A 72,089-nucleotide genomic window follows, 5' to 3' on the forward strand; every position below is an offset into this window, starting at 1 on the left:
ATAGTTTAAGCAAAATTTACTGGAACTCATCCTGACTTGGCTCGTTAAATCAAGGAAATGTCTGCTGTGCCTCATACAAGCTGTTCCCTCACGTGGGCTTTAATCAAAGTACATCAGAACCTTCATTTCAGCCAGATAATACCGTGATTACCTCGAGTTTTTCACATCAGCAAAGGAGGTTGTGGAGGGCTGGCCTTGGGCTGCCCCCAGACACCCCCAGCCCTTCCTCAGCCTCGGAACTGGGCAGGGAAAATGAGATGGAAAAGCTGGTGGGTCAGGAAAAGCCTGTGAGGTCCCTCACCAGCCACCATTACAGGCACAACAGAGAAATAACTCACTGACAATTAAAATAGATGTGGGTGGTGAGAAAAAGGCAAAATTCAAACCTCAGTGTTGCTCCTCATCTCTCCCCTCACTCCCCTTCCCGCCCTTTTCCTCTCCGCCATTCCAGCTCCTTGGCTGTGGGCACAGGGGCACTCTCTGTACCTGAGGGCTCCTCTGCAGCTGCCCCAAGACAGACCCCCCTGCTCCTGCCCAGGCTCCTCCAGGGCTGCCTGCAATGCCTGCTCTGCACCTGGAGCCTTCCTCTCCTCCTCATCATCCTCCTCCTCCCTGAGGGCTCACTTTGTTCCCTCACCCTGTTCCCTCACCCTGTTCCTTCACACCATTCCCTCACCCTGTTCCCTCACACTGTTCCTTCACACCATTCCCTCACCCTGTTCCCTCACACTGTTCCCTTGCCCTGTTCCCTCACAGTTCCCTCACCCTGTTCCCTCACCCTGTTCCGTCACCCTGTTCCTTCACAGTTCCCTCACACTGTTCCCTCACAGTTCCCTCACCCTGTTCCCTCACAGTTCTCTCACACTGTTCCCTCACAGTTCCCTCGCTCTATTCCCTCATGCTCTTCCCTCACAGTTCTCTCACCCTGTTCCCTCACATTTCCCGCTCACTCCCAGGTGCCATTTTGCCCCTTTCCCAACCCCCTGGCACAGAGGCAGCTCCAGGGGCACTGAGGCCTCAGCCCTGCCCAACTCTGACCTCCCCTCATCACCAAAAAATAATTGTAATAAAAAGGAGAGGAAGAGAGAGAAAATGCTAAAAACCCAGGCAGTTGCCCAGCTCAGCACCCCCTGGCAGTGCCCAGCCCATGCCCAGGCAGTGATGAGCTCCCAGCCCAATTCCCTCCGGTTTGTGCCCTGGGAATGGTGTCCTGTGCTGTGGAATGTCCCTGGGGGCAGTTGGGGCAGCCCCCCTGGCCAGGTCCCTCCCTGCTCCTGCTGCGTCTCCTCCCTGGCAAACCTTGGCAAAGTGGAAAGTCCTCCCTTTAGGGTGACAACCACCAAGAAACAACCAGAACATGAGTGTGTTACCAACATTACCACATTGAACCCAAAGCCCAGCCCTGCACCAGCTACTGAGGAGGAAATTCCCTCTATCCCAGCGGAGCTCTGGGGGGGTTTCTGTGCCAAACCCTCAGTGGGATTCCAGAGGAACTGGGAACTTCTCCCACGTGCCCATCCCAGATTTCCAGCTTCCTTCTGCAACCTGTCTTGGAGACACTTTGGGAGCCGTTTAATACCATTTTGTGGAGTGATAATTGGTTTTAATCAGAATGTTGTGCAGTGCGAAGTCAGACACATTAAAGGAGTCTAAATATATTATGTCAACATGGCTCTTTTCCTTGAAGCAGAGGCAGGCCCAGCTCAGGAGCTCCATGGAATACTGTGATGCATTTGGAAGCAGTGTTGATTCAGATCTTGTCCCAGAAGAACCATTATCCTGATAATGTTTCTTGGAATGGAGCTCCTGGAAGGGAAAGAGAAGAGGTTTGGGGTCTGTGGTCACCTCGGATTTCTGCAGGAATTCAACTTCAAGGCACCTTTCCTGAGTGTAACAATATTATTGTGGGAGAGCAACAGCTTTAAAAGCTGTCCAGGGGTTAATTACATACATTTATTGCTTTTTTAATAGTAGTTCATAGAAATATTTTGTATAGGCAGTAATGGACAGATTATTTTTATTTAATTGCAGCAGAAATTAATAATTAATAATAGCAGAGCTCCCATCTCTGCTATTCCCCTGCCACAGAGGGAAAACAGAGTTCCCTGCTTGTGTCCTCCACTGGCAATTCTTTGGGATTGGTGTGAAGTGTTTCAGGAGTTGTAGGAGCTGCTCAGTGTGCAGAAAACAGGCAGGGCAGGATGGAAGGGTTGGAACCAGCTCCTGTCCCAGCCATTCCCTCTCCAGTGCATTCTGTCCCTCAGTAGGTAAAGACAGAGGAAAAGAAAAGGAAACCATTTGCCTCAGCTGGCAGGGGGAATCAGGAACAAATTGTCCTTAAGTGAATTAAAGTAACTAACTAACCTTAATGATCCCTTTGGAAAAGAGAGAATCCTTCAGTATTTTACAGCTCCTTTAATCCTCCACTGAGGAACAAGCAGCACCTGCTTTTCCTCAGCTTCATCCTGTGCTCTCTTTGGACCACAACTCTCACAGTGCTGTATTTTAGCCCCCACCTCCACTGATGTCCACACTCCATCACAATCTGTTCATATTAAAGGTACCATTTTTATTCCTAAGCATTTTAAGAGCTCTACCTTTTTTCCCTTGACAAAACCACCCTCTCCCAGCGAAATATGTAGTGTATTTTTCAACGAAATAGAGCAAATATGGACATTTTCAGACTGTTCTGAACAGTGGAAAAGAGCAAAGAAAACATGAAAAAAAAAATGGAAAATTGTGTAGCTTGGCTTTAGAAGAGAATTTTCACCTGTCATTATCACTAATCCACCAGAGTCAGCATCCCAAGGAGTAAGAGCTCTTCCTCATCTTCCTGGAGAACCTGATGATCCAAAAAGCCTAATGTAGCAATAAATTCCACAGCATCCTTCACATAATTCTCTCTTTTTCCCACACCCCCCTTGTCATTGCCCCTCATATGGCAGAGCTGGGCAATGAAGGACAAGAGGATAATTCAGCGAAACTTGAACCGAGAAACTCCCAGTGAGTGCCACATAAAGAAATGAACTCCTTTAGGTCCAAGAGCAGGTCTCTTTGCATGGTAATTTGCAACAAAACCATTCAAAAATATTATGGTTATGGTACATTTTCATTGAACAATATTTTTCCAGGAAAAAACAATATGTTTTCCTCTGGACCTTCCAGCTCAGGAAGGAAGAGGCTGGATTTGCCTGCTGTGTGATGACTGTTCAACACACCAAGTGCAGTTTCAGCTGAAGCCATCAAGGACAACCCACCACCAGGTTCTCCCCATCTCCTGTGATCTTTTCCAGCTTCCTTCCCTCCCTCTCATGGTTTTGGACACAACCCAAGGTACACCAGGCTTGTGCTATTTTGAACAGTGAAATAGAACCACCCACCACCCTGGCTAAAATTCAGATTAATTAGGACCCCTCCAGGCTCTGTTTTCTGATGATTAAAGGCTTGAAGGAGCCTGTTGAGATGACACCTGTCAGCATGACTTAATGAGACACATTAAGCTCACATTTAGTGGGGGCTGCCCTGTTTTTTAACTAAAGGAAGCATTCTGTTTAATTCTAACCCTTTTAAGTACCACCAGCACAGTTCTGCAGCATAAGAAGTTATTACAAAGCTCCAGCCCCTTTTGAAAAGGGAAGACAGCAAGGCCAAAATAAACTGGCAGATTTCGAAATTCAAATTCAGTGGCAGTTCAAGTTACACACTACATTTATGTAAAAAAAAAAAAAGACAAAACCCCCACCTAATTCTATTTAAAGGGCTCATTTTCCACAAATGGCTGAGCTGTTTAAGTTAAAGTGAATAAATAGCTAATGAACCATTAAAGTCTATGAGACTGTATGGCCTCCAGGCACTGGTACCTGGATTCAGCCAATTATAGTTCCATAAGATAAGATGAAGACATCAGGTTGTTATTGGAATATATAAAGGTTGAAGACACTGTTAATAACTCACTACAGGATGTGATAAAATTGTTTAACCTGTTTCAAAACTCTCAATGTGCTTTGGTAGACACATTTTTACTGCTGGTTTTCCTCCTTTCTTTTCACAGCCTTAAAACCACACTCTGCAATATTGCATTAATACCGAGAGGTGATTTGTTTCTACATTTCCATGTTTTTAGCACATACTCTGGAGGTTATGAAATATTAATGGTGGCAATTCCTCAACCATGGCACAGAGAGAATAGGAAGGAAAGGAAAGAAATTAGGAAATACTGGCTTTTTTAGAAGAAAAAAAAACCCAAATAACAAAGCAACCATCCAAGAGAAAAGTCATAAATAGTGAAAGTTATATTTGCCTTTAAGCAATACCAATCTTATGGAAATTACTCCCACATAGCTCCTATATATCTATTCTTAACATTTTTCCAGCTGAAGAGCTCAGCCTATTCATAATTAGAATTTTCTTGTGCTGAATCTGTTTATTAATCTTTAATTATTTTCCCCAACTCAATCCTTTAAGAGTTGACTCTACAATCCAAATCCATAGGGAGAAATGTATGAAAAATCACCCTGAACACAATGGTGCCAGTCCTGCAAGGATTGGTGGATGTGCATCATTTTCATCCCACTGGTGTAATTTTTCCAGGGGGAACTTTTGTTTGTCCTCTCACTGTTTCACCCTTAAATCATGTCCCCTTCTTATATCACTTCTTTTAAAACCCTTCCATAAGCTCAATTTTGCCAAAAGTCTTTTGGCTTTCAGACTGATCATAACATTTTGGGGTTGTTTAGCCTGGAGAAGAGGAGGCTCAGAGGTGACCTCAGCACTGTCTGGAACTCCCTGAAGGGAAGTTCTGGCCAGCTAGGGGTTGGTCTCTTCTCCCAGGCACTCAGCAATAGGACAAGGGGGCACGATGGGCTCAAGCTCTGCCAGGGGAAATTGAAGTTGGAGAGCAGAAAAAACTTCTTTGCAGAGAGAGTGCTCAGGGATTGGAATGGGCTGCCCAGAGAGGGGGTGGATTCCCCATCCCTGGAGGTTTTGAAACTGAGCTTGGCCATGGCACTGAGTGCCATGATCTGGTAAAGGGACTGGAGTTGGACCAAGGGTTGGACTTGATGATCTGGGAGGTCTTTTCCAACCCAATCCATTCTATGATTCTGTGATTTTGGCACTTACTCCACTTTCTGTGTCCATCTGTTTTCTCTTGGCTTTCCCTGGAAGACTTTTGGGGCAGTGGATTTTTATTTTTGTCTGTGCAGCACCTGGTGTAGCAGCAGCATCCTGAGCCCTCTCCAGGGTTCCTTGCTGTTTCTTACCTTAACTAACTGATATTAAATCAGGGCACCGGGGGGCTGTTAATGGGACAATTCACTGAGCTCAAGGTTAAGCATATGAATAAATACCTACAGAATAAGAGGCTGCCTGATGGAGGCTGAAACATTTCGTTTGTTAAAGTTACAAAGCCTTTTAAGGTGAGAAAATTATCTCAGGGCAATATTCTTTATGACTTGCTCTCCTGTGACTTCACCGTGAGTTATTTAAAAAATTGTGGTTCTGTCCCAAGAACTGCCTTATAAACCCAGAGTCCACAGTATATTTTTACAAACACATTATAAACCTCCCGGACTGATCAAGGTTTCTGACAGGCACATTGACACAGTTTCATTCCCTCTGCTTTCTCACATAAACCTACTGAAGGTAAAAAGAACACAACACAGCTTTATTTCCCAGCAGCACAACTTGCATCAAGATGCTCCTGAACTGGGAGCATCTTCCCCAGTCCCCTCCTGTGCCCCAGCAGAGCCTCAGCCCAGCACTCCTGAGTTATCACCTGTGACTAATTCACTTTCCCACTGTCACAGTTCTGTTCTGCTTTGGCTCTGAGTCACCAAAGGGGAATAATCTTCCCTGTAGCCTGCAGGATCAGATCCTCAGCTTGAGTAAGCCATCATCACTGAGGTGACATCAGCAGCAATGAGGCACATGATGCCAGTTTTGGGGCCAGCTGTGGATCCTCAGGACAAATCAGCACTGAGGTTACACCAGATCATACAACTCTGCCTCAGTGTTACAGCATGAAATCTCCTTCTTTATTTCCCATGCATGCACCCCTGATCACCCCTGCAAAGGGTGCCTAACTCCACATTGACTCAAGTTGTAAAGTCTGGAATCTCACTGCACAGTAGAAATTCCAGCTCCCCGTGGGAATGTTTTACTGTTCAGAGCTGCCTTTTGCCAATGAATCTGTGGCTGTTGGTGCCACAGGTGGGAGTTCAGTGAACACTTCAGTAAGCAGCAATTCATGGCTGTGCAAACAAAAGGTTTCATGGAAATACTGAACAATATTCACCCAAAAGAGGTTTCTTTGGTGGAGTCTCCTGGTTTTACACCCAACCCTCTCATTATTAGCTCAGTTGGTTAAAACTTGGTTGTAATAATACCAAGGTCATGGGTTCAATCCCCTGTGTGGGCCATTGACTTAAGAGTTGGACTCGATGATCCCTGTGGGTCCTTCCAACTCAGAATAGTCTGTGATCTGTTACTGTGATTAGTACTTTGGGATAGTCCCTGACTTCCCAGTGCTTTCCTTATGGCACTGCAGCCTTTCCCTTAATAGCAAATCAGCAGCTCTGGATTTGTTACAGATCCCCCCAAAACAGAAGAAGGAGAGGGAAAAAAGACATAGTTAAAGTTCCACAGCAAAGCAAACAAGGAACTTGACAGTGTGAAAAATACTTTCCAAAGAACAGCAATCCTATCTCAGACAATAGAGAGGCTGAAAGTTGGGGCATTTGACTCCTTCCAAATTCCTCCTGTGTGAGTCCTGCCTTAAAGATTGCTCAGAGCTGCAAATTAAAAATTTTGGGAATTACAGATAATGGAGACCCAACACCCTAATGGCACTTGGAGCCATGACTATGCAATGCAATCTCCTTTTATTAAGGGAGATTATTTTCTTCTTTCTTCATTGTATTCCCACTTTATTTCTTTGTCTTTTATTTACTGCTATTATTGTGCATGATAAGCACACTCAGCTACAGGCCAAGAACATCTTTTAGAGCCTGCCTTGAACAGCTGTGGGTTTATTGGCCTAAGACATATTCCTTTATAAGTCTGAAAATATATTAAATACATAGAGATGACAAGAAATAAACTGCAGCTTGGCTTTGGGAGAGAATACTGGTGGGAAGTGTAAATATTTTAAAGATTATTGCAGATATTTTTTGTGTCACAAAGGATAGATTTCCCATAGGCTGTATTCAAGGGTAAATTAGTTTTTATCATTATCAAAATTCATCATTCTTCACTTACTACAAGTGGAGTAACTTACTACAAGTGGAGTTATACGTGGAGTAACATAAGTGGCATTTAATAACAATACAGTAAAATGCATGTTTAATTTTCCCCAAGAAAAGAAAGTCTTTTTCTGCTTTGCAGCTATGACAAGATATCTACAAATTAAAAGGCTGCAAAGTATAACAGTAAGCTGATATAGTGCAAACTACAATTTAGCACAATCAAAAGAATGTAATGCAAGAATTATTTCCACTGATCCTGTCACACTGAACCTTTCAGAACACCATGGGGAGGAAGGTGTTGAATTATTTGCAGCACAATCAGGAATGCCTGCCCTCAAATCCCTTACCTCTGCTGAGCAGGCAGCCACCCAAAGGAGCAGAAAAGAAAATGACAACAGATAAATTCTCTTCAGATCTGAACAGATACTGAAAAGACTTTTTAAAACAACATTTTAATGCTATTTATATTTTTTTTTCCTTTTAAGAGCTCTGAGAAAGCTCTCAAAGGATAATTTATATTCCTGTGAACTCTGGGTTTTTTTTAACACACATCAAGAGTCTCCTCTGTGTTTTGATGTTTCCCAGCCTGAGCAAGAGGTAAGGCCAGCTCTGAGCAGTGTGATGGATTGGTTGGGCTGTGTAGCTGGACAGAAAGGCCACTGAGGGGTTTGCTGTGCCACTGGCACAGGGCACAGGGATCAATCTCATGCCCCAGTGCCCCTCTAGCCTTGGGTGAGGGTGGATGGTGTTGTGTGACAGCCCCTGAGGCCTCTGTCCCTCCAGCCTCCTGTCCAGGGGAACAAAGATCATCAGCACAGCAACTCTGTGCAGATTTAAGATCCTCTAATCTCCATTTCCCCACCCTTAATTAATGAAACTCCTCACTTGTCAAAATAAATTGGACCTACAAACCAAAATGTGAACACTGGCAATTTCTTACCATGTCCAACTACAAATGTTCCTTTTCCAACCAATGAAGAAAAGAGGGTCACAAAGACAGACCTGAGGAAATTCTTTTGTCCTCAGATTTGCTAAATTTGCTCAGATATGACAAAAGAATCTCCAATCCAGACATTTTTTCCAAATCTGTTTGAGGCAGAACCATCTCCCAGTGGCAGAAAAAACACCATCATTTAACTTATCACCCATCAAATGCCCATCAAGACCCTCACCCCAACCTATACCCACATAGAGGTGGGCATGTTGCTCAGCCTTTAAACACACTGAGCATCCCCTCTCTGGCAATTATATACTCCAGCCATCCTGCAGAAAGGTAAATTTGGAGACATAAAGGGATTAAGACCAGCAAAACACTGATTTCTCTGTGGCTCAGCTGCTCTGCTTTCTGGGGACACCAAGACAACATCTTTCTTCTTATGCCACTTGAAGTTGTAGCCTCTGACTCGTTCTGTCAAGTGGGAGACCTGAATCTTACTTTCCACATCTAACTACAAACCTGATCTGGCTCCTAAAATAACATCACAGAAAGCTTTGGAAAGGCCTTTGAACTTAAAATAAAATAGATAAGCCAAGGAGGAAAATTAATACACTTAAATTAAATATGGCAACAACAAATAAAGCAGGCAGTTTGTTACACAGTATGGATTCTGAAGGGAAACACTGCATCCATTACTTCTTATCATTGCTCCAGGAAAGAAATTCACAGTGGAGGCAAAAAATGAAGTTAGCAATGATTTTTCACTCATGAACCTTTCTCCAGGGATGAGTTATAAAGGAAAAATATGTTGCCTGGAAGAAGAGAGAAAGCAAGGATTATCTATGTTTATATATTTAGCAAGACACTTGCACTGCTCTAGGAAAACCATTAAACTGCACTTTTACACTTTTTTTTCTAAATTTTTCCTAATACATGAAAGAAATATTCAGTCAAGAAGCAGCAAAATGTGATGTAAGCTGATTATGTGTTGGTTCTATCTTATCTGGGGAAAGCTGAACATGAAGACTCTCTAAATACCTGCTGGCTCACAGGGGAGCAATAGCACTAACACAGATTATTTGTATCAAAATGCATGTGGGGCAGGCTGAGAGCTCAAAGAAGAGTGAGCAGATGGGAAGGCAGACAGCAGTTAAGAGGTGTGCCATCATCAGAGGAGAAGTTTCCAAACACTGAGGGGCAGGGGAGGGGGTGCAATTAGGAGGGGCTGGAAGTGTTGGTTTGAAAAGCAGCTCAGGACTATCAAAGAGTGGGAAGGCAGGAGTGATGCCATGAGATCAAAGGTAATATTACATGAGGCACAGCAGCAAACAGCACACAAAACAGCGGGTACTGAGGTGTAAATAATAAGTAAACAGGGGGAAGGCTGGTGGAAAGAGGGAAAATGTGGATGAGCAGAGTACAGGGAGCAGAGCAGCCCAAACCCAAGGGCAGAATGTCACTGCCATTGAACAAGTTTGCACCAGCTGTTCTGGGCAGGGTGGAGGGATCAGGGTTGTTGTTTTATAACCTCAGTTGCCCAATCAAACCTTACAATCTTTGGGTATGTTTGGCTACTACAAACCAGGATAATAGTAACCCTTTGGCAGAGGCACTGAAATGAAACACAAATGTCTTCTGTCTCTGGAGGGGGTTTAACCAGGTGTGGATCAAGATCCTCAGCACCCACCAGTCCAGAAGCCTCCCAGTTTCCCATTGCTGGGAAAATCAGTGTGAGTGTGTGTCCAGTTCCATGCAATCTGCAATCCCAGTTTATCCAGGGACATCACTAATTAAGTCAAAGAAATGGGAGCACCCATAGGATTAAGACTCAGCACACACTGAAGTACCTTGTGGCACTGGAGCTGGTAAAACGAGGGCTCTGAAATCCCTTGGCAGTGTGTTGGGTCTCACCTGAGCCTCTTATCATAGAATTATAGAATCAATTGGGTTGGAAAAGACCTCCGAGATCATCAAGTCCAACCCTTGGTCCAGCTCCAGTCCCTTTACCAGATCATGGCACTAATTCTTCCAGGGGTTTGTCTGGGAAATATCCCATTGATCATATAAATAGAGATGGAGAGGACTGACAGGCTTCCAAAGTGAAAACAAAGAACAGCAGGGAAAGGTAAAGCACAGAAAAGCTGAGGTATGGAAGCACAAACATTCTGCATTTTCAAGGATTTTCCTGGTTTTGTAGTACAGAATATCAGCATTGTGCCTTCTGGCTCATGTTGGTACTTTGGTTAAATCCCTTAAGTAGATTAGAAAGAATTACAGGCACTGCTGGACAAAACCCCCCATACAAACAGGTAGTGTCTGTGTGGAGTATTTACAGCCCCCAACCAAGTGCTCTCAGGGGACATAAAAAACTGCACAAGTGACTTACTTGGACTCAGGATGGGGAAGGTAGGAAGAAAAATGGAGGTTTGGAACTTTAAAACTTGTTCTCTCCTGATGATTTCCATGCTCAGCTGCTCCCCATCCCTTTGGATAAAGGTCAAGATAAATTCCTTCTCTCTTATAAACCAGTGACCCCCAGTCACTTCCAGAAGGATTGCAGGAACAATCTTCATGCTGCTTTATTTCAGACCTTCATACGTTGTAATGTGGTTTTTATGCTTATTGAGTCATATCCTATATCCAGGTTAAGCTGGAAAAGTCCCACTGAATGAAGAAGGGAGTGTTAATTCCTCTAAAGGTTCCTCTCCTTTTTACTCTGTAGCTGGTATTTTTACAAACTAAACAGATTACAGTTTTCTGCACTTCTCTAGTCATAAGAAAGGCTTCCAAATATAACCCAGATTGCTGCTATAATAACCTGCAATAAACACATAAAACCTGAACATGTATTCATGTCCTCTCCAGAATCTTGGCTATATGGATGGGTTTACCATAAAGCAATAAATATTTTTTGCTAGCATTCAAAAGAATGTTTGGTTGGTGCCTCCAGACATTTTTCATTTCCCCCTTCAAGCAGTGTTCAGTATTTATCAGACCTCCTCATGCCTCTCTAATTGGATTTTTGCCCATTTGAAATGCACAGCAACATTCTCCTCAGAACAATCCACCCAGACAGAACACACCTTGTTTAAAAATACATAAGTACATTTCTTGTTTGAGCACAGGGAAAAAAAACCCCAACATTTCAAATTCCTCAAGAAAAACTTCAAGGGCATCAGAAGATCCAGGGCAGGCTGAGAGTGACCCAGGAGAAGGAAGACCTGTGGTAATTTCACTTTAATCCAGTTTTCTCATGTAATCACCTATTGCTTATTCCTCCTCTATAACTTTGTATTTTGAAATGTTCCTGAGACCTCTTTGCCAAACCCTGAAGTTTCTGTGCTCTCCAAGAAGCAGCAAAACACCTGAAGTCCGAGGCACCAAACACAACTGAAAACACACAAACCTTGTTATTCAGGGGGGTCCATCCAGCCCACAAAACTGATAAAATAGAGCCAATGTTTCCCCAGAAAATGACACTGCATTGATATTACACAGAAAAATGTGCTGCCTGAAGTATGGCAGGGAACAATGACTAAAGCAAGAGGAGCAGAGCAGCATTTTATAGTGCACAGCAAAACCCTGCAGGTCTGAGAGAATTTTCAGGGCTGTCACAGAGAGTACAAACTCCATAGTGACCTACAGACATCTCAGGGTTCCAACCAAGGCAGCCTCTGGGAGATGTGGGGTAGGACCATGGAGAGCTGCCAGGGAAAGGTGAATATGGGTGTAGAGAACAAATGGGAATGTCTGGATGTGGAGGCTCCACAAGGAGCCCACGGCAGGTCTCAGAACAGCCTATCCATGGCACTCCACTCACAGCTCACCAGGGCACAAAGGGGCTCAAAATGCTTGTTCAAAACCTGCACATGGTCACCAGTCTAAGGCAACCCCAGGACACACGAGGGGACTTGACAGCTGATACCTCCACATAGCTCTAAAATAATAACTAAAAATTAAATTAACTTAAAATGTTGCTGTTGTTATTCTTTTTAGTTATTGATCTACCCTTTTCTCCTGCCCAGGGTATTTGCCCCACTGTTGATACTCTGGTGCAGCAGCATTACCCACAGACAGGATGAAAGAAAAGCTGCATCAGGACATTAACCCTACTATGGATGATGACTCTTTTCTGCTTTCCCTGGATTAGTTATTCTGCAGGTTTTCCCCTTAAAATGCCTCGATGCCTCCCATTGCTGGGGCACATGTGACCATCAGGACTGTCACTCACAGAATTTGCAGCAGAATTTGCTGGCCATGTACAAACACACCTTGGTGAGAGAAGGTAAACATCACTTTTCCTTTCTTTTTTTCCCCTTAAAAAGGGCAATTCCATGGAAGTCTGCAGAAATACGCCATAGTTTCACGTGAAGAGCTCAGCTGAGACTATAAGATGTGTCAGTCACTTGATTGGCAGCATGTGAGGAAGACTGATTGTTTTCCTTCCTCATCCCAATGAAATTCTGATGCCAAACATATCTTTGAAAAGAAACAGGATATTTTTGTTGGGTTTGTTCCTGTTGTTTGTGAGGTTTGGGGGTTTTTTAAGAGTACCTGTTAGAATTCTGGACTTTTGGGAACTGGAATTCACCAAAAACCATCTGTCTCGAAACACGGGAGTGGCAGTTGTGAAGATTGTCCCTCTGCTGAGGATTTTTGGCCCCCAGTTCCTCCAAGCACTGCCCAGCCTGGAGCTGATGGTGGGACCTGCAAACGAAGCCTGAATTTCTTTGCTTCTCTTCATCTGTTCCTAAAATGAGCAGACCTGCAGATGTGTGTCCATGAGCCATGCACTGGTGATGCTCAGAGTGTGAGGAACTGGAGACTTCCCAAACCCGGGTCATCCCTCAGGTGGAGGGAGCAGTGAGGACTGGGAAGAGTTAATCAATCAGGCAAGGCAAGCTGGAATTTGACTCCACATTCCAAGAGCATCCTGGTAGACACAAACCACCCCCTAAGTGAAGTCAGGATTTGATCCACAGGGTGAGCATTTCCAGAGGACTTGTTCATCCAACCTTTTCCCACTCCCCCTCACCTCCCTGCTGGCACCCTCCTACTGGAGCTTGGCACGTCTTCTGGCATTGCAGCTGAGATGTCTTCCTCACAGTGAGCTGGTTTGGCTCAAAGAGTTAAAATGAGGTCTTTAGAGCCCTGGAATATGTGTGTGGATATTCCTGACAGCCACTGAGCTCGAGGGTCTTTGGGGGAAGGCAGTGCCTGAAGTGATGTGGAGGAATGTGGGTGGAGAGCACCCTGAGGAAAGAGAGTGGGCAGGGAAGTTGTTGGGGAATGTGGCATCAGCTCCCGTGGAACCTCTCTAAGGTCTGAGGTAACATTTTTAGCCCCAGCTGAAAATGTCATTCTACCAAGATGTTCCAGAGTTTCCATTCCAGTTTTTCTGCTCATCTCTATGATCCTGAGAGGACGTGAGAAGCAACACACAAACTGGAATAACAGAAATTAATCACTCTGTTAGAATAAGTGCCTGAAATCTGGGCTGTGCGAAATGAATAGCCAAGCACTTTCCCCAAGGGCAGGACTTCACTTACTGGATGTGCTCTGGCCCAGAGCCAGAGGCAGTGGATCAGTGTCAGGGCAGCTCCAAGTGACTGCTCTGGCAGTGATGGAGCACAGGCACTTCCTAGTTATTCATTTCCTTACTCCCATTAACACATGCAAATGATGTGCCTTTCTGTGTCTCTTTTGCTTTAGCAACCTGCAGTTCATTCCCTGTTAACACAGATTTTTTTTTTTCAGACATCCTCAGCAGACATTTATACAACCTTTTTTTTTTTTAACTTGGAGGGAGCAGAAAAAGAGAGAAACAAGCAGTGATGGAGGCAGATGAAGAGTGGCAGAGTAATAAAGCCCAGAATGAATACTGAAGGGCCTTATCCTTATATGAGGAACCTGCTCAGTAGCAATGGCCTAAAATGCTCCGTACAGAAACATTCCAAGAGCAGAGCTGTCTGTAAACTCCCAGATACACTTGTCAGGTAATTCCCTACTTGCACTGGTAGATGTTTCCCTACAACTGTTCCAGAACAGTGGCCTTTGCATATGCCATGACTGTGCTTTGAATATATTTGCCAGACATCTGCCATTCAGTGGAGGTTGTTAAATGCTCCATCCCTAAGCCATTATGCTCCTCTATACTGAGGTTTCACTGCAACAGGCAGCTGTTTGACAGAGAATAAACTCCTGGGGACAGCAGCAAATCAAATTAAATCTGTCTCTGCAGAGCTATCAGGGGGGGTGTATGGCTTGATGGGCTGCATCAGGAGCAATAAACACACCCAGGAAGAGCAAACCTGAGATCAGTCAAGAGAGGGCAAATGAACAGGCAGACAGACACACCAGCAGTGCCTCCAGGAAGTCCTGAGGAGCTTCCAACAGGACCAGGATTTCAGCTGGCTGGCTGGGGGAGGAAGGGTTTAATCCTGGAACAGGCACAGATGATCTAATCAGTGTTCTTTTCTCCCTCACTTTATAAACTTGGTTATGGGGAATTACACTCACTGATATGACAATAAATAAGTTCACTGAGGAAAAGAACCAAGTGGAACATGATAATAGTCCAGAATTTGTTGACTCTCTTTTCTAATATTTATTTTCCTTATCTAAGCCTGTAACCTGGAGCTTAGTAAGGGCTAAAGAAAGAAAAGGGCTTGACTCCCTCAAGGAACAGACCCAAACACACATTCATCTCAAACACTGGCTTAGTCTCATTGAGAACTTTTTTACAAAGAAGACAATATGAATGTTTTCTTTGTTTCTACTTTTCTGTTTGCATCAAAGCCTATCAAATACAGACTGATAGACACACTCTGCACTAGGGAAGGAGGAAAACCAGCAGGAGAGGTGCCAACATAGTGAATAAATTCGTCTTAATTAATAAATTCCATTACATTAACAATGGTGTAGAAGGGAGCACTTCAGGAAAGAGTCAAGTGCTCATATGATATCTTACTTCAATATATTTCATATCAAAATCCCACTCTTTCAATACTCCCTTTCTCAGTCACTTGTGTCAGCCTGAATAGACTCAAATCCTCAGAATTCTTTCCTTCAGGAAATAATCTCTGTAGCAGCAAGAACAGCCTTGTTCTGTTTTAAAAGCTTTCACTCCTACACCATCCATCCTGTTAAGGGTCTCTCTCACCTGACCTGCACAGGCTCCTGATCCATCTGTGTAACTGAGTCTACAACACCCCTTTTGGGTGGGTTTTATGGTTTTTCTGAGGGATCTTTCCTAAATCAGGTACATATTGACAAACAGACAAACACACCTCTGCTTCTCTGACTCACAGAATCATTTCTTATCATCAGACATAACCCATGTTGTCCCACCATGGGTCTGTCAAGCTTGGGAAAAGGGGGGATAGAAGCAGTGGGCAGCTGTCCTTCATTGAGTTAGTCTGGTATTATTTGAAAATACTGTACATTCATTGCTGAATTAATCTGTTCAGCTCGAGTCCCTGTGCAACTCTGACACCACCACTACTTTGCTGGCAAAAATTTTCTGCAGGGAGAAAAGCCCTCGGTATTTCTTTCAGAACAAAGTTAGCAAGAACAGGTAATTGTGCTCAGTTATGTATTGTCACTAGTTCACAAAGATGCTTCAGCACCTTCTCCCTCAGTGCTCTGGTGATGAAACTGGGAGATAATCTGTGAAAATTTTAGCTCAGTTGGTTAAAACTTGGTTGTAATAATGCCAAGGTCATGGGTTCAATCCCCTATGTGGGGCATTGACTTGAGCTGGACTCGATGATCCTTGTGGGTCTTTCCAATTCAGAATAGTCTGGGATTCTGAATGATTCTGAAAAGGGGACAAATCTGTCCTGATTTTAAGACTCTGAAATCCTTTGCTTGCACAGGCTCAGGGGAAATGGAATCAGACAGGCAGAGTCTGAAGCATTTCACTGTACCCCTCGTGCTCCATCGCTTGGGGCTGCAGGGTCTGAGGAAGGATTTCCTCTCCAGCTGTGTCCCTGCCAGCCAGGGAAGGAGGAGGAGGGACCTGAACCCAAGGAAAGCAAGAAGGTGGTGCAAGATTGTCAGTGGGAGCTGAAAATCACAGATCTGATGTTCACCCCTAGAGCTGAATTTCACTGGGGTGTAAAGATTGGGACGAGTGGCTGGAGAGCAGCCCTGCAGAAAGGGATGTCAGTGAGCCAGCACAGTGTCCTGACAGTCAAGAGGCAAATCCCACCCTGGGGTGCATCAAACAGAGAAGAAACAGTGCTCAAAAAGGTGATCATTTGTTACCCAGAGAAGCTGTGGCTGCCCCATCCGTGGAAGTGTCCAAGGCCAAGTTGGGTGGGACTTGGAGCAACCTGGGCTGCTGGAAGGTGTCCCTGCTCATGGAATAAGATGATCTTTAAGGTTCCTCCAAACCATTTAATAATTCTATGATCCCATAATTTCTCTGAGACCCTGAAGCCCTGTCCCCAGTTCAGGCTTTCACAGGCACAGTTGGGTTTTATTGCCATTGTTTGTGTCAAGCAAGAGGCAGCTGAGCCCAACCCATGAAGGATCCAAGCAGTGTGGGCTGCACTGACACACACAACCCCCGCTTTGCACATTTATATAACGTGCTCCAAAAGGCCTGGCTGGGACCTGCTGCAGCCCCAGGCTCTGGGGATGATGGGCAGGAGGCTCCCACCAGGCTGAGCCCTGAGGATCATCCCTCTCCCGACCAACCCCACCCCTCCTGAGCTCCAGGGGGGCTGCAAACAGAGCAGGGAGCTGCAGGTTCGAGTAGGAGCTCAAAGATCTGGGGGGGGGGAAATGCATTTCAAACACAAGAACCATCTGAAGTTTGGGGAGAACTCAGAAGATGATTATTCAAAAATCCAATTAAAACTTTATCCTTTGCCCAAAGCCATTCTCTTAACTCTAACATAACTCGTTAAGAGAGCTTTCCTTGCAGTGGGAATATGAAATTTCAAGCCCATCTCACCAGGAGAATATTCTTTGTACCAAAACCCACAACTTTTATTTAAAAAATTTAAGCAAACACACCTTAAATATTTAAATTGCATTTTAAAGACCATTTTGGAGCATGAAGTCTGTCTAAGTGTTTCTTAGATACAGACTATAATAACTTAATGATTTTTTCACTATTTAAAGTTCTTGCATCATTTCCCCCTTTTTTTTTGTAATTAAGCAGAAACAACCTGGATCATTTTAATTCTATGTCTTTCCTTTCTCCATCATTCTCCCCTACAGTCCCAAATTCTCACTCTGGTTAAGATTCAGTAAATGATTCCAGCCTAATCCCCACAGTAATTGGGTTAATGAGTTCTCTGCTTTAAAAGTCACGTTTGGGTGAGAACTTTGCATATCTGTTTAGGCACATGAGTTACCTTAATTTTGCTTTGTACTTCCTTTTCTTGCAAAAAAAAGAGCCTTTTAGTTTAAACAATTCAGTAAAAATTACTTTTTTAATTGTCATTTCTTATGGAAGCAGAATATCTATTCTTTCCTCACAATCTGCCCCAATCCCTGCTTAGTTTCTCTCTTTCAGCTGCTGGTTGCAGGTGCTGCTTTTCAGAGATCATGAGTTTTAATTCTGCCCACAATTAAGAGATGATAAAGAGGGAGAGATGGATATTGATTAACATTTTACATGATATAATAAAGCCACACAACCTTTGCTTTTTGACAGTGAGCTGTTGCAGTGAGCCAGTGCATCCTGCAGGGAGTTCTGGCAGCTGCAGACACAGCCATGCACAAAAGGAATGCAGCAACTTTGGAAAAAAAAAAACCATCAAAATCTGTATTTGCACATGGTCATTACAGGATAATGGAGTTTGCATTTGTCACTGTGACAGAACAATCAACACAGCCCAAATCTCACTTTTTAAGAACACAAATCTCCCACTGACTTCAGCAACTGGAGAAAATCAGCAGATTCCAGCATTCTGCAGGTCCTTACCAGTCCTGGCACAGATTTGTTTTAAGAGGAATAAGAATGCACTCAGTTGTTGTATAATGTGGCAACAAGTAATTTTTTTTCCTGAACAGTTCTGGATGTTCTCAATATAAGACAAAATCTAAGCCTGACCAAAACCCCAACCCAACCCACTTATGCTGTTCTGAATTCCTTAACTACAAGCATCAGGCTTGGAAGTGAACATTGAGACAACATGCCAGGGGTAACACCATTGCTTGAGGAATATTTGGGTTCCAATTGCTTGAAAAATTCAAATGTTTTTGGAAGCAATAAAACCCCCCAGACAATAAATGTGAAGGGTTATTCCTTATTTTCTAAAGGAAACAATTCTTTAACTGCTCCTGACATGCTGACCATAACCCTGATCTCCACATTTCTAGGAGTTTCCTTATGAAGAGGCTGAAGACTCAGATCACCCTTACCTTACTCTGCCTGGGTTTTGTCCCCATGTTCCCAAGGAAGAATTCCCACTGGAGACACATTTTGGAGGTTATGACTGACTAAACTGCAGTGATAGCCATGGACAGCTTGTCTCCTTCAAGAAGCATTTACTCCTTTCTTTTAACAGGACTTTGTGATGGCTCAGCATCTGCAAATAAACTGAATATTCCCCCAGTCAAGCAGTATTTCCTCATTGCTCATCCAGGGCACAGGGAGCACAGATCCTCCTCCCCTCCAGACAGCAGAGGCCCCGCTCCTGTGACAGGAGAAATGCTGTAAATTGATCATAAACAAGCATAAGTGACAAAGTAACATAATTTCTATTGATTTGCTTTCAAGAGCAGGATGCAGCTGTGAAACTGAGATGCTTTTATGTGCTGCTCCTTCCAGCCCAGCAGCTCCCACAGCTTGCTGAGGAGGGAGCCTGGAACCAGCCTGCCTTTTTCCCCCTCATGGTAACAGAAGGTGTTCTGTGACATGCCCCACCTGCCCCTCAGAAATGGCACTGCAAATGGCACACACTGAGAGGAGGAGGAACTGGACTTCTCTCTTCTTTCTGGGCCATGAGGACTCCCTTTGGCAGAGTGTGATCCTCTCAGTGACAGTTATTGTCACACCACACAGTACAGAGTTATTTTTCTCATCAGCATCTTTCATGCCAAGGTCACACCTCAGCAAGTTGGAAAATCCAAGCACTGTTATACACTTAAGAACCCATGGACAATGAGAGAAAAATAACAGCACTTAATAGCTGATGGCTTTTAGGAGCAGCCTGTCCCACCTTCATCTTCAAATGATGCCTTTGCACTTAAATCCATGCTGGGACTGACACAGAACTCACTGCAGGGACTTTGGGCCCCACATTGCTAATTCATCAATGTAACAGATGAAATGAGCTCGGAAAGCAAAACACAACCAATAACCCAAACCATGACAACTGCTGAAAAGGAGAAAGCTCTGCAGGTGCTGGAGTTCTGATGGAGCCCAGATGCCACCTAACAAATTCAACCACCCAGAAGAGCTCCAGGAAGATGCTGTGTCTGTAATTTCCTTCTCAGCCTCACATCACAAACCCTTGGAACAGCTCCTGGGAACATCAGCAGATTCAACTGACTGCAGTGCAGGAGTGACTGAGTCATTCAAGGTCTAGAGGAAGGTGGCACATGCATGAGGTGGCAGAAGGGGCAGACCTGCCCACAACATGCCAACCAAACCCACGGGGCAGCAGCTGAACCTTCTGCTGTGGTGAAACTCTTACCAAGGAGGGCCATTAACATGACATGATTTATTGAGAATGTTTATTTTATTGTTTATAGGTCACACCTACCTCTTAATTAAAAAAGCTTTTTATCAACTTAAAACATTACCAGACCCAAAGTAAAATATATATGTTTATAAACTTCTAACTGATCCCCAAGTACCAGTTTACCTTTTTCTCTTCTGTTTGAACACTTCCTTATTGCCCAGTATATTTTAGCAACCAGAAAATGGAAGTTACACAACATCATACCTGCTGCACTGAGAGATCCTGGGTCGAACATTCAGGGCTTTTCCATGCTCCAGCAAACCAAGGATTCAGTGAGATTTTAGTGGGTTTGGAAAAGGAAACAACCAAGGGGTCTTACATGAGACTTTTTTAAGATAAGGATATTATAGAAATAAAATTGCATATTAAGGTTTTGATAATATATCTGACCAAAAAATTACCTTTATTCAGTCCTTCCCAGGAAGTTCAGTACTGAACAATCCATAGCAGCATTATGACAAAGTGCAGCTCCTTTCACAGAGGTTTATTACCAACAGAATAAGGGTGGGATCAAGTAATTTTCTTTCAAATTTCCACTGAGTGGTAACTGACGAAGAGAATTTTACTCACCCTTTGCTACACACCTCTAACCCATCTGCACATTACAGATGTCTGGAACTTGCAGAGTCAGTCAGGTTTTGAATATATGGCCATGAAAACAAGACAACAGATAATCCAGACAACTCTGTAGTGTGCTGAGTAGATTTGTTTTACAAATTACATTCTCATTTAAATACAGGCACTGCAGATTATTACAGCTCTCTATAGGTGAGGAACACTCATTCTTAGCATTCATGGTATTTAATCAAAGTTTGCTGTTTTGCTGGAACTGGGACACCAAGGCCAGCACCTGCTCCGAGGCTTTGATGTGCTTGGTGCCCAGGTAGGCTGCACTGTTGGTGGCCGTGTCCTCCAGGAAGTACCTGTAGTTGACCATCATGCCACAGGCGGCGCTGATGCCCCTGGGGCTGGTGTCGCCCATCCAGTTGAGGCGCCACAGCACGGAGCCGTTCTGCAGGTGGAAGTTGGCCACGGGGTTCAGGGCATAGCCCCGGTGCTTCTCCCCATACAGGTACCAGGCACAGAGTCTCATCAGTGGGGGATGCAGCACCTCCACCAGTTTCTCTGATCTCACCCACTCGTTGTTGTTGAGGAGTTTCCTCAGTGTGTCAGTGGAAGGGTCTCCGGTGAGCGCAGAGATCTCCTGCCATTCGGATTCTGTGAAGAGTTCGTTTCGTCCCTGTTCTTTGGTCTGGGGGGACAGGAGACCAACAAGCCACTTGGTGAACCCTGGGATGGGTGAAAGGGTGGAAAAAACTTTTATCTGAGGAAGTTCTCTCTGCAAACAAAAAGAGATACAAAAAAAATTCATGAGTTTTGTCATGATTGACACAGAGAATTCTGAGAGAACAGCTGAGAGCCTTTGGTGGGGTAGAGCAGAGATTCTGAGATGGAACTGAGGCACAGAGACACAAAAAAAGGTGAAAAATCCCCCTGCCAGTAGCAGGTTAGTGAATACAAAGCACCTGGAGCATGAAGAAAACTTTAACACTGACTGAATTACAGTCCTCACACACACTCTATATAAAAGCACTTACACAGCATTTACCAGCCCTGAGCTCTGGTATCATTTTATAGGCAGAAATAAACACAAGCCATAAGAAGTTATTCTGAGGAATTCTTTTTTTTAAATAAGCATACAAGTTTTCAAAACCTTTTAAATGCCATTTATTTTTTATATGTAACCATCTTTTTTTAAACAAGGGCAGTTTACTATTTCAGTCTAATCTAAAATCAGGAGAGGGGCTATTTTGAGATTTTTATGGAAAGAAGCAATTCCTGAAGTTTGGGATGAAGTTCTTTATACAGGACAGCTACTTTTCATGATAGACCCTAAAATAGCAAGATAAGAGACACATACTTGGAGAAAAAAAAAACATTTACACAGTTCTAGTTTTAACAAAGTCAAACTTCTCTATCTCTCCTAATTTATGATTAAAATCTGTTAACCACGTAATCACCTAAAACAAAACATAGGGAAAGCTGAGTGTTAGTTTTGGGGTACATCAATGTGGAAAATACACTCACTGTCACTTGGAATGAACAAAAATTACATCAGCACTTGGAATTACCAGCAATTACATCAGTCTACGCTGCTGAAGGAGTGGGGGCAAAGAACAGAGGGGAGATGGAGCTGAACTGAAACCACCAGTGTTGGTTTAATTACTGCTCATCCAGGAGGAAGTGCTGAGAACCAAGACATTCATCAACACTACAGAAGCATCTTAATGCCAACAGAAAATTGCCTTTCAATGACTACAAATTGCACTTTTTGTGCTTTGAGGATTTCCAGGGTGAGCATTAAAAAGCCATCATGGCTCAGATGGTGCCTCCTCCAGCACATGGCCATGGCACTGTGGCACCCTCAGGTATCTGTGCCCACGCAGCTGCCACCTGCACTCTGCTCCAGCAGGATGCAGAGCCAGGGAATGCTGGCCTGGCTCGCCTCAGCCTGGGCACAGGCACCATTTCTAACAACTTCCAGAGCTGGTTATTCACCACCTTTGCCCTTCCCACATGGAGCTTCTCTTAAACATCTCCCTACTACTGTAGGGAATTCAGTATTTATAAAATAAAATAGATTAGGGTTGTGCTCTTACTGCAGACCATGGCTACAGGAGGCACAGATACAGAAAGTATGTTTAATTACAAGAATGTTTCTTAGAGTAGACAGTTTATATTATTCAGAAAAGTTTTCCCTTTGCTTTTGAAAAAGAGCAATGACACAGTAAATTTAAAAAAAATATCTGGAGGCAAAAAAAAAGGAAAAATAAGAATAGAATAAAGCAGCTCCACAGACTTCAAACATCTTTTCCTCCCCAGCCCCGCGCTAAATCCTTCCCCATGGATATGAACACTATTTATCAATTCAAAATGACTGTATAAAATTTGAACACAGAATCAAATGCACTCACTACATCTTCCTCTGATCACCTTTCACTCTCAGTCAAGAAGCACATCTAATCCACACCTGGAATCCCCTTTTCCCTAAAGGAGCAGGATCTTAATTAGTGCTGCAGAGGAGAGTTGTGCCCAGGACCCCCCTTGTCAGCTACACCTGCCTTGGCTCAACACCCCTACCTACAGAACCACAGCCCTCCTGGAGGAGGAGGAGGGAGAGGGATGGCACAGAAGTGAATTTTTAAAGGCCACTAGAAGAATACATGAAGGTGTTTGTCCCTGGAGAAAGCGCTGAAGGCTTTCAGTTCTGTTCACTCAGTGAGGAGCAGCATCACCTTCACCCTCCATCGGCGCCCCGGGGGCTGCAGTGGTGCCTCTGCTGGGTCACAGCTGAGCTGCTGAGACACTTTGCTGTCACACAGCACGACCTTCTGCGTGTCAGCTGGATGAATGTCTGCCCAGCAGGGAGGGCACAGCTCCCTTCTGAAGATTCAGTGGCCCAAGACCCTCCTGCCTGTGCACACAGTAATGATGGATGAGGTGCCTCGGATGGGATGGACCTGCAGATGAACTCAGGGCCCAGAAACACAACCCCGTCATCTCTAATGAGAAGTGCCCTTTTCATGTCCCATCCTGCAGCAGCAGCCAGAGCTCCCCTCAAAGAGACTGGGCTTCAAAATGGGGGTTCATCTGCTGGGTCTTCATTTCTGTTGAGCCTTAAAGTTCCTCCTCAGTTCATAACACAGAGAGCACAAGACAGAGGAATAAATGGGGAAAAGTTTTCAAATTAATGACCCATCATGAGAAATCCTCAATGTCCTGCTGGAGGGACTACAGATGTTACTGTTGTGCAGTGGGGATGAAAAAGGGGAAAAAAAACAGAGAAAAGGAAAAAGATTTTAGAGGCTATTTCCTCTAAAGCAAGGATTCAAGGACTGCAGAATAGGCTTCTTTCTGACCCAAAGATAGGATTACACTCCTTAAAGGTTTGCCTTTTTTTCCCTAACTATATCACTTATCCTATAAAAGATAGTGCCTTTGAGAACACACTGCTCAGGTCTCTTTCATGATTTCTTCACAGATATTTAGGGTTAAAACCCAGGAAGGGAAGAAGGAAGGTAATGTTCAAATTTGAAATCCTTCTTTCAGGACCCAGAGAAAAGGCTGCTTATCACAAAGTCAAGTCTGGATCTCTCCTGCACCATCTCTGCTAAGAAAGCAGTGTCTGAAAACACTATTTATACTCCTGAGCAGAGTTTCCAAGCTGAGTTTTCCACACAGGAGCTGAGCCCTGTCCAGAATTGCCACAGGAAACAATCCCAATCTCATCTCCCAGCCTGCAAAGCCCAGAGGGCACCTGTGCACCACCCACAATGCCCAAAGTGAGAATGAATTATTTCTTCTCATATCTGTGTGTTAATTATAACCACTGCAAAGTTCCTGATTCAGTAACTGGCACTGAATCCTGCTGGTGTTGAGTGCTCTTTGCTCATCATCACTTTAAGAAGTGACCTGTTCCCCCAGACAACCTACAATGTTTAACAGGAAGATATTAACTCCTTCTCTATTAATAAATACAAATTGGGAAATTGTGGGTATCTTTCACTTAGGACAGGTAAGACATGGGAAAGCAGCCCCATTTGGAAGCTGTGCTACCAACTCCCACATATCCAACAAATGCTTGAGTTTAGGAGCTCATCTGAGCAGACATTTCTTGTGCAAAAATAAATAAATGCAGCAGAGTGTGCACATTTGTGTTGTTGCTAAATTGATGTGCTAATTTCTAAGGTTATTGGTGGAAATCCATTAATGTTTCCTTTCCTGTCAGAAACCCACACACCATTAAGTAACAGCTGCTAATTTTGGTTTGGGGTAGATTTCTCTGTGTGATTGTCTTTTTTTTTTTCATTGCAGAAGAGCACAGATTTCTCCTATTATCCATATCTCATCTGAAACTGTCCTGCACTCTGAAAACTGCAGTCCAAGGTCACATTTTTCATCAATGAAAGCAAAGCCTGTTGTGGAAATTATGATCTCCCCAGGTCACCTAGATCAAATTAAGGTAGCAATTATCAACAGCCCAAGCAGAAAGCTAAAACCTGCCACAATTGTTAAGCATTCCATTGAGTCACACAGCAGCCATCAGTTCTCTCCCCCAAATGCCACAGGCTATAAAATCTTCAGCAGCTTTCTCAAAGGCTTCAGCACAGTTATCTGTGCCTGTCATCTGCAGCTTGAATTGCCACATGTACCTTCTGCAGAGCTGCAGAGCCTTGAGAGTGGCTCATTCTGAATGAAATGTCTGCCTAATGAGAAGTGTCTGTCTCCATCTTCAGCAGCACCTCTCAGCCTGCTGGAAATGCTCTGCCTGCTGGAAATGCTCTGCCTGCTGGAAATGCTCTGCCTGCTGCTCTTCCAGCACCCAGGTTGGGGGTTGTTTTCTTGTAGTTGTCTGAAATAGCTTCACAATCCATCTCGTTCCTGGGAAGAATACAAGCTGGAATTTTAGAAACACCAGAGATTATTTCTGTTCTCTGCTCCCTGCTTTATGTACATTATGTAACCAAGAGACCATACAGAATGCCAGGAGAGCCTGTTCTCAGATTTGTACAGGGAGAACTGGGATGCAAAGTGCTATCAGTGGACTAATGAATTCATCCTGAAATAATCCAAACAGACAACAACAGAAGCCTGTGCAAAAAACCTTTCTACATTATCTGTGTAGCAAAGTTTTGTCAGCCAAAACAAGAACCACCTGCTCCTGAGAGCAGCACTTTCTGCCAGGGTGCCCTTTGTAGGAGCCACCAGCTACATCCCCCAGGTCCTGCTGATTTCCAGGACATCCCTCCCCTTTGCACAAATATGTAGACCAATAACTGTGGCAAATTCCAAATCATTATGTCTAGGTAGAGATTAAGGATTCAAACTGCAAACTGTGCACATTTAAAGACAGGAAACTGAGGGTCCATTTCAACTTCATCTTAAATTAAGAGAAACCCAAAAGCAAGGCCATTAATTTCAGATTCCTACAACGCTCCCCACTGGGGGATGAAACTCTCACCAGAGCCTCTGAGGTTGCAGTTTTCCCAACAAGAATAATCCATTTGCAAGGAATACTTTCAGAGGGAATCAGTAGGGTGAAGGTCAGAAGTGCTGCCCCACCCTGTTCAAATTTAGCACAATATGTGATCACTTCAGGCAAATTAGCAGGAAGATTTCTAAAAAAATGAAACTCTATTTTCATTGTCCATTAATCAGATTTTAAGGAATATGGTGCTAACTGAATTTATAGCTCTAATTCTGTATCTTAGATACCTGTTAGATCAATGGGTTAGTAGTTTTTTTAAATTCTTGGCAAAGGAAGGCTTCAGTGGTGGAAGCAGAGTGGTTATTAACACACTTATGACTTGTGCCTGTCTTGTTCTGACCTGATGATACACACTCATGACAAGTCCCATCTGGAGTTTTCCTGATGCAGAAGGACAGCTGGGATTCCAGTTTGGAGGTTACAATGGCTCTTACAAATAGAAGTGTCAGAGCAGGTTATGTTAAGGCAAAGGCAGAGAAAGGACTTCTGTTGGAGTATAAAAGAGATTTCAAGAGTTTGCAGAGCCTTGGGAAAAAATGAATCAAGTAGAATTCTGCAGATCAAACAGATGTCCACAAAAGTTAACTCAAAAGGCAAGTTATAAAAGTGTATTAATCAACAATTCACACACAATGGCAAACAAAATCCTCAACCCCTTGAAATGGTCTCCTCTTCCCAAAGCACTTTATTACCAGCTAAATTAAAGACAGTCTCAACTTCTGTAACCTGCAACACTTGGTGATTTAGCAGCACTTTAAAAAGAGATTTGTTTATTGCAAAGCCATGAAAAGGTTACATAAAAAATGCCCTTCCCATCAGAGCCCTCCCCCATCCATTTTCACCCAGGCTGATGGAAGATTGTTTTTAATGAGATGGAGTTTTTGACCCAGGACTTTTCTGCTGAGGCTGGACTGTCTCAGCTGCTGCCACCAAGCCCACTCAGCACTCCTGCCACACCATTTGTCCCTTCTAAAGCTGCTCCAAAGAATTATGTCCAGCCTGAACTCAGACAACCTTGGGGAGTCCTTTGCTGACACGTGACCAGGGACAAAGAGAGCCATGTGTGCCATGAATCCACTGAAGGGCTTGCAGAAGGTTGGGAGACAGGCAGGACAGGCTGCCAAGAGGATTACCCATCATCTGCTCTCCCTCTGGCTTTCCCTTTGGGGAAATTTCCCAGGGAAAGGATTTGGAAGCTGTAAATACCCTCTGAGGGGGAGGCCACTGAGATGTGGGCACAACATTTACAGGTAAAACTCGTTAAGAGGAGTTCTGGAAGTGCATCAGTTCATTCTGGTAACAAGAGCACAGTGACTCAGGGTCACTTCACACATGGAAAACCTGCAAAGGGAGATGCCTCCTGCAGAATCCAAGACAACAAATTCCAGAGCAATACTTTGGATTGAGGAGGGAAAAAGCATGAAAGAGTGGGAAGTGGGAAGAAGAGAAAAAAACATCATCAAAGAGTAGGAGAAAAACTGTTAGAGAACCACTTCCATCATGGATAAACACTCCTGGATTATCCTTTGTATCTTCTTTAGCCCTGCAGTGGTACTCCAAAAAGAAATGGTATAAAGGCAATACATGGAGCTTCCTGGACTTTAATGCACAGATATAAATTTAAACAAGCAGTTCAGCTTTGGCTACCACTTCAGAGCCACCCAAGTCCATGTTCAATTTGCCACATAAAACCTTGGTAAGAGCACATTTTTCCCAAGACCTTAAAGCAGAGAATGGAATGTAAGTAGGGAGGAAGATTTCCACCTTTGGCACTGTATGGAAAGCACTGTTTTCAATATTAAATAAATTATATGACCTTGAGGCATTAATTTTATGATTAGAAGGTATTTAAAGGCATCTCAGCCAAAGTGTTTCCTATTCACTCTGTGTGTTTGATAAAGAGGGGCTGGATTTTACAACCCTGAAATGTCAGAAGTGTAAATAAGAGGCACTTTCTTCTGTTGGATACACCAAATTTTAGAACTTGCATTAGGTTATCTGTGGTGTGTCTGTTGGCCTTTATAACTCCCTCCCAACTCTGCCAGTGCTGTAAGCAATTAGTGATGGGCAGATATGATGTCAATTGGGTTATTTTATGAGAGCAACTCAATTATCCAGAAATTATTTTCCAGATTTGAAAGCAGATAACTGCATGGATTTATTCCAATCTCCCCTCAGTCAAGATCAGACAGATGGCACAGCCTAATTATACCTGGACTAGTGCACTTTCAACAATTAATCTCAAAGCCATTCCAAATGCAAGAAGCAACAAAAGTCAGCCAAAATAGCCATTAAAAATAAAATAAAATAAAAAACTTCAGCGCAGTCAGCTCTGATTCAGCAGTCAACTAATCAATCATTTTGCAGCAGGAGAAATTTGGGGCATTCAATATTAAGTAATTTTTGTAAGCAGAATTGAAGTTCTAAATCAGTTCTCCAGACATCATTACTAATCCAGATGTACAACAAATATAACCACGAGTAGTGATCATTACTTTTAAGTGGTACCTTTACTACCAATTTAAGTGGAAAACTATGACATAAAATTATTTCCTTAATGCAGAAATATGACTGTTTGTTTCACAGATCTCTGTATGTGAATTCTCCTTCCTTTCTCCAGTTGCTTGGAAGAAGGTTCTGCAGGAAGGACTAAAACTATTAATGCATGCAATGATATTATAGAAATTCATAAAAATGACTTGCATAAAGTAACTGATTCTTGTGATTTTCAAGACATTTTCTTTACTATTCTGTAAGAAATACCTGGTCAAAGAATTCAGCACCCCAAGGACTCCCAGGCAGACCCACCTGCAGCTCCTTGACCACCCTCTTGATGAGGTGTGTCCCGAGTTCCACCCCCTGCAGCCCCTGCTGAGTCAAACTGATGGAGTAGAAAATGGCTGTGGTGATTTTCTCTGCATCTTCTGCTTCTAAAGGAGGCACTTCTTTCACTATGGCCTGGGAAAACAAGAATCTTTTTTCTTCTTGCACTTGAGCAACCCCCTTAAATTTCAACTTATATAATACAGAATATCCCTGTAATTTTTACAATTCTCTCATCTCTTAAAAAGATGAAGCAAAATGTAATATTGACAAATTATAAGGAATTACAGATTTAAAAGAAGCACATTGCAATTGGGGTGCTTTGCTGTGCACTGAATGTCTCAGTGAGTGCACCTGGATGTTGTTGGAGATGTCACTGGTCAGTGCCACGTGCAGGACTATCAATGGCTCTCCTGGGATTGCACAGTGGGAAAAGAAGTAGCACCTTCTGTAGGCCCCAACACGACGTTTCATGTCAACCCAGTTCCTAACAGGATGCACAGCTTCAGAGCTGAGGGAGAAAACAGAAGGAAAGTCAAATTACTCTCATTTTTTCATTTAAAATAGAGGTCAGCTGCCAATCCTACGAGCTCAGCACTTTTCCCACTGTCAGGGCCAAAAACTCTGCAAACATAAACTGAGAATCAGGTTGTGAATAATGTAAAATTGATCAGCAAACTGACCAAGTGGATTGTAAAGGCACATCCACTCTTTAGTGTGTTTGCCAAATTACCTTGAAGATTAATTAAATATTACTAATTATTTTTATTTTGATTTAGCTTGTACATAAAATCTCTTTTCTTCTTCTCATCAACATTTAAGTCACATACTTTCAGAACTCTGCAGAGATTCATTTTTCTCCCAGCTTTTTATATAACACTCAACATAATCTGATTTCAGTCATTTTCAACTTCGCCACTACTTTGAATACCTGACAGAAATTCAGTGTTGTAGAGCACATAATATGAAGCCCAAGGTGCTGTGTCCATACATAGTTTACAAGGGATCCTGTGCATCTCACCAGTTCCAGCCAGGAAGGGGAACCTCATTATATTAGAAATAAAAAATGCTCTGGAGTGCTGGGCTCCATCAATTTAAATATGAGGAGGAGAGAAGGTGGCCAGTGGAAGCAGCAGGAGCTGAAGGACCTGGCAGGAAAGGCACAGAAAAACAGGAAAACAACAGCAGCACCTCTGGGAATGTGGAAAGAGTAACTGAGAAAGCTGGAAAAACCACAGCAACCTACAGGGGCAGTGTGTGAACTAAAGGATCAAACCACAGGACAAATGATCCCCTTTGCTGTTATTTAGTGCAGCTTTCCAATGTGTGCTCTGCAGTGCATTAAATGAAACATCCCATACTGACACTGCTCAAGTTCAGTAAATCCAAGCACTCCTTTGTGCAGAGGATTTTAAACTTTGCCTGTGTTCAGCTCTGAGCAGCAGAGTCCTGCCAAAGTGCAGCTGTGCAGTCCAAGCCTTTCTCATCACCCCCTCCCACATGAGTCCAACCTTCAGCACTTACTCACTGATTTTCTGCAGCACTTCACAAGGGGACTGCCAAGTGACCCGTTCCAAGTTCAGGAACCCTGTGGAGAACCACTCTGACAGCATGTTCTTTAGGACTCCACTCATCTCCTGCCAACAGAGGAAAGCTGGAATTACCTGCTGCATAAGCAAGGTACAACCAGACATGTGAGTAAAGAGAAATGTGCTTGAGTCAAGCTACAACACTGGGAAGTTAAAGGAAACAAATGCATCTGTTTGAGAAGATTAACCAGTATCAGCTCAGCTTTCCTCATGATGCCTAAGAATTTAATGTATTTTAGCAGGTTTTGGAATCATAAGCTCTGCTAGATTGCTCAGATTCTAAGTGCACATATTAACTGTCCTTCTCACAAGTTTTGGGTGTTATTCTCAGGCTCAGCCAAGGCCACGATGTTTGAGAAACCACCTGCAAGATAACAGGAGACAAAAGAAGAAGGGGGCAGATTGACAGGCCTTTTGGGTGGGCTTTCAAGGGAAATAAGAGCAGTGATTGGATGTTAATAAGGGGTATAAAAGTTGTGAACTTCCTGATCTAGGGGTCAGACCCCTTGGGTTTGAAGCTTAGAAGCTTCTAATAATTAATACCTATATATCTTACTGCATTAACTTGTCTCCAGTGTCTCTGTTCACAAGGTACAGGATCTGGAGGCATCACTCCCACAGGACTGAGCCAAGGGAAATGCTCAGCACTGACACAGCAAACTGCAGGCAGGGACATGGGGGACAAGGCACAACAATGCACAGGAACAGCACACAACAGGTAGAAATACTGTCTTGACCAGAAGGCCACAGTTGCAAAGGTGCTCAGGTTTAAATACCACAAAAATATCTTTCAACAGGAGGTAATCAGAACTTTACAGAACTTTTACAGGATTTACAGAGTTTGTCTTCCCTAGAAATATGAAAATTTGTTAGCAAGAGAAATAGAAACATCAGCATAAGACCACAGAACTCAAAACTCAAACCAGTTTTGGAACAGTATGAAACAGATTAAACCCAACTGTAATAGCAAATACTTTCAGAAATGTTCATAGTAATAGTCATTTTTATATTTCCTACTAATGTCCTGCTACCCATATTATTAAAGATTTCCTGTCTGAAATCCTTTGAATTTAAAAAGTGTTTTTGAGCACAGCACAGCATGAAAATCCCTTAAAGAGAGACCAGAGCTCATTTTTCTGTCTGACATTTGCCTTGCCCATAGGACACAGTGTGGTACCAGCACCAACTTACCAACACCAGACCAGAAGTGTGGCCTTTGCCAAAACTAACTTAATAACCACTTCTTTCAAAACAAAAACTCCTCACCTTTTATTCAGAACTTTATCTAACAGCTACTGCTGCACATAGACAACAATGAGGCTCCCAACTGCTTTAGCTTCCTACAATTAAGCAAAAGAAGAGGAAAAAAATAAATCTAATCAGAAAACACCACAAAACATTTTTCCTAAGTTGATGTAGTGTCAGGACTAAGAAAGCAAAAATATTTCCTGTTACAACCTAACAAAGTTTTAGAGGCACTTGTCAAAAGACACACATCAAAGAAGGCTCCTGCTGGCCAAAGTAACTGCTACAAATATTCCAGGATCAAATAAGAGGATGGTTTTATTCCTTAATTCAATGTACTAGAAACACTAAAATTTTCAAACCCAGAAGAAACAGCCATTCATCAGCACAAAACAGTTCTGTCATGCACTTCTTTTCAAATACATTTACTAAACAAGTGTATTCTGATTGTTTGTTTGTTCTGACTTAAAGTAACCAAAGCAAGTGCTGTAGTAATGAAGTGGGGAGAAAGGAATGTTGTTTATGGGGAATTACAGCTCAGTTCAAGGTCAGTTGCAAGGAATAGTTTTCTAAAACAACAGGGCAGCGTGGAGGGTTAGAACAGCTCCAGCTGGAAGGGTCCTACTGCCATCCCTGAGTCCCACAGAACTGGGCACAGAGCAAGAGGACAAGGGGGAATGGGCTTAAGTGAAGGAGGGCACGTTTAGACTGGATGTTAGGAAAGAATTCTTTACTATAAGGGCAGGCAGGCCCTGGCACAGGTGCCCAGAGAAGCTGTGGCTGCTCCATCCCTGGAAGTGTCCAAGGCCAGGCTGGACAGGGCTTGGAGCAACCTGGGCTGGTGGGAGGTGTCCCTGCACAGGGCAGGGGGTGGCACTGGATGAGCTTTAAGGTCCCTTCCAACCCAAACCCCCCTGGGATTTTCCATGATTCTGTGTTAACAGAATTTCTTAGTGCAGAAAGACATACAAATTAACACTATCCAAAACTGTGTTTAATCCAAGTCATTTAAGAAACAATCCGAGTTGTGTTTAATATCACAATATACACATTTGCAAAAGGCTTCACTCCAACAAGGACAGTCCCAAGTCTGGAGCTCTTCTTTTGCAGATATAGTGCTACATTCTCTATTTTGTAAATTTAGTGGTAAATAAATTTTTATTTTCATTTCAGAGGCTTTTCTAGTCATAAAAATTACATCTCCAATACTTTGTTGAAATCACACATTTGTTATTTAGCATCACAATTTTAAATTTGAGCAACAAGATACACTCAGATTAGTATTTCAAATCACCAGCTACACTTCAATTTCTATTAGCCAAGTATAATACACTGTAATTATTTCTTTCTCATTCCGTGTTCTTGCTACAAGACAGCAAATTACAGGCTTTTTAATCTTCCCATCAAGTCCTTATTTATTGGGCAACAAATGGGAGGGCTCTTCTGAAAGCCTTCAATTAATTTTATTTCAGTTAGAAAAGCTGTCTCTCTGATGAGGGAACTATTTCAGTTTCCCTCTCAAACTACTAAATAAAACAGCCCCCACATGAGTGAGGTTCTTCCATGGTTTGGGGTTTAACCTGAAATGCTTCACTGGAATTTACAGATCTCTGATGCTGCCAAGTGTTCCAAGGTGGTGGGAGGCTTTAATTGGGAGGGTTTGTTTCTTTTAAGTGGGTTTTTGGGTTATTTTTTTTTCCTCCCACAAATGAGCTTCAAAATATCCATAGAGAATATCCCTGGTGAGATACTGAAAAATATCTCATCAGAAAAAGAGGATTCAACAGTTAGACATGAACTAAAGGGGACTGTTTGCTGCTTTTTTATTGCTAATAGTAATTACTGCAGTGATAATGGCAGTGCTGAAAACTCCCCTGGCTCTTGTGGTTTATATGATTTCATGTCCTACTCCTATAAAAAGTTAAAATCATTATTTCCTTTCCCCCCCCTATTTCTGCTCATTTAGACAATGAGCAAAGATTGCACAAGCATTTCCAAGTGACTTAATCACCTGCATATATTTTACTGTAATCTGTTGAACAGACACAAAATAGAAATTGCTTCACCAACCAGTACCCAGAAATCCAAACTGCTGCTGAGGAGAAAGAAAAATATTTCATATTTACAGCACAGCAATGGGCAATCCTTGTTTAAATAGGTCTTTCAAAATGCAAACTAAGGACTAAGAAATATTTTAGACAGTTTGGGAAAAACCAAAATCCCAGCAGGTCATATAATGCATTCTGTAATTTTCCTCCAGCATCAAGAAGATCCATTTCATTTTATTTCCACATTTCCTTGTCAGTGCAGATACAAATATACAGAAGTTGTAAAATTCTTGTTGCACACTTGTTTTTATGTGTATTAGAATTTCAATCAAACCTACACTAATGAAGTGGCTACACAGGACTTTTCATAGGCAAAAACCAAACACTTTTTTCACAGAAAAACTTTTAACAATGATGGTATTTCTTTTTTTTTCAGCAGACCAATACAGGACCAAGATTAGAGATACAGATCAGCTACTGCTTAATTATGGAAGAAAATGTATTTATAAATCAATTTGACAAAAATGCTCTCTTGAACTTTCCACTGATTTTTTTCAAAATCACATGGAGAGATGAAGAATATTTTAAAAGCAACCACTGAATGATTTGCTACCCAAAATAATAACGTGAATTTTTCAAAATCACATGGAGAGATGAAGAATATTTTAAAAGCAATCACTGAATGATTTGCTACCCAAAATAATAATGTGAATTTTTCACCAGACTCATATTTCAAGGGCTGAAATATCAGTAAGCAAACAAAATATAAAACATCTGAAGAGGAGAATGCACAGAAAAAGTCAAGTATTGCAGGTTCTGAACAGGAAAGAACCACACTCAGAAAACAGATTTGCAGCAAATTTCACTCTGTGCATTGCGAGGGCTCATCAGAAATTCAACTCCTTTGCAAGGACAGTGGGAAATGAGCATGTCCTGGGGTGGAAGGGAGGGACAGAACACATGAAGAGAACATGAGAGAGGACAAAAACTGAAGGAGCATCATGGAAAAGAATCAGGCCCAGCTTTACTGTAATTTAACTTTTAAAACAATGCCAGTGCTGCATTTCTTTCAAATGGTCATCAACGTTATCTGTGAGACTTCTGATGGTAGTTATTGATTCATATCAATAACAGACAAGAAAATCCACCTCTGGGACAGATTATGAAGAATAATTTCTCTTCCTCCTATATCCTGTATGATTTTTTGGTGGGCTCTATGGAAAAAAGGCTGCATAGCTTCAAAAATGCAGTTTACCACTGACTTTTTGCCATCTGATTATGAAGAAACTTGTGTTGAGATACTCATCATCTTTCCCAATCCACACAGGGCATTTACTCCACCATAAGAACCTGTTCTAATTTTTCTGCCTTGCCCTGGGTGATGATTCTGCCCTCTAATAACCAACTTAAATATAAACTAAGCCTTACATGCAGCATGTTCCTTCCCTCTGCACAATCCATCATGTGAAGGATTTCCAATGGTTTATTTTAAGATCTAAGGAACTCTTGCAATAAGGCAGTCACCATTCTCCTCAATTCATTCTAACTCAGCTTTTCCAACCCAATTTGCCTCACTGGATCTTGCCAGCACTGATCTGGATGCTGCTGAAACAGCTCAGTGGCTTCAGTGCCCAGAATGATTCACAAGTCAAACAGTGAGGCCCATTTTGGAGGGCAGAGCAGCTGGGCACGTGTCACAGCACATAAAATCAGAGTAAATGACACATTCCCACGTCTTCACCCACTTTAAACATCAATTCAGCTTAAGAAGTGATTGATGAGACACAACTGAGGCCACATGAAGATGTGTATTCTTAGGAGTGACTCAGGATGATCCTGCACCAGTTTGCAGTGCATCATTTATTTCATTAATGATTTAGGAACAGGGAAACCAAAGGAGGAACAAGCAGCAAGGAATTTGCATCTCCTTGTTTAAAGTAATACCTTAAGAAATTCAGACAAGAATTGATCACATATAACAATGAATCCTGATGTGTGAACATCCATCCCAAGTTTCAGAGCTTTTCTATAGTTTTTTTTTTCTCTATTCTGCAGTTAGAGAGACCAGCAAAGAACCACTCTGAGATTGTCCACTGCAAGAACCCAAACTATATGTTGTATCACGAGAAGGGCTGTCGAGTCAAGACTGAAATTCTTTATTAAAAAGAAAACAAACTTTAACAACCCCATCCCCACATCTAGAGCCTGAATATTCTGCCATAGTTTTCTCTGTCCTTGACACACAGCCTCCAACAGGCAATACAGGTCTCACTCCTATGGCTTTAAGGCATCAAATGAAGTATTTGTGCCCTCCCAAACCACCTACACCATTTAGAATCAGCTCCACTGCAGTCAGTCAATACCTCCTGGGGGTTTGCTGCTCCCTTGGGTGCTCAGTTATTCTGTCACTTCCTTGCAACAGAAGCAAACAGATTTTAAAGATGAAGCAAGACTCTTATTTCAGAAGCAACAGGTAACACCTTCCCTAGACACAGAAGTTCACAGTTCTAGATCATGGGTTGATGTGGAAAATAGATGAGAATGACCTAAGTGAAACTCCCAACTGAAAAGAAACAGTAGCCAGAGTAAATTCTTGCAGCCAATATGGTCACAAACAGATCCAGTAGAATCACAGAATCATAGAATCGATTGGGTTGTAAAAGACCTCCAAGATCATCAAGTCCAACCCTTGGTCCAGCTCCAGTCCCTTTACCAGATCATGGCACTCAGTGCCACGGCCAAGCTCAGCTGAAAAACCTCCAGGGATGGGGAATCCACCCCCTCTCTGGGCAGTCCATTCCAATGCCTGATTGCTCTCTCTGGAAAGAATTTCTTTCTGCTCTCCAACTTCAATTTCCCCTGGCAGAGCTTGAGCCCATCGTGCCCCCTTGTCCTATTGCTGAGTGCCTGGGAGAAGAGACCAACCCCCACCTGGCCAGAACTTCCCTTCAGGCAGTTCCAGACAGTGCTGAGGTCACCTCTGAGCCTCCTCTTCTCCAGGCTGAACACCCCCAGCTCCCTCAGCCTCTCCCCACAGCACTTGTGCTCCAGTCCCTTCTCCAGCCTCGTTGCTCTTCTCTGGCCCCGCTCCAGCCCCTCAATCTCTTTCCTCAACTGAGGGGCCCAGAACTGAACACAACACTCAAGGTGTGGCCTCCCCAAGGCAGAGTCCAGGGGAAGGGTCACTTCCCTGGTCCTGCTGGCCATGCTAGTTTGGATCCAGGCCAGGATCCCATTGGCCTTCTTGGCCACCTGGGCACACTGGTGGCTCCTGTTGAGTTTCCTGTCCCTCAGTCCCCCCAGGTCCCTCTGCCTGGCTGCTCTCCAGCCACTCTGTGCCCAGCCTGGAGCGATGCAGGGGGTTGTTGTGTACAAACAAGTTCTGTGTTAACCTTTCCTGACTTATGTACCAACTTTCCTTTTTAGACTACATCACATCTGAAAATAAAACTGATCAACAAGCACAAAACTGACTACAAGAACTGAAATACAGAACTAAGTACAGTCATATAATGAACCCAAACATTTTAAAAAAATATCTTTAGAAGACATAACACTCATGACAGACTTATTGATGCTTTAGCTTTGCAGACAATATTTTCCAACTTTCAAATGTCTTTAGTATGTTTCTGTATTATCTGACACATGTACATTCAGCTGTTTTACTATTTCCATCCTGCTAATTTTGCAAACTCAGTCTGGTTTCACTTAAGATGATCCAACTGGATGTGGAATCTTCCCAACGCTGTTGCTGCTTCAGTTATGTGAGTGACAACTGTGGTGAACTGACAGAACTGACATCAAAAATATCTTTTTTCTGTCAAACCTAATTTGGAACTAAATATTGGCAAGCAAGTTATGGCCAGGGCACCACAATCAACTTGCTGTCTCTCTTCATTGCCTTCTGGGAAGTCCTGTCAGCTCCTGCCACTGTCACCTCGTACAGCATTCCTGCCTCAGATCCAGGTCCTCTCACTGCACAGCACCCACTGGGGATGTTCCACTTCACCTTTGCTCTTCACACTGCTGAGCCAAGTCGAGGCAACTCCTTTCTCCTGCTGATATTCCTCATCAATAGCACGTGGTGCTGTGTCACTTGTGGCCCTGGAACAGACTCAGGAGTGATGGCAGGACCGAGGGCGGTGCTGGCACAGCCTGGCAGCCCCAGTGACACACACACAGGGTCACTGTGGCACTTCCCACCGCAGCCTCTTTCCAAAGGAAGCCCATTGCTTCACCCCACGGGCCACTCCCTTCCTGAGAATCAGCACAGGCAGCTCTGCTGGGTGCCCTGGCAGTGGGAAAGGGTTCACTCGTGTCCCACCACAGAATCCCTGAGGTTGGAAAAGACCTCTGGGATCATCGAGTGTGACCCTTCACCACCTTGTCAACTAGATCAGAGCACTCACTGCCACGTCCTTTATTTCCTCAAACACCTCCAGGGATGGTGACTCCACCACCTCCCTGGGCAGCCCCTTCCAATGTTTAATGACTCTTTAAGTGAAGAAATTCCTCCTGCTGTCCAACCCAACCATCCCGTGGCGGAGCTGGAGGCTGTTTCCTCCTGTGCTGGCCCTTGTTCCCTGGAGCAGAGCCCGACCCTCCCCCGGTTCCCCCTCCTGTCAGGGGGTTGCAGAGAGCAATAAAGTGCCCCCTGACCCTCCTTTTCTCCAGGCTGAGCCCCCCAGCCCCTCCTCATGGGACTTGTCCTCCAGATCCTTTCCTTCCCCCGATCCACTCCGGCCCCTCCAGAGCTGAGAGTCCCACGGAGCCCGCAAACTACATCCCCCCCGGCCCTCTTTAGAGCCCCCCATCCATCCCCACCCCTGCCCTCACCTTGATGTGCGGCCCATCCACCGCCTTGCTCGCCAGCCCCTCCACCAGGTCCCCGCGGAGCTCCACGAGGAAGCGCAGCCCTCCCTCCAGGCGGCCCAGGTGCTGGAAGAGCCCGCGGTACTGGGGGTTCAGGTAGTACCGGAGCCTGTCCTCGGCCTGCAGCAGCGCCCCGGGCTCCCTGCGCTGCTCCCGGGCCTGCAGCACCTTCCCGGCCGCCTCGGCCACCCTGCCGTGCTCCACGCCGAAGTCGCGGGCGAGGCGTGTGAGGAGCTCTGCGCGGGACGGCCCGGGCTGCAGCGCGCGGTAGAACCGCACGAACTCCGCGCCGCGCAGCTCGGCGGGCGGCGGCGCCTTCTCCTTGGTCTCGTAGGGCGGCAGCGGCGGCACCGAGCGGCGCAGCAGCTCCTCCATGCCCGGCGCGGCCGAGAGACACCGCCGTGCCCACAGCAGCGCCCGCGGGCCCGGCCGCGGACACAGCCGGCTCATCCCGCTCCGCGCCGCAGGCCGCGGCTCCGCCCACGGGACCGTGCTGAGAGAGCTGATTGGCTGGGGCGGATGATTGGCAGCCCGTCCCGCCAATGGGAAGCGAAGAGAATGCGTCGGGATGGGGGGGGGGGGGTGTCGCCGCCATGTTGAGTGTGGCGCGAGGGGGTCACGGCGCGGCCCCAGCGGCCGGTCATGGCCCTTCCGTCGGGGCCGGCCGCACTGCGTGTTAAAATCGTAAATGTCATTGCCCTTCCCTCGGGACTGACCGCACTGCGCCTTAAAATGGTCAGTGTGTCATCCCCCTTTCCCTCGGGACTTACCGCACTGCGTGTTAAAATCGTAAATGTGTCATCACCCCTTCCCTCGGGATTCACCACACTGCCTGTTACAGTCACAGAGGACACAGCCTTGAGGTCCACCAGGGAAGGGTCAGGTTGGATGGATATCAGAAGGAATTTCCTCACCTAAAGGGTGATGAGACATTGGAAGGGGGTGCTCAGGAAGTCTTATGAATTTTGAATCCCAAGGATCAAATTAAAAGCTTTAATCAGTCACTCAAATGTCCTGGTGTCCTAGTTCAGCTGGAGGGACCAGCTAACCCTGTGTGGTGGTGATCAAACCTGTGTATTCCACCCCCTCTATTCATTCCCCAAGGACAATGGGCCATTAGCAGCAGCTGCCCAGGGAGCCATTATCACTTCACACCCAGCCTGAGGGGGGCGGAGCTGCTAATGGGCCATCAACAGCTCAACAACCCCTGGCTCCCAGAGTTAATCACCCATTGTGTGAGTCCCCGCCCAGGGGGAGGGACTGAGTGCTCCCTGAGGGTACATAAGTGGTGGGTAAGAAGACCTCAGGACCTTCTCGTCGGATCCAGAGCAGCAGCAGGACCTCGACAGCAGGAGATCACCGCTCTCGCCCAGACCACAGCCCTCGCCTGCACCAACAGGTTTTTCTTTTCCTTTTGCTCTGGACTTGGGGGAGCCACAGGGGTCTCAGCAGAAGGGCAAACAAACCCCCTTGGGTTTGTGCCCCAGGACACTGGGTTATACTGCTGGGGTATTGTGAGTTGAAAGCAATTTCCCTTGTGTATCAGTGTTGTTATTGTAATATTATTATTAAATTTTAGCTCTGACTTATAATCTCTCTCGTGGTGAGTTCTTTTCCCCTGCTGGTTCACCTTCAAACCAGCACATCTTTTGGCGCCCAACGTGGGGCACGAGAGAGAAGTCAGAACTACAATTTCATTTTGTGTATTTGGGTACAGAAACTCCCTGACTACCATGTTGCTTGATGTATTCATGTGGATGGTGTATCTGGGCCTGTTCATATTTCGACACATGGGGAACCATGTGCCTGTTTTGATGCTCTCTTTAATACCAGGGAGAAGGATCAAAATTGCTTTATTAATATACTATGTTTATGTTGTCATAACATCAGAAGCAATGAATTTCATTGTGAATGTATATTCAGTCTGGTCTGCCTGTCCTGGTTTGGGTTGTTACCTCTGGGGTCTCATTAAAAATAGCACCCAGACTGTGGGGAAAACAGGCGGAGATGGTTACTTCCACCTTTTCACCTCTGCTACAACAATCATTGAAAATATTGAGCTTCCTTTTGATGTTAGGGACAGCATAATCCTGCTGTTAGTGTTGCTTTGTCTCCTCTGTACTGTATACACCATGTTTAGGGTCAGAACTGGGCTCTCTAAGGAGACTTGCTGGAGGCCTGCCCTGGGAGCGGATGATGTTGAGTGGCACGGGAAGTGGGAAGATATGGGCCAGTATTTGGAGACCTTCTCTCCTCAAATGATCTGGAAATTCACCCCGGAACAACTGCAGGACCCTGCCAAAATGCTAAGCTATGTGAAAGGAAGATGCTCTGGTAGTCCCAGAGATGTGCAGCTCACAGCAACCTGCTGGGCCCTGGCCACTGCCTACCGCACACTGCTTGGTGTGGTACAGCATCATCAGGAGGAGGAGAAAAGGAGCAAACCCACCAGCACCATGTCCACCCAGACCATGACTGAGCCAGAGAGGAAGAGAGATACATCAACTAGCGCCATGTCCACCCAGACCATGACTGAGCCAGAGAGGAAGAGAGATACATCAAATAGCGCCATGTCCACCCAGACCATGACTGAGCCAGAGAGGAAGAGAGATACATCAACCAGCACCATGTCCACGCAAACCATGGAGGAGCCAGAAGGACAACAGAAACCGATAGCAGTTGCCCCTGTCCAGAAAAGAAAATCAAAGACCAAATCAGTTCGTATAGTGCATGACGAGGAAGAGTCAGGACCTTCATCTCAAGCAGAAGAAATGGAGCCAGAAATAATCACCCGGTCCCTATCCCTGGGAGAGCTGCGTGAGCTCCGGAGAGAGTTCACACGACAGGCAAATGAGTCCATCTTGACCTGGCTACTTCGAATCTGGGATGCTGCAGCCAATGATACAATTCTAGATGGGAGTGAGGCAAGGCAGCTGGGATCCCTGTCTCGAGATGTTGTCATTGATCAGGGCATTGGAAAGAGACAGGAAACTCTCAGCCTCTGGCGGCGACTGTTGTCAAGCGTGAGGGAGAGATATCTTTGTAAGGAGGACCTCCACATACAGCAAGGACAGTGGAACACGATGGAACAAGGTATCCGGTGCTTAAGGGAATTAGCCGTACTGGAGATAATCTTTTCAGAGGATGAGAGATTCCCTAAAAGTCCAGATGGTGTCCAGTGCACATCCCAGATGTGGTTAAAATTTGCACGACTTGGGCCAGAAATGTATTCTCGCTACCTTGCAACATTGCAGTGGAGAGAGGGAGAAGACAAGGTGGGTGCACTGGTCAGCAAACTCAGGATTTATGAAGACACTGTCACTGCTCCATTACGAGCCCATGTCTCAGCTGTGGAAACAAAACTGGCTGAACTGGAAGAGAAGATTAAGGAAGGACTCTTCCATATCTCTCCAGAACAAACAAGAGTCTCCGCCATCAGAAGCAGGCGTCTTCCAGCTAAGGAGAAAGGGTACACTCCACGCGGCAATCTGTGGTTTTACCTCCATGAGCATGGAGAAGATATGAGGAAGTGGGATGGGAAACCCACCTCTTCCTTAGCAGCTCGGGTACGTGAATTGCAAAGAGGCACAACTAACACAGGCAATTCTTCAAGGTTGAAGGCTGCTCCGGTCTCTCGTGGGCAAGGCTCCAGACAGTATAGGAATGATGATGTTATGCCCGATCCTCTTGAAGGAACCTCCCGGTCATATTCACAGGGAGAGCGCAGTGAATACCATGACCAGAACTAGGGGGGCCCTGCCTCTAGCCAGGTAGAGGAGAGGGACAATCGGGTTTATTGGACTGTGTGGATTCGGTGGCCTGGCTCATCAGACCCACAGAAATACAAAGCTTTAGTGGACACTGGCGCACAATGCACGTTGATGCCATCAGGATACGTCGGGGCAGAATCCATCTCTATTTCTGGGGTAACAGGGGGATCCCAACAGCTGACTGTACTGGAAGCTGAAGTCAGCTTGACTGGCAAGGAATGGCATAGACACCCCATTGTGACTGGTCCAGAAGCCCCATGTATCCTTGGCATAGACTACCTAAGGAATGGATATTTCAAAGACCCAAAGGGACTGCGTTGGGCCTTTGGCATAGCTGCTGTGGAGACAGAGGAAATCAGACAGCTGAGCACCTTGCCTGGCCTCTCAGAGGACCCTTCTGCTGTGGGACTGCTGAAAGTTGAAGAACAATTGGTACCGCTGGCCACAGCCACAGTGCACCGTCGGCAATACCGCACTGACCGAGACTCTGTGACCCCCATACACAAGATGATTCGTGAGCTGGAGAGCCAAGGGGTGGTCAGCAAGACTCACTCACCCTTTAATAGCCCCATATGGCCAGTACGAAAGTCCAGTGGAGAGTGGAGGCTGACGGTGGATTACCGTGGTCTCAATGAGGTCACACCCCCCCTGAGTGCCGCTGTGCCGGACATGCTGGAGCTTCAGTATGAGCTGGAGTCCAAGGCAGCCAAGTGGTATGCCACCATCGACATTGCCAATGCCTTTTTCTCCATTCCGTTGGCAGCAGAGTGCAGGCCGCAGTTTGCTTTCACCTGGAAGGGGGTGCAGTACACCTGGAATCGACTGCCCCAGGGGTGGAAACACAGTCCCACCATTTGCCATGGACTGATCCAGACTGCATTGGAAAAGGGTGAGGCTCCAGAACATCTACAGTACATCGATGACATCATTGTATGGGGGAACACAGCAGGGGAGGTTTATGAGAAAGGAAAGAAGATAATCCAGATTCTCCTAAGAGCTGGTTTTGCCATTAAACGAAGTAAGGTCAAGGGACCTGCTCAGGAAATTCAGTTCCTAGGAGTGAAGTGGCAAGACGGGCGTCGTCAGATTCCAACAGAGGTGATCAACAAAATAGCAGCTATGTCCCCACCGACCAGCAAGAAGGAAACTCAGGCTTTCCTAGGCGCCGTGGGCTTTTGGAGGATGCATATCCCTGAGTACAGTCAGATTGTAAGCCCTCTCTACCTTGTGACACGGAAGAAAAATGATTTCCAGTGGGGCCCTGAACAACAACAAGCCTTTGAGCAGATTAAACAGGAGATTACCCATGCAGTAGCCCTTGGGCCAGTCAGGACAGGACAGGATGTGAAGAATGTGCTCTACACTGCAGCCGGGGAGAATGGCCCATCCTGGAGTCTCTGGCAGAAAGTACCTGGGGAGACTCGAGGACGACCGCTGGGATTCTGGAGCCGGGGATACAAAGGATCTGAGGCCAGCTACACCCCAACTGAGAAAGAGATCCTGGCAGCGTATGAAGGAGTTCGAGCTGCCTCAGAAGTGATTGGCACTGAGGCACAGCTCATCCTGGCACCCCGACTACCAGTGTTGGGCTGGATGTTCAAAGGAAAAGCTCCTTCTACCCATCACGCCACTGATGCCACATGGAGTAAGTGGATCGCTCTGATCACACAGCGAACCCGGATAGGGAATCCTAATCGCCCTGGGATTTTGGAAATCATCACCAACTGGCCGGAAGGTGAGAGTTTCGGATTGTCCTCTGAAGAAGAAGAGGAGCAGGTGACACGAGCTGAGGAGGCCCCACCATATAACCAGCTACCAGAAGAGGAGAAGCGATATGCTCTCTTCACAGATGGCTCCTGCCGCATTGTAGGGACAAGCCGGAAATGGAAAGCAGCTGTATGGAGTCCTACACGTCGAGTTGCAGAAGCGACTGAAGGCCAAGGTGGATCAAGTCAGGTCGCAGAGCTGAAAGCTGTTCAGCTGGCTTTGGATATCGCCGAACGAGAGAAGTGGCCAAGACTCTACCTTTACACTGACTCGTGGATGGTGGCCAATGCTCTGTGGGGATGGCTGGAGCGCTGGAGAAAGGCCGGCTGGCAGCGCAAAGGGAAACCCATCTGGGCGGCTGAGATGTGGCAGGACATCGCTGCCCGGGTAGAGAAGCTGAGTGTGAAGGTCCGTCACGTAGATGCTCATGTACCCAAGAGCCGGGCTAATGAGGAGCATCGTAACAACAAGCAGGTGGATCGAGCTGCCAGGATTGAAGTCTCTCAGGTGGATCTGGATTGGCAGCATAAAGGTGAATTGTTTCTAGCCCGATGGGCCCATGATGCTTCTGGTCATCAAGGCAGAGATGCAACATACAGATGGGCTCGTGACCGAGGGGTGGATCTAACCATGGACAGTGTCTCACAGGTTATCCATGACTGTGACACATGTGCTGCCATCAAGCAGGCCAAGCGGGTGAAGCCTCTATGGTATGGTGGACGGTGGTCGAAATACAGGTATGGGGAAGCCTGGCAAGTTGATTACATCACACTTCCCCAAACACGCCAAGGCAAGCGCTACGTGCTGACCATGGTAGAGGCAACCACTGGATGGCTGGAGACATACCCCGTATCTCACGCCACTGCCCGGAATACCATCCTGGGCCTTGAGAAACAAGTCCTGTGGAGACACGGCACACCAGAAAGAATAGAGTCTGACAACGGCACCCACTTCAAGAACAGCCTCATAGACGCCTGGGCCAGAGAGCACGGCATTGAGTGGGTGTATCATATCCCCTACCATGCTCCAGCTGCCGGGAAAGTTGAGCGATGTAATGGACTGCTGAAAACAACCTTGAAGGCGTTGGGTGGGGGAACTTTCAAACACTGGGAGCTGCATTTGGCAAAGGCCACCTGGTTGGTCAACACCCGGGGCTCCATCAATCGAGCTGGCCCTGCCCAATCAGAACTCTTGAATACTGTAGATGGAGATAAAGTCCCTGTGGTCCATATGAGAGGTATGTTAGGAAAGACTGTTTGGGTTAGTCCCACCTCAAACAAAGGCAAACCCACCCGAGGGATTGTCTTTGCTCAAGGACCTGGTTGCACTTGGTGGGTAATGCAAAAAGATGGAGAAACACGTTGTGTACCACAAGGGGACCTAATTTTGAGCGAGAAGAGTTTGTAACGTTTCATTGTATACATGTGTATATATATGTATAGGTAAAAAGGGGGTTAATTTGGGAATGACTAGATGGAGTGGAATAAGGGGTGGATAATGTCCTAGTTCAGCTGGAGGGACCAGCTAACCCTGTGTGGTGGTGATCAAACCTGTGTATTCCACCCCCTCTATTCATTCCCCAAGGACAATGGGCCATTAGCAGCAGCTGCCCAGGGAGCCATTATCACTTCACACCCAGCCTGAGGGGGGCGGAGCTGCTAATGGGCCATCAACAGCTCAACAACCCCTGGCTCCCAGAGTTAATCACCCATTGTGTGAGTCCCCGCCCAGGGGGAGGGACTGAGTGCTCCCTGAGGGTACATAAGTGGTGGGTAAGAAGACCTCAGGACCTTCTCGTCGGATCCAGAGCAGCAGCAGGACCTCGACAGCAGGAGATCACCGCTCTCGCCCAGACCACAGCCCTCGCCTGCACCAACAGGTTTTTCTTTTCCTTTTGCTCTGGACTTGGGGGAGCCACAGGGGTCTCAGCAGAAGGGCAAACAAACCCCCTTGGGTTTGTGCCCCAGGACACTGGGTTATACTGCTGGGGTATTGTGAGTTGAAAGCAATTTCCCTTGTGTATCAGTGTTGTTATTGTAATATTATTATTAAATTTTAGCTCTGACTTATAATCTCTCTCGTGGTGAGTTCTTTTCCCCTGCTGGTTCACCTTCAAACCAGCACACCTGGTAACTGATCTTGATTCAGTCAGAGGAAACTGGCTGTTCTTATCCATCGCTGACTTCAACCTGTGGGGACAAAAATAGAAACTTTTCTCCAAATTATTAAATGCTTAGAACACTCTATAACCATTTGACAAAAGGCAAAATTAACAGAGAAATCAGTTCAACAGATCTCTCCCAGGCTTCTCTGTTGCCCTACGAATTGCTGGAGAAAGATGCTGCACTTTGTCTGTGCATGATGTACTGTAAGGCTGTGACACAGGGCACCAGGTGCCTGTGTCCCGTTGTCTCAAAGGCAAGCTGGGCTGATGTATGTTAGAGCGAGGTCACTCAAGCTGCTTTCTGGTCAACTGACAGGCTCGCAGACTGTCAGGGATATGCTGAAACCGCAACAACCAGAGTCCTTTGCGAGACTACATTACCCAGGGGTGTGTGCAAGGAGTGATGTCGTATGCAAAGCTCCGCCTGTCCACGGTGATGTCTCCGAGGGACCCGCCTCCCTCCCCATCGGAGGGGATGCTGGTCCCTCCCAGCTCAGAGTGGCAGCGCCATTCTCAAATTTCGCAGCAAAAATCCTCTCAGCATCGAAAAGCTGGAATACGGGGCTTTCTGTTTTCGCAAGCACAGTTCTCCTCCCAGTTCTCGTGACGCGCTGTCTTTCTGTCTTGTGCCCATCCCGGGACTCCTCGCAGGGCGGCGGGGACGGCAGGGGCTGGGGGGTGGCGAGCGGGAGCGGCGGAGGGTGCAGCGATCCCCGAACGCGGCGGGAGCTGGACCCGCACAGCGGCTGCCAGGGCTGGGGGGGTGGAGGCGGCGGGAGCGAGAAGAGGCGGCGGGACGCGGGGGGGACAGTGCCCTCGAAGCCGCAGCCACAGCGAGAGCCGGCGGGAGGGGGGGAGAGGCAAGGCGTCCGCCAGAGCCTGTGTGCGACCTCCAAAGGTGTCCCCCAGGTCGGCCCGCAGCGGGGTGGGGGGCGGCGGGAGCGAGAGCCGATCGCGGCCAGCGCGGAAAACCGCGGCAGTCCCTTCGGTTCTAGGCAGTTAAATGCCTCCCTGACATCCGATCCCGTCAGATCTCGGAAGCTCAGCAGGGTCAGCCCCGGACTGGTACTTGGATGGGAGACCTCCTGGGAAATGCCGGGTGCTGGAGGTTCTAGTCCTGTCACCGTCCAAGCTCGCTCGGCCGTGGCAGATGAACCTCAGGACTTAAACGGTGGGGCCAGTTCTGCGCACGCTGAGCCTCACCTAAAATCCACTGCGCAGGCTGGAAGGGCACACCCACGTGGCGACAGCCCTTCCCAAATCTTCGTTCGCGAAGCCGAGCCACACACCCTTCGGTTCTAATGTCCCGCAACACATCCCTTGCAAGTTTCTTCCTATCTCTGAGTTTCCCACGTAAACAGCTTAAACGCCGAACGCCGGGAAAAAAGTCTCTATCTTGTGCCCACTTTCAAAACTACTTTAAAGTCCAAAAATGATGGCAAATCCCTTTCTTAGAAAGGATATAAACGGAAGAACTTATCCCCATCTCTTCCCCAACCACTTGCCCACCTGAATTTTTGAGCAAGATTTTCTGGACGACTTTTCCTGTCGCTCCATGACGCGTCTTTTCTGCCTCAGGCTCCGCGGGGCACAGCGGTCCTGCTGGACCACCGGGGCAGTGGTCCCTCTCGGTTGGAAACTTCTCTGCCTCATCCTCGTGTCCTACTGCTTCTTCTTCAGGGTGCAGGGGTAGGGAAATGCAGCCATCCGAGGGAATTATCTTCCTCATGCCCGAGGGTATCAGCCGGATTAGGGCGCCAGTTAAAGTAAACAATTTTTGGCAGAGAGAAAGGACTTCATCAACAAGCTGATGAAGTTTATAGTGAAGACATTTTATTTCACACAGCACACAGTTTATATAGGGTTAGAGGTACATCTTATTGGCTAAAAGAGTTAACACGCCACCACGCCAGATACTTCAATTGGTTAAAGCCTCTCTCTCACAAGTCCCATGTTTATATTATTTCATCCAGGCTGTTTTCGTGCACCTGCAGAGTCCTGTGAATTCCTACTATGTGAATTCTTGGGGAGTAACCACCTCCCTGTCAACCAGCAGCAGCTGAGCTCTTTGCTGCTTCTGGCTGATAGCTGAGTCTCACAGTGTTTTCTATAGATCTGAATTGCTCACTTTTGATTTTACTGTAACAACAAACATTTCCCTGATATCCAATCTGAACCTCCCCTGCACCTGAGCTGTGCCTGGCACAGGGATGAGCCCATAGCCATGCCAGAGCCCAGGTGGCATCAGGGAGATTGGTGACATCCAACAACGTGTGTCCCTGTTGCAAAATGTGGAATATGTCAGGTTTATCTTAAATCAGGAGGTTCTTTGATGTAAGATCTCTGTGTGCTTTCAAGCCTGATTAGCAAGAAAGGGCACAAAATCAGTGGAAGGGGCAGCAGGGGCACCTCTTGGTCAAGGACATCCTGGAACCAACAAGGTTTTGGGGCGTAGTAAATCCAGAAGTTGATGTGTACAGGTTCATTTATTCTATTGCAGAACTATGTTTATTGTAATACTGAAAATCACACCTACACAGGTCAAAAAGAACCTTCCCAGGTGACCTGCCCTTCCCCTGAGCATGGGTAGAATTTATCTTGGGTTACTTAACTTGTATGGAAATGACTAACTGATGCTAACCAATCCTAATTACTAACTGATCCTAACCAATCCTAATTACTAACTGATCCTAATAGAGGGGCTGTACTTGGGAAGGTACTAACTCTGAGTTTTTGTGTACAGATAATGGTGGAGAAAGTCCAGTGGGTGTGCTGGATTTGTGGAATACCACCAAGCCCCCAGGCTTGTGCAAGTCTGAAATAAATAACTAGTGTCTCTCTCCTGTAATTACTGGCTTGTTGCACACCAGGTAACAAATCCAGTTTTGTGGCCTCAGGAGGCAGCAGGGTCTGGCTCCTGGAATCCTGCAAGCTGTGGGTCCCAGAGCCTGGCACTGAGGTCCAGGGGTCATACCCAGCCCCAGGGAGCCCAGGCCAGGCCTGCTGGGAGCTGCTTGCTCTGAAACAGCTGCAGGAAACCACAGAAATTTGGTTGTGTAATTTGAGGTCACAGTGATGAAAGCAGCGTGTCCTTTGGGCCCCAGAACAAAACACTTGTCATGAGCCTAAAGTGCTCTGCAGTGTGTCAGGACTGCTCATGGATGGAGCTAAACATGCACATCCTGCTCCCAGTTCAGCCTTGCAAAGGCGTGTTTGCCTCCTTTGGACATCCCTGTGTGTTCTGTCATCACTACTGTTATATACCCATTAAACCAAGTAAAGCACATGGGGCAGGTTGATGTCAGTTAGGTTGGAGTTGAGCACCAGGTGTCCTTCAGAAGCTCAGGGAATTCAGGATTCTCAACACTTGAAGTGAGAATTGGGGAGGGAATTGAGCCCTCTCTGTCAGTGAAGAGACAAACACAGAGAACGATCTAATTACAGATTTGAGAATAATATATTAGAGCTTCCAAAGGAAGGGAAGGGAAGAAACTCTATGTGAGCAGTGTAGCCCTGGGGCACTGAGGGTCATAAGGTAAGCTAATATACCCCTAAGAGAGCAGAAAAGATGACTCAGAAACACTACAATACATGAAAAATACTTCTTTAAAAACATTTGAATCACACAGGCAATGAATGAAGTTTCAGAAATTCCATTAACCACTTTATAACTTCATTTTCAGCCCAAATGAAAGCCTTCAGAGTTGGCTGGTTAGTCCTTCTGCTTCACCTCTTCAGGAAAGTCCTTCTGCTTCACCTCTTCAGGAAATGGGCTGTAGAAGAGTTTCTGTCTCTCTCAGATTCCCAGTGTCTTCAGAGACAGGGGAATAGGTAAGAACTTTCACCCAAAGCCATGATGGTATTTGCATATGCACTGTTTGTAGGCAGTAATGTTGCAGCTTTAAATAGGGATCCATTAGCTAAGTACAACTTTTTCCATTTGAAAAACAAAATAAAGCATCTTTTAGCAAAGCTTCTTAACAAGAGACTGTCAGACTTGAGGTTTATTTAAATAAAGGGTAGCTAGAAAACTTTTCCTTCCATAGTTGTAGTAATGATCTTTAACCCAGTGTGTTTGTTTGAGGCAAGACTCTGTAAGAAACTTCTTTGCAACCCATGGTACAGATTTGGTTGCCTTAAGCCTAAAAGTTGTGCTAAAATTATCCATCAACCTGTTTGTGGCAGTTGTGGTTAGTGCACATCACCTTCTGAAAACATCAGGACAAAACAGGTGCTTTTGAGTCATGAGCAAGAAAATCTACATATCCTTATGCAGATCCATATCCATAGGAAGGCACTGCTGTAACTCCATGTCAATGAACTAAATCAGAGCATTGAGGCATTGACAAAAATATTAGCACAAAGCCTTCTGGACCAGTTCAGTTCCTGTATCATTCAGAGCTTCAAAAATCCTGAGACTGAGATATTAGTACAGGGAGAGTGGTGATGGAAGTTACAGCCTCCCAGGAAATGTTCAGCATTTCTCAGGATCAATTCCTTTTAAAAATCCTACATAGAAATCACTTCTACTCTTTTCATTTTGACAACCCTCTCAGGTTGGCCTTGGGTATGATTCTTGCAAGAACAGAGTTCTCTTGCATAACCCACAGGCCATGAAAACAGCTCCCTGTATTGTTCATCGACAAAACCCTCCGTGGTGGAGGTTGTAAGGCTTTGTAAAGGAAGACACTTCTTTTGAAATCTTCTACTGCTCCTTTTTTTCCCCTCCAGGGAAAACCATTATCTGATTCAGCTGCTGCTTGAAAAATGAAAACTCATCTCTCTCTGTCAGGACCTGAGGGCACTAATACACTTTATTGTCCTGACCTGTCTCCCCTGGGCCCTTCTCTCACGCCCTCCAAGGGCCCAGAGCCCTTTTTCAGCTCAGTCTGGAGGGTGTGAGTCCTTTCCTGAGCTGTTCTGTCCAGTGTGGCTCTTCAGTTCAGCCGTGGCCATCCCTGTACCTGTCTGCAGGTGCCCCCCATCCCAAACTCCAGACTTGCTTCCTTGGATCTGCCTTGGACATGCCTTCAATTACTGGGCTGTGGTTTCTGTCCTTGGTCCTGATCCTGACTCGTGTTCCTGGTTGGACCTGATGCTCCAGAGCTGCTTGTTGATCTGGACTCTTGGTTGAACCTGGTCCAACGTGGGCCTGCCCTGCTCACCTTGCTCAGGTGTTACAATCCTTGGATCTCTGATCCAAAGGGAGCCCTTGCTGCTCCCTGGCACTTCCCAGGCAAATGAGAGCACTGATCCAAGGGAGAAAAGCAAGTCATTCAGCTCCAAGGACTTACTTTCCTTGAAATAACAGACCTTGCTAAGCTTTGACAATGAATTTATTATATTCTTATAAAGTGGATTTTTATCCTTTTTTTTTCTTTACTGAAAACTGAATGTTATTATGAGAAAACTGGGGATTGGAAGAGCCTAATTGTACTTTAGTAATTGGAACTTTTGTCTCCAAGCAAAAAGAGAAGCACATAAAAGATGAAAAGTCAATCTGATCCTTTTTTTTTCTCTTTAATCTGTTCAAATACTAAGTAAAAATAAAATCCATGTCCTGAATTCTCTGCTCAGTAATTCCACTATAATGAAGACAAACTGATTTATGATGGAAGTGAACATAGTCCTGTGGTTTAGTTTTTGTGGTTTGTTTTGGATTTTTTCAAGTATTTGCACTTCCATGTAGAGTGTCACATAAGTGTATGTAGGGCAAGAGTCTTAAAGGAGGAACTGACTGTGCTGTTATTAGAAAGAAGAGCAAACCTTCAGTGAACTGCAAAGGAAACAAGATGGATCCAGTGATTTCCAATAAATCTGTGTTTGTGCCTGCACAGTGTCCACCGAAGGGAGATTTATCAGAAAACATCCCCCACCACCAGTCACAGAGGTATCATGGCTGTGATTTTATTCTTCTAATAATGTGGTTATACACAAAATTCCTTTTCTAAACACAGCTCTCAACCTGAAGATTTTTTAAAACTAATATCTACTAGGAAATATTAAAAATATCTACATTTCAGCCCTTTTGGGGCTGCTGTGAGGAAAAAGGCTGAGAGGATCCAAGGGCTCTGGCCCTGCTGTCCCCTCTGAGAAGGAGCAGAGTGACAGTGGCAGAGCACAGTGGGAAGCTGCTTTGCAAGCTCTAAACACATTTGGTAATAGCTTGGAAAAGAGTCTGTAAAATGACTTTAAATGAGGGAATAGCCCACTTTAAAAATTTCATAAATCTCACAAGATATTGGAAAAAGAAGCCTTAGTGTAGTTACTTAGTGAAAAGCAGGATCTTTTCAGCTCTCACACTGCTCTTCAATTATTCAGACCCTCCAGACAGGCAATTCCACGTGGCAGTTCTGAGGGTTGTTTTGCTGCAGCTCCCAAAACTGGTGGTTAAAATCAGACAGCAAAGCTGCAGCCAGTGTTTAGTTTTAATCTTAATTTTAGATAAATCCTGTATTGTTTTATAGAATTACTTAGCTCTAAGCACACGAGGCTTGTCCTTGGAGGCTCCAGCTCAATTCTGTGCTCTCAGCTGCACAGTTTTCTAAGGCTGTTTGGGTTCAGGGTTTCATTCCTGACTCTTCAGGTCTTCAAGTGCTTGTTTAATTTGCCTGCAGTGAGTTTTCTCTAGGGAATGAAATGAAGTACTGAACAGGGGAGGGGTCTGTCTTTGAGATCAGAACATGGGAATATTTGTTTCAAGTGATTAATCTCTTTAGGTTGAGTAGTTCGTGGTTGTGAGGCTGAGGATTTTTATTTTGGTGTCTGTAGAATCAGAACTTTTATGATAAAACTCTGGTTTCTAGGTCTTTAAGAATATATTTAGAACTGACAGTGGACTAAAACTATTTATAAGGCTCAAATCTTCTATCTTTTTTTTTTTAAAAAGGAAAAGCTTTTGGAGATTTTAAGGAATATCCTTACTATCTTCAATGTATAATTAAAATAATTGTGATGCATTTTTATTTTCCATCATGGGTCCTAAATACAATGTTGAAAGTTGCAAATATTCTTATGAGCATTGACTTGATTTGCTTCATTGTCTGATGGTCGATTTTGCTCTTAGAGGGGTGATAATAAATAAAGGTGGAAAAGAGTGCATGAATTTATATGTAAATGTTCTTCACCCTTGTTACCACTGAACCCTTGCAATGGTCACTGAGAGATCATTGTTGTCCCCAGAGAGCCTTCAAGCCACTCTTTTCCCCCTGTTGATGTTGGGATCATGAAAAAGAGCACCAAACCCCCACCTGCTGCTTTAGGATGGAAAATAAACAGGGAATTTTAGCCCAAGTCATTTCCCCCCTACTCTTTTACAAATATCCCTTCCCTTTTCTGCTTAGTTTGCCTTTTCCTCACTTGGAGAAGTCTTGGTTGATGATTCAGTTCCTGGATACATCTTCTATTCAGCTCCTTGATATTAATTCTTGTTAAGGCTCAGATGGCACCTTAGAGGAAAATTAGGCCACAGATTTAAGCAGATACTTTTAATTATGTCTGGCTTTAATGCAGGATGGACAGAATCCCACAGGGCAGCATATGAAGCTCATCTTTTCTGCATGAAACTTTGATGCTCATCACACAAATCATTCAGCATAGGAGCAAATTCTCCCTTATAACAGTTGTTTCTAAACTGATGTTTGTCATTTTTCCCCTTCATTTCTGAGCCAGATTTTTAACTTGTGTGAATTTGGATGTCAAAGCAGTAAGTTCTAAATTAAATTCCCTCCCAGCCTGCAGAAATAAGGGTGAGGAGCTTTCTCCTTGTTTTCCTGCTTGCAGTAAAAGGGTCTAGATTTTAAACACAATAGAACAGAGCAAGGAGGGAAATAAAGAGGTTTTCAGGGAGGGGAAGTTGCAGGATTCAGATAGGGAGGGAATAAAACAGAAGCTGAATGAGAAATTCAAGAAAATATTTGTGATTTTTTGGGAAAGGACATACAGCTTTTCATCTGTTGTGACAGGGTTGTAACTCACCTGGGCTCAAACTCAGGTTGTGAACACCACAGGAACTTTCTAGTGTTCATTGCTCTCTCTTTTTTCCTTCTCCATCACAAAATTTTGGATGAATAGCTCATTACAGCTCGATGAGTCTGAGCTGTGCAGTGCTGAGGGAAATAAATGGCCTGAAGCACTGACAGTCTGAGAGTTTTATTGAGGTAGGGCCTGATTTCTTGTAACTGAGTCAAGTGTAAAGTGTTGGGATGTCCAGGAGTGACCTTGGCATTGTCTGGATGACCAGTCTGGAATTAGGGTGTTTTCCCAGCCCATTCCAACTTTGGGCATTTACTGAGTTAAAGGATTTACCAGATGATACGAGGAGTTAAGGATTCAACATATTTATTTATTGTGTAAATGTTACTTCTTTTACAGTTAGTATTTAAGTCTTCAAGGATGAGTGTGGGCTGGTTCTTACAGTCCTATGCAAATTTATTTAGTCTCCTGTATGCTAAAAGCATTCATTAGTTTTAATAAAATAACACAAGGATTGGGAAGTTGAGAGATGTGATAATTACTTTACACAGCATGGGACTTAATAATCAGGAAACAAACCATTTTGAAATCTCTTGCTTTTATTCTAGTGGCAATGAATCTTTTATACTGCTGCCTCCAACAGACCTGATTTTTAATGTTGCTGGAGTTTCCTTGAGGAAATTATTTTGGAAATATATCTATTGGAATAATTGTGATGCCTGAACTCAGTTCTCTTGTTTCACACCAACTTGCTCTGTGACATGGAAATCACAGAATCACAGACTATTCTGAGCTGGAAGGACCCACAAGGATCATCGAGTCCAACTCTTAAGTCAATGGCCCACACAGGGGATTGAACCCCTGACCTTGGCATTATTACAACCAAGGTTTAACCAACTCAGCTAAATATGTCCATGGTGTTATCTCATGAAGTTCCCAGTGGTCCAAAGTTGAAGCACTGAAGTGTTCACAGTGTTTGCTTTGGGTATAAATTCAGGAATACAAAACCTGCAAGGATGTCAGAATTGATGATACCAACCTCTTCATCTGTCACTGACTCCAAAGGCCTCTAAAAGCTCAATTATCACTGAGGTGTCTCCACGTTATTCCCACAGTTGTGCAGGTTTGAATCACAGTGAGGAACGGAGGATGCTTGTTTTGGTCAAGTCTATTGTTTCTGTGTGTTTGCTACAAACTATTTGTTTAGTTCCTTAAAGTTGCTGTGACTGTGGAATGAAAGAAATGAATTGGTGCTTTGTCAGCCAGATAACCTTTTAAAATGATGTTTGCAAAGGAGCTATTCCTGGTGAATGGGAAGTACATTAGCTTCTGTTCTTCTGCTGATCTCACCAAGTTTAATTCCATTTCTTCCAGGAGGGAACTCTGTTCCTCTCTCAACTGACTGTAGAGATCCTGATCTGCATTTAACGTTGGCCAAGCAAACTGGGCAGCACTTACTCCCTTACACCTTCAGATCAGGGCAGAGACTTCTTATAAATTCATAATTATCATGAATAGGACACAGTCAGGCCTCATGGACAGTGGAAAAAGCTTTCCCTGAGCTCCAGAGGAGGCTGTGTCAGGAAGCCTGAGAAAGCTGCTGAACTTCCTGAAGGGAAGTTCTGGCCAGGTGGGGGTTGGTCTCTTCTCCCAGGCACTCAGCAATAGGACAAGGGGGCACGATGGGCTCAAGCTCTGCCAGGGGAAATTGAAGTTGGAGAGCAGAAAAAACTTCTTTGCAGAGAGAGTGCTCAGGCATTGGAATGGGCTGCCCAGAGAGGGGGTGGATTCCCCATCCCTGGAGGTTTTTAAACTGAGCTTGGCCGTGGCACTGAGTGCCATGATCTGGTAAAGGGACTGGAGTTGGCCCAAGGGTTGGACTTGATGATCTTGGAGGTCTTTTCCAACCCAGTAGATTCTCTGATTCTATGATTCTATGAGCAGTGCTGGAAGGATGGACCCATCACCCAGGGCCTGCTGGTGCTGAAGTAGTTCTTGCTAAACCTTCAACTCTTTCTTAATTAGTAGATTTGTTTTCCCTGCCAACAATGGATCTCATTCTAGTTTATGTGGCACTGAAATGCATCTTGGAGGTTGGCAGTGCTTTGATGTGCTAAATTCCAAGAGCTGGCAATGATTTTTCCCTCAGGCTCAAGCCCATTTTCCCCATCACAGAGGGTCACTCCAGCAGTTCACAACAGATTCAGGTGTTGGGGGCTTGTCCCCAGTTGCCAGAGCAGTTTTTTCCTCCGGGCCTGCCCTCTGTGCTTTACCATGAGCATTGTCAGGAGCAGCCTGAGTGACACTGTGATGTGGGGAAAGGAGAATATTTTCTCAATTTTATACCAACATGAATGAAAGTGCTCTTATGCCATTACTTAGAGATATAAATGCACTCAGAGTACAGTTCATCGTTTTCATTTAAGCTTTCATTGATTATTGACCCCAAAGAAATTACCCACAAACTGGAACACAAAAACCCTCTGCTGTGCAGATTTGTATTTCATTTAACGTGGCAGTAAATAGAGTTACACAAGAGGGAGAAGCATCTCAGGGAGACTTGTCTGATGCTGCAGATGGATTTTGCAAATATTGTACTGGTGGCTGCTGAAACCTCCAGAGGACAGAGGGAAAATAAAGCAAGGCCACAACCTCAATTTCCAGCACACCAAATTAGAAATGGAAAGGGCTGGGGGGATGCACCTCCTTGGAACACACTGATTTGTGTGTCTTGGTGTGTTCCTGAGTCTCTGCCCTTGGAATGGACTGTGGCACTGGGATGGGTAGTGTGGCACAGGGGATGGGCAGTATGGCACTGGGATGGGCAGTGTGGCACTGGGATGGGCACTGTGGCACTGGGGATGGGCAGTGTGGCATAGGATGGGCAGTGTGGCACAGGGGATGGGCAGTGTGGCATGGGATGGGCACTGTGGCACTGGGGATGGGCAGTGTGGCATGGGATGGGCAGTGTGGCACAGGGGATGGGCAGTATGGCACTGGGATGGGCAGTGTGGCACTGGGGATGGGCAGTGTGGCACTGGGATGGGCAGTGTGGCACTGGGATGGGCAGTGTGGCACTGGGGATGGGCAGTGTGGCATGGGATGGGCAGTGTGGCACTGGGATGGGCAGTGTGGTACTGGGGATGGGCAGTGTGGCATTGGGGATGGGCAGTGTGGCACAGGGGATGGGCAGTGTGGCACTGGGATGGGCACTGTGGCACTGGGGATGGGCACTGTGGCACTGGGGATGGGCAGTGTGGTACTGGGGATGGGCAGTGTGGCATTGGGGATGGGCAGTGTGGCACTGGGATGGGCACTGTGGCACTGGGGATGGGCAGTGTGGCACTGGGTTGGGCAGTGTGGCACTGGGATGGGCAGTGTGGCACTGGGTTGGGCAGTGTGGCATTGGGGATGGGCAGTGTGGCACTGGGATGGGCACTGTGGCACTGGGGATGGGCACTGTGGCACTGGGATGGGCAGTGTGGCACTGGGGATGGGCAGTGTGGCATTGTGGATGGGCAGTGTGGCACTGGGATGGGCAGTGTGGCACTGGAATGGGCACTGTGGCACTGGGGATGGGCAGTGTGGCACAGGGGATGGGCAGTGTGGCACAGGGATGGGCACTGTGGCACTGGGGATGGGCAGTGTGGCATTGTGGATGGGCAGTGTGGCACTGGGGATGGGCAGTGTGGCACTGGGATGGGCACTGTGGCACAGGGGATGGGCAGTGTGGTACTGGGGATGGGCAGTGTGGCATTGTGGATGGGCAGTGTGGCACTGGGTTGGGCAGTGTGGCACTGGGGATGGGCAGTGTGGCATTGTGGATGGGCAGTGCCCCTGCCCTTCCTTTTGCCAGGGCTGGGCACTGGGCAGGTGGCTGTTGGGGTTTCACACTGAGCTCAGGGCAGGGTTTGGCTGTGGGTGTGCACAGCCACCTGCTCTGTCTGGCCACAGTGTACTGAGGTGTGTTCAGAGGCCTCGGGTGTGTGCCAGGATCTGACATTGCTGACCCAGGGATCTCATTCCTGCCCATGGAGCATTTCCATCCCCCTAGAATCACCAGCTTTGGTGTGTGTGCCTCCCTGTGCCCACCTGCTCTGGTTGTGAGGGGTGGATAGTGTGAGGACTAGAGGCTGAACCACTGAAATAACCTTATTTTACACACTAATGACTGTATTATTTGATGTTTTCTTCAAAGTAGAAGCTTTTATCACCAGTTTAAGTTGAGTTTGGATGGATTAACAAAGATTAGTATAGAAGTTTAAAAAAAAACATGGAGTGTAATACATTGTATAACACTCAGGACAAGAAAACAGAAGATTAAGTAGCAGAATAGCAATGAATTGTATGATTTTTTATAATTAATACAATTTTACGTTTTATCTTTCACATACTTAATAAGCAAATGCCTACACTGTAGATGGGATGTTGGAAGAACAGCTTATTCTGTCACCTACAGGATATTCAGGCTGGGATCAGCACAGGGAAATTTAGGATCCTTTTTGGGAAGCCATGTGTCTCTGGAATTGCTAAAAGTCTTTGGAAGTGGCATTCAAAGTGTGGAATTATTTGTGTGACACAAAAGAAGGTTCAGTGTTGTGATTCTTTCCTGGATGTTTTGTTACTGCCCGTTGGAAGTGTTTGTTATATTCTTGTTTTCCTTTCTTTGACTGTGAGTTCATCACCTGCAGCTTGGAGTGCAACCCATTCCATGGTCCCTGGGTTTTCTCCTGGTTATGTAAGAGCAGACAAATTCACTTCATCTTGGCTGGTTGGGTCATCTTTGTCACTGAACAAAGACACTGGAGGCAGGAATGTCTTTTTTTCCCCAGTGCAGGACTTGCTGTGTATACAAACTTCTGTCTGCTGTTGTGCTTTCCTTAATGAAGTATTTATTTGAACCCCCTTTCCCATTTGATTTTGCTGTTGTGTCCTAACAGGTTGTGACAGGGGGGAGCAGACTGCTAAAGCATGAAGCCCTGTAAATAAAGCAATTGTTCCATCTTATTGAATTTGTGAGGGAGAAAACAACCCCAAGATAACTGTTTCATATTCTATTGGATGATTTCCTGGCAGTCACAGGTATTTTGATGACAGTATTTCAGATTTAATGGCATTTTAATGTATTAAATGTTGTTCTCTTGCTGTAGTTCTGTCAGTCACTTTTTTTTAATGAACTGAAGGTTTCTCCTTTTTAATTATTCCACAGATTAATATATTGAAAATGGGCTCATCTCTATGCCTCAAATTAAGCTAGTTCTGTTTCAGCTTTTTCTCAATTACTCCTGTAATTAAGACCCATAAACCCATAGCAGAAAATAAAATAAGAAAGTAGAAACAAAAATTAAAAGAGGGAGGGAATATCTATTTGGCTTCCTTAATCATATATTGCTTAAAACTCTCTGAAACAGCCACTGCAAGGGAAATGATGAAGGAACTCGACAGCCTCTGTGTAGTTTTGAAAAGAACATAAAGTTTTCAGAGAGTATCCCATCAGGGATCCCAGTTGGAAACAGTCTGGATGTTCCCACTTAATTATGTGAAAACCTGGCATGGTGCTCTGGGGAAGAATTAAAAGCTGCTAAACCTGCCTCCCACACTGAAGAGGAATATTTAATCAAGTCAAAAGCTTCATTGCACCCCATAGCAAGCCAAGTTCCATCCAGGCTGTTAAATATTTTATTAGTGTTGCTGTTCATTCTGGCCATATATCAGCCCATGGTAACAACAACAGAAGGGTTCTGTTCCCTTGCAGAGAGCAGGACTCTGCTGGCTGATTTTCCTTGGCACTTGGGGTGGTTTCTATGGCAAGTGGCCTCAAGGAGAGCTGTGCTTGAGATCTGGAGTGGCCCTGGCTGGAATGTGTGAAGATGGGCTGAATCCTGTGCAGGAAAGAACAATTGGTAAATGTGTGCCATTTTTTACTCTTTTTACACTGCCAGGCACCATTAACTGCATTAATATCAAAAAATGAGGGCATTGTAGTAACTCACTGACACACAGACTGTTTTTGCTCAAGCCCAAGGACACGTCCAAAGCCAAAAAAAAAGAGAGAAAAACATATTCTTGGCTTCAAAGCAAGCTCATATAACTGAAAAATATAGGTTTCCTTCTATGATACTTGTGAAACCAGTTGCATTAATTTATTATTTTTTAAACCACCTTTAACACTCTTTCAGCAAACTTGGACACCACGTGAGTTTGTGCTTCAGTTCAGGTCAACACCCACCTTTATTGGCTGTAAATTATTTGTTAGGTATTCAGTGGTTTGTGCTGCCTGCACTGGAGGGCCACCATAAAGGCAGTTATGCACATAGTATGTCAGAAATACATTTTTCACGTTTTTCAGATGCTCCAGGACATTGCTGAGGGTTTATTGCAGGACTGAGTGCCATGAAGTGAAATGATAGTTCTCTTCCTGAAATGTTTATCTCAAAAGTTTGGGTTGAAATATTTCCGGCCACTAATGATCATTACAGAGTGTCATTGTCTCCAGCAGCTCACTACAGATAAGCTCTAAATTAAAAATTAATGGCTCTTTTGTGAGCACAGAGCTTAGTTTAAGTAGCTTGCAAGAGGCCACATGTGATGATGGTATAAAGATATCTTTTTAAACCACCTTAGAAGCACAGAATCATAGAATGGATTGGGTTGGAAAAGACCTCCCAGATCATCAAGTCCAACCCTTGGGCCAACTCCAGTCCCTTTACCAGATCATGGCACTCAGTGCCACGTCCAATCTGCGTTTAAAAACCTCCAGGGATGGGGAATCCACCCCCTCTCTGGGCAGCCCATTCCAATGCCTGAGCACTCTCTCTGCAAAGAAGTTTTTTCTGCTCTCCAATTTCCCCTGGCAGAGCTTGAGCCCATCGTGCCCCCTTGTCCTATTGCTGAGTGCCTGGGAGAAGAGACCAACCCCCACCTGGCCAGAACTTCCCTTCAGGCAGTTCCAGACAGTGCTGAGGTCACCTCTGAGCCTCCTCTTCTCCAGGCTGAACACGCCCAGCTCCCTCAGCCTCTCCCCACAGCACTTGTGCTCCAGTCCCTTCTCCAGCCTTGTTGCTCTTCTCAGTTGGGTTGGAAGAGACCTCTGAGATCATCAAGTCCAATCCTTGATCCAACCCCACTGTGATCACCAGCCCAGGGCACTTTGTGCCCTGGGCTGGTGATCACAGTGGGGTTGGATCAAGATGTGGTGGATTCTCTGTCCCTGGAGGTGTTTCAGAGGACACTCAGTGCCACGTCCAGTCCCTTCTCCAGCCTCGTTGCTCTTCTCTGGCCCCGCTCCAGCCCCTCAATTTCTTTCCTGAACTGAGGGGCCCAGAACTGAACACAACACTCAAGGTGTGGCCTCATCTTCTTTCAAAGTTCTGCAATAATGGAGCCTGCAATGTTATTCCTTTATACATTTGTGAATTTTTAGACTTAAAATGGCCTCTTGTTTATTATATTCTGCAGAATAAGAGCAAATACAGAGGAGGGGAAAAACACTAATTACCTCATCTTGAAAATTATGAATCCCACACTAAATATGCCTGTGAGTTTTCTCCTCTCAGGGATAAATTGTTATTGCTGCCCCTGAGGCCTGTCCACATAAAAACTGTAGAGTTTCCTGATTGCAAAAAACGTTGGAATTTGCAGTCCAAGGGATATCTAAACATAAAGCTGGAATATTCCCAGCCCCAAAACTTTAAGCTTTAGCACCTTAATTGTGTAATTATTGTCTCTCCTGTAACTTTGTTAATAGCCTAATTTTCACATTCCATTCCGCTTCTCGCCTTCTTTATGGTGTTATTAAATAAATAAATAGAAATTGAAAATAATTTTTGTTTCAAGAGAAGGAAAAGCAAGAGATCACTTGACATGCCTAGGACAGAAAGCAATCACACCAGGAGTCCTGTGAGCAGATGTGAGAGGATAATGACACTTGAGAGGGAGGGAGTTTTCCTGAGGTCAGTAAGTTCCAGCTCAGCAGCAGCCAGGAGAGCAATCCTGATGCTCTTTTCCCTTGGGACACTGTTCCTTGAGACTTTAAAGCACTTCCAAGAGGTATCTGAATCTGCACAAGATTTCAGTGCTATTTTCAATTAGTCCCTAAAAAGATCACACTAAGGAACTTTTAAGTAAAAGATATATTGATTTAGGGACTGAGATCTTGCCAACTCATCTGGGAACATCACTGTGTTAGTTTTAAAACCTTTTGATGCTCTTGTCATGAAGCCTGATTGTTGAAATTCTTCATCCTACAGTTGTTTCCTTTCATCTCATTCAATAATTTATCCCAGGTGGGCCTCTGACTTTCTTAAGTGTCCTCCATGGATTTACTGCCCATGTGTTCAGAACAGAAATTAAAATGGGGTCAAACAATGGGAAGGAAATCTTGTTAAAAGAGGATTTTTAATGAAGGGACAGCTCCTTGATTACTGGAATTGGCATCTCCAGCATATGACCATCCCTCATGCTGAGCTGGGAGAAAAGAAACTGTTTCAAACTCCATAATCCCCCTGCTTTGGGAATTTGGGGTTGGTTTTCAGGCACACAAAAGCTAAATCCAAAGATTATGCCCTTAAAGTCACAAAAACTGTATTTTCCTGCAAACATCCCTGTGGGCACAGAGGTTATTCCCCGTGGGTAAGTCCCTGAGGGAGGAGGCCCTGGAATCCTTTGGAGCAGTTTTTCCATGTCCATGCAAAGGGGGGATGTTTAATAATTTCAGTGCTGTAGGTCATTGTGTTTCTCGTGTGTTCAATGCAGAGGAAATAAGTTCTGATAAGCAGGTTTGTGTCTTTTAAAAGCAAACACAGCGTTGGCTGAGTTGGGAGTTTCCTGCAAAAGTGTCATTTTGATCTATGGATCTTCACTGTAATGAGAGCAGAGAATAAAGCCAAGACAAGAAAGGAACTAATGAAAACAAAATCCAGCTGTAATAAGAGACCAATAGGAAGAACAGGCTTTAGATAATTCTGGCTTCAAAAAGCTGACAGTTTAATTAAAATTCTTATTGGGAACACTAGGTGATATAGCTCTGCATTTAATAGGAATATTTTGCAAAACAAGTGAGTGACTGTATTTCAAAATATCAATTAATTGGTTGCTGGCTTGGAAAAGTGACTGAGAGGAGGAGGTTTCTGTGCCATCGTCCTGCACCATTTGGTGTCTTGCCATGGTGCAGGTGCTGGGAGATGGTGGGCTCAGTTTGCATGGCCAGCTTTGCAAAACTGAGTTATTTCAATGTTTTGTTACTTCTATTAAAGTCTAGAGCCTTATGCTGTGAAAGGAAATTAAAAAAAAAAGAAAAAGAAAAAGAAAGGTAATTAGTTTTTTTTTCACTCCTGTTGACACAAACCAAAGATGTGCTTTCAATGCTTTTAATAAAACTGGGCTGACTTTCAGGTCTGACTCATTTGGAATGTCAAATGAAAGCCTTTTTGAAAAAAAAATAGTGATATTTCCTCTTCAAACCTCATAGACAGTGGTTTCTAAGCTTATCTTTGCAAAGTTCATGCAAAGCCTGGTCTGTGTCCTGCTTATCTCCTGCAGTTGCTTCAGTGCTGCCTGATAATAATTTCCTTTACACCACCAAGAGAGGGGAAGGATTAATCCAGCTTTGCAGCCAGGCTCAAGGAGCAGAGGCACAGCCTTTTGCTCAAGGTCATTCACAAGATTATTGCCAGAACCAGGATTAAAACTCTCTTTTTAAATCCTAAAAGATGAGAGGTTTTAACAGGGCCTGGGAGTGTTTGGGGGGTGTCTCATGAATTTTAGCAAATTGAAACTCTTTCTTCCTAAGCTTGTTTTGTCCACAGCCAACCACAAGAAAAGGAATGCAATTTTTCTTCTCTTTTGGCTTTCCTCTTTAATTTGTGGTGCTTAAAATCAGCTGTTATGGACTAAATTGTTCAAAGCTTCCTTTGTGGTAGGTAGTTTAGGTACCCTTGGAATTCCTGTTTGCATAAGTGGGGAGTGCAAAATTTGAGTTTGACTCAAGAGACATAGTTATGTGTGCTTGATTTTTAACTTTTATATCAATTGCCACTGTGAGAAGTTCAGAGTCAATGTGGACACTTAAGAAATGTGTATTTTGATAATTTTAGTTGGCTCTCCATCAAATAAATACAGTTTGAATGTGCTTGTGAACAAAACCTGAGTAGTCCTAAAACCCCAAACCCTTGCAAGGGATATGATGATTGTAGTGCAGGGGTTAAATACCAGTGATTTAAAACTTGGTTGGAATAACACCAAGGTCATGGGTTCAATCTCCTGCATGGACCATTGACTTAAGAGTTGGGCTTGATGATCCTTGTGGGTCCTTTCCAGCTCAGAATAGTCTGTGATTCTGTGTGTGATGATTCTGTGTGTGATTCTGTGACCCTCTGGGGGTTGGGTTCTATTTATGCTCCAAAGCACGTTAGAGGATCAGGAAGCAAAGAGAGGGAAGAGCCTTGATTAGCACTTGTTACTGCTGGTTTGGCCCTGCTTTCTGTGCACCAACCAACCAGTCTGTTGGCTGGTTCAGAGTTCAGGCACAACTCCTGACAAAGAAGAAAAATCACAGCTAAAAAAGTGGAGAGATGGTTGTTAAACAGTTGGTTGTGCCAAATGTCTATGGAACTTTTATATCTGTGAAAGCACTGACAAAACAGCACTACTTGGGCTGTTTATTTTACAATTTTATTGTACTTTTTTCATTTAAAGTTCCAAGTTTAGCATCTTTTGTCATGAGTACTTCTTGAACAAAGCTTTAGAGCAGATTTCTATATAATTTCATTTAAAAGCTTCAAACCAGACTCCTTTTCACCCTCCAGTGTTCATTTCAGTGAACTGCTTCAAGATGCACTTTTGCCCTTTCTTGCAAGAAGAGCCCTGGAGCACAATCCCTTCATCCTGACTCTGAGAGTTCCACCTGTGGTAGGCTGTGTTACCAGGGGAATTTTTAGGTTATTTTTCTGCTGTGCCATGCCACAGAATTTCCCTTCTTGGGTAAACCAGGGGCAACAGAAAGAGCCCTAAATATCACCCAGAAATCAAACTACCAGTTGACAACTCTGGTTGTTCAGGAACACCAGGACTGTCGATTTTTTGCCAATATTTGGCTGTTTCCAGCAGTGCCCTCTGAGATTGTTTGAGCCAGAGTGCAACTCAGACATCAAAACATCTAATTATTCATGGAATCTGTAGATCACAATTACCTTAAGGCTACACAATAATTCTTTCAGGAACCAGCCCTGAAAGAATAAACATTTCTGTGCAAGTGAAGAAAGACTTGCATGGAATGTCTGTTTGTTCATTCCTTGAATTTACTGTGATTTGAGAAAGGGAATCTCAGGACAAATTATCTTCAATCTGATCTTTTGGTTATAATTTTGTGTCTGTGGGAACTATACTAGTTTGCAAATGTAACGGCACCAGAAAAAGATTCATTATGGCAATAAGTTCCTGGGGATTCCACAACAGCAACCTGTTTAAAGGGGATGCAATTTGGGGATTTGACATAAAAATACTGGAATGCAGAGTGAGCTGAATCTGGAAATTTTGGACCAGTTTCCTATTGCAAATTGCTGGACTTGAGTGAAGCACATCTGGCACCACATGGCCCTGCAGGTAAGAGCTTTTCTCCTTCCTGATAACTTCTCAAAGCAGCAGCTTGAGGCATAACTGTGCTGTCCACTTGGCTGGGGTGGGGGACACCACTGTGGTTCTGCAGTTTTGGGTGGGACATTCTGGCTGTTCCTTCCTTAAAGTGCTTCAGGAACCACAACAAATTGAAAAGTGTTACACAAATCACCAAGTCTCTCCAAAAATGTGTGTTGCATTTGTGACATTTAACCATGGGTGTTGTTGTGTTGAACTCTGCAATTCAAGCCCCAGGAAGAATCACTGTGGGTTGTACCTCGTTGTGCTGAAGGAGGTGAGACTTGTCCTTAACATGGCAAAACTTTGCAGCTCTGGAGCTGGGCTGAATCTTACTTTAATTCTCAGCTGTCCACGGTCTGCAGAAATGGTTTCTTGGTACAGTGTTTGCTTCCTGAGGTCTGGAAACAAAGTCAAACTGAGGATACAACAATAAAGCTCAAATACTGACAAGTCTTTAAATGTATCCATTGTCTGATTCCTATTTGGAACAGAAACCCTCGTTAGGCTTAGAAACATTTTAGATAATAAAAATAAGAAAATAAGTCTACTGAAATAGTGAGCTGCATTTATTGGCCACTATGCTTATGTCATATTTATTTAATGTATAGAATCATAGGATTGTTTGGTTTAGGGCTGGAAGGGACCTCAAAGCCCACCCAGTCCCACCCCCTGCCATGGGCAGGGACACCTCGCACTATCCCAGGTTGCTCCAAGCCTTGTCCAACCTGCCCTTGGACACCTCCAGGGATGGGGCAGCCACAACTTCTCTGGGTTTATAATTTTCTTAAAATCCTTCTTTTCCCCATGTTTCTGAGGCAAAACAGCCTCTCTGTCCTTGAAAATCCAGGACACAAATTTGCAGCTTTAGCTGAGTTCTTCCAAAATGTGATGGAGAACTTCACAAAAGACAAAAGAAGAAAAGGTGAAAAAAAAAACACTAAAAAGAAAAAAAAACTTTCTTAAATCAGGGACCTGTCAATAGCATCAAGGAAACTAAATTTAACAGCTAATTTACTGGTGACAGAAATATAATCCATATAATTTATGCATCTAATATAATGTGTCATTTGTGTTTAAGGAGGAGAGCAAGGCAGCATCTAATAAAATGTAGAAGAAAAATGAGTCTGTAAGGTGAGTGACAGAAATGTTCATTACCTCAGTTCTTTCCCGTGGTGTTCCTCTCTTTCTCAGGCAGGAATCTGAAGAGTTTGATCCCTATGAAGTACAAAATTATTACTTTAAAGGATGTCTTTTTTTTTTTCCCCTTTCTTGTCAAAACTTAAAATTGTTCCAGTTCAAAACCAATCAAAGAAGAAACAGAAGATTCTGACTTCATCCCTGTCCAAAGAGAGCAAAGAGGCCAAGGGCTGTTTCAGAGATGAAAGAGCAGTGGAAGTTAATTTGGAAACGCCTTCAGTCTCTCCAGATCGTGCTCAGACAGGTGAGTAAAGGGGGTCTGGGTGTTCTGCTGCCTGCACTGAAAAGAAATCCAGAGGCCAGGAAAGAACTGTGGCTATTGTGCTTCAACATCCTCCTGAAATGAATTTATAGTAGAGTGGTATCTGGAAATGCAAAACAGGGGTGAAGAAAATGTGGGATGTTGAAAAACACTTGAAGCAAAACTTGAGAGAGGTTCTGGACTTAATCTCCTGATGTATTTTACACATGGCATGATGTTTAGTGAGACCAAAGCCCTGAGGAAGCAACACCCCATGGCTGCAGAAGCACGGAGGGTTGTGGACTTTGCCCCCAACCCCAGGTGACAATCAAGGCATTGGTTTCAGAGGCCAGGAAGTGAGAGGGCTGTGAAAATACCTGCTCTAACTCTGACTAACACAATTCTGCTCCACTGTAGTTTGCTCTCTCAGCCTTACAAAGCTGCTTTCTGTACTTGGAGAAGAATTCTGACACTGTTCCTGTCGCGTCTGAGGCAAGACACGACTCCTCCAGTTAAGTGCATCTTAATAACAACATAAAATAAGAAGCTTCTCTACACTTGCATGAAAGAAACTTTCTGAAAAATATAAATGGAGTGTAAAATCCTTCTTGCTGTGACAGGCATTAGTTCCTGTAAGAACATTTTCTGTTTCTTACATGTTGGCACTTGGCAGTTCAGAGATACTACAGCACATACAAGGTGATACCTTGGGATGTGAGAAACACATTTATCCACAGGCAGTTTTCCATTAGATTAAGAGAAACTGTTGATTTGAAAAAGAAAAAAAATGTGGTGTTTGCAGAACAGACAATGGAACAAACAAGCCCTGGCTTTTTGTTTATTTATGTTATAATCCTATGATGTTATTATTATTCCTTTAAAGCAAAAGGCTCACTAATTGTATCTGTGGTATTTATCAATGTTTAATGAAACAGCCATTCCTACAGAAAAACTCAGAACTTTCACAGCAGTTTTTCAAACTAATCCTTCTGGTTAAGTACCTTTTTAAAAGTTAAAATGCTTCAAACACTTAAATGTTTCAGCTTGAATAAGCAGACCCAACTTGAATCACTTTTATTTGCAATACAAGGATGAAGCTGGAGGTGGAGAATTTCAGCAAAATTATGGATGGAGTTCATGCAGTTTTATTCCAGATGTTACTATGGGGAAAGAACTTATTGCACTGGATTTGCACAATGCCTGTTTTTCTACCCCCATATTCTGGTTTGTGTGGGGGCTTTTAATACATATTTGGCTAAAGGTGTTGCCTTTGACTGGTTTAATACCCTTTTAGGATGCTCAGTGAGGTTATTCAGTTATAAAACAAGCGATTGCTGCTTTGGAGCTGGGAATCCAAATAGAATTGAGGAAAAGAGGGAAAAAAAAGAGTGATTACAGTGCAGTTATCATTGCTTTAAACCTTTCCAAGTATATTTTCTCACAAGAAAACAGCTTTTTCCAAAAATGTAAACTTTCCACAAGTCCACACCACCTTCAGCAAAAGGTAGTGGAGAAAGAGAAGTCCAAATAAGTCGTTTCAAGAAATGCCAAAACATTCCAGAAGTAGAACTTTTAGGGGTGTTTTAAAGTGTTTTAATTCTTATACTACGTATTTTAAAATGTGATACTGAAATCAAATATTCCTCTTGACTCAAAGTGCCTGACATGATTTATAGAGAGCTCTAAGTGGTAAATTGGGATGACAATTGGGATGAAAATGGAAGGTTTTGTTGCCTTTGACCAGAGCTGAAAACCAGAAGATCTTAAACTCCCATAGAGGCTCCTCAGGTGTTTGTGCTTTTGAGGGTAAAATTCACTTCTTGGATGTATTTAAAAAAAACAAAAAACAAAAAAAAACCAAAACAAAAAAACAAACAAAACAAAACAAAAAAAACAACAAAAAACAAACAAACAAAAAAAAAACAACAAAAAAAAACAACAAAAAAACCACATAAAAAGAGAAAAAGCATAAAAAAAAGTCAAGCAGAAAGCAGTGAAGTGCCATATTTCTGCACAGAGGAATGTAGAAAGGCTAAAGCAAGGCTTGCAGGACAACTGGAGTGAGGCTGGAGAGAAAAGATGCAAAGGGAAGGTGATGGCACATAAAGAACACTCAGCAAATCCTTCTGACATCGGGGTCACAAAGGCACTGCTGGTTCTGTCCTCAGTCTTTTATCTGCATTTTGGAGGCTTTCTCACTTCTGAACCTCAAGTCTGAACCTTTTATCACGGTGTTTAATGCCATGTAGTTAAGTACTTAATCACTGAACCCAAAGCTAATGCAGAACTATATATTTTGATTTAAAAAGTCTCTGCCAAGTGTCTTGTTCTTGACCTATTAGAAAGGATGAGCTCATATCTTGCTGTGTCATCAGGTTGAACTTTAAACACAGATTGCCAGGTTTGTCACAATCGTTGCCAGTGGTCATTTAGTATGGCTGGAGAGAATGAAGTGCATGCAACAATAAGATATTAAGCCTTGTGAGGGAAAGCCAGGCAGGGTGAAGGCAGAATTCCCCTGTGCCCTTTCCAGGTGTGGCTGCCAAAGCTTCTCTGCCTGCCCTCGCTGCAATCCTGGCCATTAATGCAGAGCCAACCACACCAGCAAGGGAATAGCTTGGTCAGTTCATAGCACAGACTTGGGAAATGGTGCTCAGCTGAGTTCAAGGTGACTTGAACTCTCTGAGGAAGAGAATTCCTGGAGTTCTCAGAGCAGCAAGAATGCTTTTACCTGTTAGGAAAACACATTGAGGTCAGGGGCTTATTTGGAATGCAAGCCTGCTGTCATCAGGAAAACCTTTCCTCTTAACAAACCAGAAAGGGGAGAGAAACAGTTTTGAGCTTCTGCTCAGCTTGATGAGGAGTTTGTATTTTGTGTTTGATCTGTCTGAAAGTTCCTGAGCAGAGGAGCAATTCCCAGGGGTAGATATCCTGCAGCTGCACTGCCTGGATCCTCTGCTGCCTCCAAACCTCCCTCCTCCCTGGAGCAGCAGCTCCTTCAGATTCCTGGGAGAAGCTGCTCCTGATGTGCCTTTTGTGGCTCTTGAGCAGCTCCAGGAGCTCCGGGGGTTGGAGTTGGGTGCAGGAACCTCAGTGCAATTGCAGCTGCTGGGGCTGCATCCCAAAATCCTGGTGTCTGAGTTGGGAAACTGGGATTTTCAGCCCCCTCCAGGAGCATTTTGACTACAGAATGGCAGAGGCCCAGGCTCTCTTGCTTGAGGAAGGTTTTATGCCTCAGTTCAGAGAGCAGGTGGTCACTCCTGGCTCGGATTTGTTTCACTTCCCAGCAAGTTGAGGCCCTTTCCCTGTTTTACACACCAAACATTTCATGTTTGAGAATCAGTAATAAAGCAGTATCTTTAAATTTGTCTGCAGTATCTTTAAATTTGTCTTAATGCATCAAGGCTGCAAAGAGAATGAGGTGGCAAAGATTCCACTTTTTTACAGCTCCTGGTTTTTCTTCACTGTTCCTTTGTAAAACAAAGCTGCATTTATTGCCTTTTAGAGCAATACATTTTATGGGATTTGTGTGATAAATGACTTGAGGCAGCACAATCCATTTTCCTTTCCTGAGGTTTTCTTATGTGTGTTTGTATGTCTGTGCTTAAAGGGAGAGGGGAATTATGTAGGACAGTAAAAAGGGAAGCTGAGGGACGAGGAGGGAATGGCTCTGTCTTGGAATTAAAGTGAGAGAAAGAGCAACAAAAGAAATGGTAAGTACATATTAGAATTTACATTCTGGATGAACAGTAAAGCACCCAAATGAGGGAAATCTACTCTCAGATTCTTCAGCTCTCTAGGTAAACATATGCAAACTGCCATTTGAAAGATTCACTTGTCTTTTGGTGACAATAAAATCTCTTCTTTAATTGACAATCACAGTTCCACTTAACAAACCTGCCTGAGCACACTTACCTCTGCAAATTTATCACTGAGAGAAAAGCTATCAGAACAAGAGAAACACTTGTATTTAGTGCTTCATATCTAAATATTTCTACAGATTTAATGGCTTTGTCTAACTGAAAGTAGCAGTTTTATGCCTTTTTTTGTTCCCCCAACGGCTCCAAATGTCCCCATAAACAGTAGATTTGTACCACTTTGCTTTGTAAGCAGAATCCAAACATGGTAACACAGAATCCTGAAAGTTTCACAGCAAAGTGAGATGTCTTGTTCTCCTGGTGCCTTCTCTTCCCACATATTTATAATTTCTTGCAAGGAAAGGTAAGGAGAATATTCCAATGCACTTTCCCTACATTGTGTGGATTAATATTTTCTGTCTAGGAAAACATCAGCAGAAGCATCAAAGCTCTAGAGCAGATTGACCTTAGAACTGAAGAATTCCAGAATTATTAGAGAGGTAGATTATAATGCTTGTATGGGTTTGTAGGAGTCACTTTTCAGATCTGAACTAAAGGCTTAAATATACAGTAGAAAACACTGATTTTTTTATTTATTAAAGGAAAAAGGTTCCAAAGTAATCCTGACTCAAAATTCAAGTTGATGTTCTTTATACCATGGGAACTGATGCTCTCAAATCCAAATTTTGCCTTGATCCAAATGAATAATAAGAAGGAAATTGTTGTTTGTTTATAAAGGATGTATCTGTACACGTATATTTTTATTTCTTCTCCCATGTAACAAGTGACTGGATGAGAGGAAAGGGCCTCAAGTTGGCCTAGTTTAAATATCAGGGGGAAAATTGTGACAGAAAGAGTTGCCAAGTTTTGGAACAGGCAGTGGGGGAGCCACCACCCCTGGGAGTGGGAAAAAATGTGGGGAGGTGGCACTTGGGGACAGGGTTTGGTGGTGAACATGGTGGTGATGCTGGTT

General features: G+C 44.5%; 1 protein-coding gene across 1 annotated transcript; it reads right to left on the reverse strand.

The window, feature by feature from the left end:
- Window positions 1-19,863: 19,863 nt before the first annotated feature.
- MLYCD (malonyl-CoA decarboxylase) lies at window positions 19,864-39,065 on the reverse strand. The gene is made up of 5 exons (XM_071567888.1): window positions 38,477-39,065; window positions 30,283-30,395; window positions 29,113-29,269; window positions 28,744-28,893; window positions 19,864-21,225 (listed from the first exon to the last, which is right to left on the reverse strand). Exons 1-5 carry the CDS (start codon window positions 38,960-38,962, stop codon window positions 20,692-20,694), a joined length of 1,440 nt encoding a protein of 479 aa, XP_071423989.1. The 5' UTR covers window positions 38,963-39,065; the 3' UTR covers window positions 19,864-20,691.
- Window positions 39,066-72,089: the final 33,024 nt, after the last annotated feature.

Source organism: Pithys albifrons, chromosome 12 (assembly GCF_047495875.1).
Source record: "Pithys albifrons albifrons isolate INPA30051 chromosome 12, PitAlb_v1, whole genome shotgun sequence".
NCBI lineage: Eukaryota > Metazoa > Chordata > Aves > Passeriformes > Thamnophilidae > Pithys > Pithys albifrons.

Excerpts from the sequence above, each read along its gene's own strand:
- MLYCD (XM_071567888.1), bottom strand. The coding sequence starts at position 38,962 with ATGAGCCGGCTGTGTCCGCGGCCGGGCCCGCGGGCGCTGCTGTGGGCA. Across the intron at positions 28,894-29,112 it reads ACATCTCCAACAACATCCAG|GCCATAGTGAAAGAAGTGCC; the intron begins GTGCACTCACTG and ends TTGTTTTCCCAG. Across the intron at positions 21,226-28,743 it reads GGGTGGTCAAGGAGCTGCAG|AGAGAACTTCCTCAGATAAA; the intron begins GTGGGTCTGCCT and ends TTTTGTTTGCAG.